Source organism: Corylus avellana, chromosome 7 (genome assembly GCF_965113065.1).
Source record: "Corylus avellana chromosome 7, dhCorAvel1.hap1.2, whole genome shotgun sequence".
In the NCBI taxonomy this organism is placed as follows: domain Eukaryota; kingdom Viridiplantae; phylum Streptophyta; class Magnoliopsida; order Fagales; family Betulaceae; genus Corylus; species Corylus avellana.
Window position 1 is genome coordinate 10,063,866 of NC_142496.1, and position 72,089 is coordinate 10,135,954.

General features: G+C 35.5%; 3 protein-coding genes, 1 non-coding gene and 1 pseudogene across 7 annotated transcripts; 1 reads left to right on the forward strand and 4 right to left on the reverse strand.

Moving 5' to 3' along the window:
* Positions 1-1,761: 1,761 nt before the first annotated feature.
* On the reverse strand, positions 1,762-2,316 carry LOC148584457 (small polypeptide DEVIL 4 pseudogene; annotated as a pseudogene).
* Positions 2,317-15,370: 13,054 nt separating this feature from the next.
* LOC132185928 (uncharacterized) lies at positions 15,371-29,285 on the reverse strand. Of its 2 annotated transcripts, XM_059599745.2 has the most exons (6): positions 29,219-29,285; positions 28,946-29,108; positions 21,982-22,075; positions 19,343-19,542; positions 17,945-18,056; positions 15,371-15,601 (listed from the first exon to the last, which is right to left on the reverse strand). In XM_059599745.2, coding segments are annotated over exons 1-6 (630 nt in total). In that variant the 5' UTR covers positions 29,279-29,285; the 3' UTR covers positions 15,371-15,600. The 2 variants fall into 2 exon arrangements, with proteins under 2 accessions (XP_059455728.2, XP_059455726.2); XM_059599743.2 differs by lacking the exon at positions 15,371-15,601 and having other exon boundaries at positions 17,924-18,056.
* A 2,929-nt stretch (positions 29,286-32,214) lies between these two features.
* LOC148584458 (ATP-dependent helicase/nuclease subunit) lies at positions 32,215-35,332 on the reverse strand. 3 transcript variants are annotated; one of them, XR_015912856.1, is made up of 3 exons: positions 34,787-35,332; positions 34,223-34,675; positions 32,215-32,405 (listed from the first exon to the last, which is right to left on the reverse strand). XR_015912856.1 is itself a non-coding variant. In XM_088518300.1 (2 exons), the coding sequence occupies exons 1-2, from the start codon at positions 34,889-34,891 to the stop codon at positions 34,592-34,594; spliced, it is 189 nt and encodes a 62-aa protein (XP_088374426.1). In that variant the 5' UTR covers positions 34,892-35,332; the 3' UTR covers positions 32,215-34,591. The 3 variants fall into 3 exon arrangements, 1 of the variants encoding a protein (XP_088374426.1); XR_015912855.1 differs by having other exon boundaries at positions 32,215-32,478; XM_088518300.1 differs by having other exon boundaries at positions 32,215-34,675.
* Positions 35,333-56,556: 21,224 nt separating this feature from the next.
* TRNAA-CGC (transfer RNA alanine (anticodon CGC)) lies at positions 56,557-56,629 on the forward strand. Its single transcript has one exon. It is a non-coding gene; the product is annotated as a tRNA-Ala (tRNA).
* Positions 56,630-57,889: 1,260 nt separating this feature from the next.
* LOC132183576 (Ribosomal protein L12/ ATP-dependent Clp protease adaptor protein ClpS family protein) lies at positions 57,890-61,882 on the reverse strand. The gene is made up of 3 exons (XM_059596902.2): positions 61,735-61,882; positions 61,435-61,582; positions 57,890-58,308 (listed from the first exon to the last, which is right to left on the reverse strand). Exons 1-3 carry the CDS (start codon positions 61,799-61,801, stop codon positions 58,044-58,046), a joined length of 480 nt encoding a protein of 159 aa, XP_059452885.1. The 5' UTR covers positions 61,802-61,882; the 3' UTR covers positions 57,890-58,043.
* Between the last annotated feature and the right edge of the window lie 10,207 nt (positions 61,883-72,089).

Below are 72,089 nucleotides of genomic sequence, written 5' to 3' on the forward strand. Positions count from 1 at the left end.
GTGTCTTGTGTGGTTGTGTTATTTTTCTACTCTGTACTTTTCTACTTCTTTGGTGATCTTGGATTTGCATTGTCACAACAATTAAAAAAAAAAAAATGAAAATCGAAGAGTAGTAGTGTCCACCAAAACTTCGACGCTCAGCGTCCACTGTTGGATGTGGACGCTGATAGTAGGTCATTAGCGTCCCCTAATAGTCCTCTAATCATTATAAAAAAATAAAAAATTGAAAATTGAAGAGCAATAGCATCCACCAAAAATTGGACGTCGATGATCCTCCATCATAATACAAGAAAAATAAAATATTGAAAACCGAAAAGCAATAACGCCTACTTTTTGATGTGGATGCTAATAGTAAAAACAATGGAGGGTCATTGGTGCGCTCAAGCCCATTGCTTCAACATCTCAGTAAGTCATGTTTTAAGCCTAAGATCAATGGATACGATCAAACTTGACACAATTAAGCATTCAATTGAACATTGATCCAATCGATTGTGATACGATCAAATTATAGATCAAACTCTATAGATTTTGTATGATTCTTATGCTCTAATTTGATTGATCGTGATAAGAACGAATAGTGCATTAGTTCAATCGTTCATGATACAATTAAACTTGACACAATTGAAGGTTCGATCGAACATCCAATCAATCGTTGTGCATTAATCTAATTGATAGTGAAACGATCAAATGATCAATTGAACTTTATACAATTGTAAGTTCGACCAATCATCCGATTGATTATAGTGCATTTATTTGATATATTATGCTATTAGATTTACTTACATACGTAAGTAAATCTAATAGCATAATCCAATATTTTCTCTCTTAGAAATACCAATTACTAAATCATGCATCAAAGTCCTATCGGAATATGCTAAAAGTTACATATTTAGATTTGTTCTTGTTTATAAATAATTCTAAAGTTAATTAAGATTGTCACGTAAGCATTGTAAATTATTTATAGAATAAAAATGTGATATATATATAGCACTAATGCAGATACTTTAAACCTGATTTACTGTCCTAAATGTAAGAAAAATTCTTAAAAACTCGCAACAAATTTCCATTTCCTTCTCTAAACCAAGAAAAAGCTAGTGTTATCCATTATTTCGGAAATACTTTAGCTTTTATATATATATATATATATATATATATAAACTTTATTTCTCCTCTCTCTTTTATCTAGCATTGACTTGAAAGAATATTTAAATAGTACAAGAAAATAATTTTTAAAAAAAGTTATTATAAAGTTTATTTGAGTAAAAAAAGGAAGAAATAACTTAATTTCCTAAATTTAAGAACAATCTATTCTTAAGAAAGTAGGGTTTAAGTAAGTACATATTTCACCAAACTCACTTTTTGATCCAACATTAATAATAAGCTAAGATTTTTTTTTTTTTTCCTGGGCAGAATAATAATAGACTATGAAAATATGGGATGACTTTTTTCCCCTGAAATCCATTCTCTTCCTCTCAGAAGAAGAAATTAAAATAAAATAAATAAATAAAATAATCCCTTCTCTTCCCTGTGGCGTTTCCAAAACCCACTCCTTGTTTCACTTAGGCTCTACACAAGAAACTTTGTTTCAGAAAAAGAAAAGAGAAAAGAAGATCGATGGGCTCTTCTTGCAGGAAAAAAAAAAACAAAAACAAAACAGCAGGCTGAGTACAGAAAAATTTGAAGATTCCACTTCAAATTCAAAGCTAAGAACAAAAGGAACCATCTAAAGATCAAAAGCTCTTTCTAACAAAATAGGGGAATAAAAAAAAAAGTGAGTACAAGTGTTTTGCTATACATGCTCCATAAATGAAAGGGAAAAAGCAAGAGAAGAGAAAAAGTAAAAGGAAGGAGCTTCCCATTTCAATCATGCCAGCAGAGAAGCATGATAATACATCTTCTAAATATGTAAAGCCGACCTCTTCCTTCTTTAAGAAACCCACCAACACCAAGCCCTTTACATGAAAACTTTCTCTTATTAGCAGTAGCACTAGCACCCTTCATCTTCATCATCGATCTGATCCTCCTCCTCCTCTCTCTCTCTCTCTCTCTCTCTCTCTCTCTCTATATATATATATATATATATATATATATATTGTGGGCTGTGGGTGCTTCTTCTACTTAATTTCACTGGGTTTCTCAATATCTCTTCTGACTTCTCACAACTGTGTGAATCATCACTGGGTTGATGTTACAGTAATGATAAAAGGGGGAAAAAGGCAGGGTGTTGATATATATAGAACAAGAGAATAAAGAAACATATGTCATTTGTGATCACCAGGCACTGCACTTTGGGTCCCAACTCACTGGCAACCAATACTCATACAAGATGGAATGTGTTAGACACCAAACAAAACTCTCTCTCTCTCTCTCTCTCTCCACGGAGTTTTCAAAGAAATGGGAGTACATTTTTGGTCGTATTACCAGTCCACCTACATTTAAAAAATAAAATAATAATAATTGTAAAGGCCAAAGGAAAAATAATAGTAGCATACGAGCTATCATTCTTAAAGAACTAGTCAATTTAAATTTTTTTAAAAATTTCTTATAAAGCTTATTAGTTTTATTTAGTAATTAAGAAATGTGGGACTAATTAGCACGCATGACAATCTTTATAAACCATCAACTCTATATAGATTATTTTTCATATTCTTAATATGGGACTGAAGTATTACAAAAATGTTAATTAATAGACTGTTATACAACTATCATACGATTGTGATGGTATAACAATGAAAATTAGCCTTCATTTTTTCTTCTTTTAAGCTCTTAATAATCCAAAAAAAAAAACGATTTTTATTGTTAGAGCATTCACAATGGGCTCTCTAAATACTACTTTCGGTCAAACTTGGATTAATTTACAACAAAAACATGCTTCAACAAACTCCCTACTCAGCTCTCTATATTTAGTTTTGTTAGAAACCTCCTCACATTTGAAGAGCCAAAATTTTCTCCCTACTCTTTTTTTTTTTTGTTATCTTCTCTCTCTCTCTCTCTCCACTTTAATGCAATAGAGTTCTTTCTTTCAAGTCTAGATCTTATTACAACACACTCTAAAACTAATAAGAAATAATATTTAACTAAAGTAGATAAATATATAAAGAGTTTGCTATTTGGTTTTTCTTAATAGTGGCTCTTTATTTTTGTTTTTTTTTTTAAATGAACTTGTCACTTCAAATTTAACTTCAATTTTAAGAGCTTACAAAGAATGCTCACACATGATCCCAATTGTATAGTAATCATATAAAAATTTACTAAATAATATTACTCTTAAAAGAAAAAAAAAAAAACTAAACTAAACTAAACTAAAAATTTAGAATATAAAACCCCTTTATATATATATATATATATATATATATATAGGATGCATGTTGTCATCTTTGCAGTAATGGGACTGTCCCACTTTGGTTAATACTACCATGAAAGAGGTGGTCCTGAGTACAGTAAATTAGTAATAATTAAAAAGAGAAAAAAAAAATTAATATGGTAGATATTACTCAATTAGCTTATCAAAAATATGATTTTCTTTATTTTGAAACATTTTCTTTAATTAGAAGAAGCTCGAAGAAAGAATATATATATATATATATATATATTGAGAAGAAAATTCAAAGGGGGACATAAAAGAAAGAAGCCACATGAGATGATATTGCACAGTAAATGGATAATAGAAAAGACAGGTGTTTGGTACGGACAAGATTGGAGGTACACGTGATGTTCACGAGCGGGACATGGTGAGTGTCTGTGGCGTGGACGTCAACATGGTTTATCGCTTCCCTTTGGACCACATAATCTGGTTTATTTGTTAGATTGTCACCTCTTGTTTCTCTTCTCTTGCTCTTTTTCTTCTTCCCATTGCTTTCCTTTTTTAGTGAGATGTTGCTTTCAATTTTGAGGTTTCAAGTACTCTTGTAGTTTCTTCATGGATGAGATGACCCCACTACCCTAAACATCATATCTCCTCCATGAATTATATTATTATTCAAAAGTATGAAATAGGATTTGGATTTTTAAAATTTGAAGAATTATTGTATTATATCTTAATTTTAGTTTGTCAAATTAAAATGATTGAAATTTTGTCCAATTGGCAATTATCACTTTTACCAACCCAACATTTTTTTAACATATTGCTGAAATGATATGTTAAAAAAATAAATCATGTTGTTGAAGTGCACAATAACATATTAATAAATATATCATATCCATAATCATCCTCCATATGACTCATTCATGTGCTTTTCCATTTACAGTAGAGTTTTCGTGTCCCAAGGGACATATGATATAACTCTCTGCTTTGCTTTGGTGAGGTACAATAACTAGCCACCTGTAGTAGTTACTCAACCAGGTCTAAACCTTGGGAGGCAAGTAACTACTAATGCCGTAAGGGTAATCTCACTTGTGGGTGGTTGTGCCAGTCACAATAGCCTTTGGATTCAAGTTAATTAGTTATCATCTCACCATTGGCCATAGGGTAAATAGTATGCACATACCCCAGATTCTTCACCATTTTTTCATATGACAGCATGCCCTACCGACATTATAATTTTCTAGTTATGAGAACATAATTGAATAAACAGAGTGGATAGCAATGCAGTTTAAATAAACCATTTTTCACAACTATTAGGGCCCAAAACATATATTTTTGGGAAAAGTCCACATACTCCCCTTAAACTACTACTCAATTGACAATGTCCTCCTCAAACTTTCAATTGCGACAATGTACCCCTCAAATTACAAAAACATTGTCAATGTATCCTTCAATGACAAAACTACCCCTAATAAAAAAATTTTAAAAAAAAATACTAAAATTTCTGGAAAAACCTAAAATAAAAAAATAAAAAAAATCTTTTTATAAGAAAAAAATTTTAAAAATTATGATTTTTCTTTTATAAAAATTGAAAAAATTTCGTTTGTTTTTTTGTTTTTTTTAAAAATGTTTTCTTTTATAATTTTTATAAAAAAAATATATATTTTCGTTTAAAAAAAATAAAATTTTAGTTTTTTAAAACATATTTAAAAAAAATCTTAAAAAATTAAAAAAATATATATTTTTTTTAAATAAAAATTTCTGTTTAAAAAAAAAAAATCGTTTTTAAAAAAATTAAAATTTTTGTTTTAAAAAAAATTATTATTATTTTTTTAATTTTAGGGGTATTTTTGTCATATTGAGAAATATATAGGGGCATTTTGATCTTTTTGCTAGCTTTGGGAGGATATTGACAATGTTTTGGTAGTTTTTGGGGTACATTGTCGCAATTGAAAGTTTTGGCGGGACATTGTCAATTGGGTAGTAGTTTTAGGAGGGTTTGTGGACTTTACCCTATATTTTTTCTCTATTGGGTGCTGGTTGGACGAAAAATGAAGTCTTCTCTAATACCAACTGACGTAACAGAAGACTAAGGTAACTAATCAAAGATCTGCGTCTTTGATTCTGCAAGAAGAAGCGTCTTCGTCTTCTACCCAAAAAATAAAACAAGCCCATAAGTTAAAAGAAAGATAAAACTTTGCAAAGTATTTTAAGAGAAAATTCTCAAATTTGATAATAACTCAATTGGTTTTACATAATAAGCTATCATATTTATAAAAGAAAAATACTTGTAGAGAAAGTAAACATAATCCTAGTAGTAATAGTAAACTTAATCCTACTAGCAATAGTAAACCTAATCTTAATAAGGAAATGAAAATAATTAAAGCAAATCTAACCCTATTAAGGAAATGAAATAAAGTCCTAATAAAATAAAATTCTAATATAAAATTGACAATCAGTGGGAATTGTGAAATCTTTCCTTTTATACTTCCATTGTTTGAGAACGGGTAAAACTCTGATCAAGCGGCGCTGCTTTAATATTATTTTTGATATTTTCCTTATTTTCGTTTTTACAAAAAATATAGGTAAATATCGTCCTACAACACAAAGGGTCAACCCTCACACAACCCTTTTAATTAAATAAATTAAACCTCTTAATCCTGAAACGGCATATTTAAATAAGTAGGTAGCACGACAGGACCCATTCTATAAACATGTCATGTTGGGTTGACCCAATACAACCTGGCCCCCCATAGCCCATTTAATAAATATGTCTTGTTAGATTGACCCAAACACGACCCATTTGACTTGTTACCTGAAAACTAACTCAAATAATTAAATGAATAACCACATCACTTATAAATAAAAATTAAATCAAGTATTCACATCAAGTAACTTGAATGTTCAACTTACATCATGCTAAGTGTTCAAGTTACATATCAATAAAAACTTACGTTACAATGTGTAGTTACATCTCAAGTTACACAATAACACAAATCATAATGTTCTTCACCAAAGTGATATTTGGTATCGTCCATCAAATAATAAGGTTCATGTATCCCATGATACAAAATCATTTTTCATAAATTCCATGGAAGGTGAATCTGAGATACAAGCATTAAAAATGATTTACCAATTATGCCAAAATATTATAAGGGCAATTACAAACCAAGGAAAGTAACCAGGTACTAAAGTTTGCCATATCTTGCATCTGATATTCTGAATTGCAGAGCTTGAAAGTGTCAAATTCAACCTACTATCTAAAATTCAATCAATCCTAAAAAATGAGTTGAAAACAACTCTTTCAATTTAGACCCCAACACGCTGAAGCAACAAATAACACAACATAAGTTGTCAATATTAAAAATTAATATACTACAATGATAAAATATCAAACCATGAATAAGCACAGAACACAATATTTTTGTTGACGATGAGGAAAACCATGACACCAAAGAAAAAACTCTCCGTAGCAGCAAAACCTAAGAATCACTCCACTAATAGAAGAACTACCTACAGGCAATAAATAAACTTACACCCTTATAATTCTACTAAGACAATCTGTCGAACGACTCACTCCTCATACAGTCTCAACTCCAATAAGTCACATGTTGGCTAATCTTCTGAAATTGAATCTGTAGTGACCCAAATAATTAATTAGGCTTAAGACAGCTTAATTAAGGGGTTAATTGGACTTTAGGTCACTAGGAACACCTAAAAAGACATTTTTGGAATTTTTGAGTTGCGAAGCTATAGTAGACGAACGCTCGCGTGGGGGACCACACGAGCGCTCGCCTGACAACAGTACAAGTGCACTCGTGTGGGGACCAGGCCGAGCGCTCATTGGCTTTTCGTTGACCATTGGTTTTTGCCCGCGCGTGCCACCTGCAACTCAAAAACCCCTGGATAAACAGTACACTAACGCTCGCACCTTTTCAGAAATTTTCTGCAGCGCCCTTAGCATTTTTCCCCTATTTAAACCCACCCTCCCTTAGAGAAACTCTGTTGGTTTGGTTATTGAGTGGGTGTGAGGTTGTGAGTGTTTTTAGAAAAGAATAAGATGTTCTTGGAGAGCTTGCTTGTTGAGGTAACCACTACACTTTCTTTGTGTTTGTTAGGTTGTTATGCTAGCTTCTTGATTTACAATAGCTTAGTTGTTAATATCTAGTTGTTTTAAGCTTTAATCTCGTTTTAAGCTTTTCCTTTCTATTTAGACTCAATCTTGTCATTTAGAGACGTTGTTTTGATTAGGAGATGTTAGAAACCATTACTATAGCTTAAGGGCCCCTCAAGAAGGCTCGGGAGCACGAAGGACCAAATGAGGTTCCACCTGAACCTCACTGGCCAAACGCTCCCCCCTAATTAAGGGTCGAGTGCTAGCCCAGAGACGTTCCAAGGAACGTTATCTCGGCCAGATGTTCTACCGCCCTAGTTTCTGAATCTTAGGTTCATTTTAGTTGGACTTAGGACTAATAATAGGTGTTCCACAGATTTGGAGAACCCGGATCATTTGGATGAGTACTTGGAGAGTTTATTCGACCAAGTGAGTTTTAACTTACATAATACTTGCCATTTATTTTTACGCATTGCATGACTATTTTGTGTACCAAAACATGCATATTTACAACTCTCACGATATACACTTTGCTGCACCATGAATTCTATCATTTGTGAAAATGTTCTACTAAACAAGATAATGACATTGAGATTTGTAAAAGCATGTATGTAAAATACGGACAAGATTAATTGCATCGTATGGCATGGTACACAGGTACGTACAGGATAACAGTCATGGGCTTACTATACATGTTAACTTTGTGGTCAAATGTGTGTGTTGTTATGTAAGTCTTCGATCTAATGGTTGTTTCGTGACCAGCGCAGCCTTCACAAGTGGTCACTACAAGACATACATCATTAGTAGCATGGGTCACCTGAGGTCGAACTCAGTCGGGCTGCTAGTGTTATCGACGGTAGCGTACAATGGTCGAGGCACCGGCATTGTATTACAGGTCCCTCAGGGACAACGCCAACCCTCTGAGAAGGGGTAATATTTCGGGTAGACCATACTATTAAACTATTATTGTTTCTCATGACTATAAGGATGTACTATGTCTATATTGCATTCATAGATAATTGTCATACCTAAAATGTTGCATACTTTACCAAACGGAGTTCATCACATGTCCCTTGGACTTACCGCTCTTTATTTTTCCCTCCCATTATGTGTAAATTGCGCGATTTAACTAGCGTAAAGGAGGATGCCTTCGGACCGGTTCATGGTGGTTGCCCAGGACCTAATTCAGGTCATTTTTGAAGATGTAGACTAGTATGGCTAAGGTCCATGTGCGACAACGGAAGGACTATACGGGCAAAGATGATAGAAATAGTGATCATGCTTGTACTACTTAAGATTAGGCATTAATCATGTTATCTTATTTTTTTAAGAAAATGATTTGGGGTTGTAATATTTTGATGATCAGTCTTTAAACATAAATTTGATGACCTATTTATGTGGTATCTAGTTATTGTTTTCTCTTTCTATAGCTTAAAGTCTTCCGCTGTATTATCTCGTTTATGAGATTTTAAGATCCCTAAGTCTTGTCCCATGAGGGATGTAGGCTGGAAGACAAACCATGGAGTCAAATACCAATTAATTGATTTCCACGTGGTGTTACAGAATCCTTGCCGATCTCCATCAATAAACCTCAGTTTGTTGTTGATGTAGAATGATTGTGATTTGAATGGAATGCTCCAAGAGAACAAGCAATGAAGGCTCTCAACTCATAGATTTCTCTCCGTATATGAAGGAGAAGGTTTAGGCACTGTTGAGTCTCAAGGACCACATGAAATGTAACGCCCCAGGAATGTTAAATAATTAAATAATTAAATTTTGTTCACCTCCCACAGACTCACTTACCATGTAAATAAGTCTATAAGATCTATCTATAACCCACTAGAATTAATTAGTAAAAATAATCAATTTGGGAGTTAGAGCAGAATTTTTCACGTCAACTAACAGTGAGCTAACTGGAAAGACTACCCAAAAACATCTATCAGAGTAAAAAAATGTAGAACAAGAAAGAATATACAATGATTTGAGCTACATTATAGTGATCTATCTATAACCCACTAGAATTAATTAGTAAAAATAATCAACCTGAAAGTTAAAGCAGAATTTTCCACGTCAATTAACAGTGAGCTAACTCGAAAAGACTACCCTAAACATTTATCATAGTAAAAGAAACCTAAAATCTGAAAGAATATACAGTAATCTAAGCTACATTACAAAACATCAATACAACTTAGAGCATAAATACAACAAAAACCTCACTAACAAAACAACCTTACAACACAACAAAAATAAGCCCAACAATCTATACTAAGACTTCTAACCTGCCAACTCTACTAGAACTAGCTAAATCTGTAACACTCCCAAAATTAACCTTCTCTAACCTAGCAGGGTTACTGGCAATTACCTCAGTTTAACCAACTTATGGCTAAATGAGGAATTGTCCCTTTAAGCATTATCATAGTTAATGCATAGGAAGGTAAAATAAATCTGAGAAACAATTAAATCATTAAATGGACAAGTATATTGCTCGAAATTAAAGACATGGAGCAACTAATAATAATATAAAACAAACTTGATAGCAGCATGAAGATTCTAAAGTAAGGTCCATAGTGGCAATCGTGCCACTCTTGGGTTCTAGTGACAAACTTCCTAAAAGGGGGAATAATAGTGTAAGTCTAACGACTTAGTAAGTAAACCTCACAATTTGATATGATTGAGCCCATTTAAACATAAATAAACATGCAATTTTAGTAAACATTTAAAAGACGTGTTGTCTCCGTTAATACACCATAAAAGTATTGTTTGGTTAATAAAAGAGTGGTGTACTTCCAACGGCAATCGCCTAAGCATTTTAATGCAGGAAAACCTAGTACTTTATAGGTCATAACTCTCATGTATGGTCTACCCGAAATATTACCCCATCTCAGCAGGGTTTGCGCTGTCCCGAGGGACCTGTAATACAATGTCGGTACCCCGACCATTGTACGCTACCGTCCATCCCATTAGTGGCACGACTGAGTCTGACCTCGAGTGGCCCACACCACTAATTATGTCCGTCCTATAGTGACCATCCATTAGGGAATGGCTGCACCTGGTCACTAAACCATTGGATCAAAAGCCCATATAACAACACACGCATTTGACCATAAAATGAAGTCTATATAGTAAGCTCATGGCTGTTATACTGCACGTACCGATGTACCATGTCATACAATGTATCTTACCAATGAGTTAATTAAGTATTTACCAAGTAGTTACAAAATGTAGACATGTTCATATCATACTCGTGGTTAGTCAACTAACATATCCCACGTTTTTAAGGAAAGAGTTCGTAAGTGTTTATTTACCTTGTACGCTCGCTTGAATCCTCTGACATCACAAAGACCCTACTATAACGAAATATGACACATCGTTATGTGCAGTTCTAGAAGACCCTTACGAGTAAGATACTAAGCCTTATCTAACAAAAGGATTACTAGTTTCTAAAATACACGTGAGTGGGGCTTACGAGCTAGTGCCTGGCTTTCTGGTCGTACGTCCAGGCTTGATGGTGTACGTCTGGTCAGTGAGTTAGGCAATCTGTCAAAAGCTCCAAACAGTGTTTTAAGGTTTCTACCAAATCTATAGGCTACTATATCCCTTCTAGGCTATTGAATAAACGTAAGAAAACTCAATCATCATGTAATACAAGGAATCAAGGAAGCTTTTAAAACTCTTTTGAAAACATTCTTGGTTCGTAAGGAAATGAGTAAAAAGATTGACATAGTGTCTTTTGAAAACTCACAACATTAATAAAGCAATAAGAACAATATTGGGAGTATAAAAACGGGCAAGGGTTTACCTCGGGAGGTGGAAAGAACACCGAGCTTTCTTTCTTCTCTCTCTCAAATCAAAAACTCACATAAACACTCACATTTGGTGGTTACAGAAAGCCTAGGGGCGGAAAATGAGTTTAAGAGACGAAGAGGAGGTTGGTATTTATCGGCCAGAAAAGCTGAGGGCGCTACCAACTACTCTAAAAAACAACGTACGTCCGGTACTATTGGGGCGTACATCCGGTACTGTTTATTCAATGATCCAAATGGTGCATTGTACGTTTAGTCATTAACCAGTGGTCAACCCAAAAGTAGCGAACGTCCGGTGGTCCCCCTGCTTACGTCCAGTACTTGAGACAAGAGCGTACGTCTGGTGGTCCCCCTGCGTACGTCTGGTACTAGAGACAAGAACGTATGTACTATACTACTAGGCGTACGTACGGTCAGTAAGGGTGGGGTTTGGTTTTGCTTCAAGGCTTTATGGTTAAGTGTGAGGGCTTTGGGTTATGCTGAGATAACTTAGGGTTTTTTGTTTAAGGCTGATTTAGAAGGCTATTAACTTGTTGAGTACGGGTTTAAAACTATTTTTAAAACGATTTAAAAAATTGGGGTATTACAAAATCTACAAGACAAATAGGTAAGTCCATGACTTAACAAGTAAGATACCTCAAAACCGAGAATTAATCAAAAGACTTGGATTCCTTCTTGAGGATAGTGTTCCCATAATGTTGTATACAATCACCTAGCACATTGAAAATTTTGACCGCAAAAATGTCTCACTCTTAAATCCATCAAAGTGATCTACACTTTACATCATTCCTTTGTAGAGTGTTTTAATGAAATGACAATTTCCATGGACATCATTTCTTAAGCATTTATCTGACTTCAAATAAATTATTACGTCAACCTACCGTTCAATTAATTAATAATATACAACACTAGATCAATCAATTAATGCCATATGACTCTCGTTTGAAATATTATGTATCAATTATACATGCCGCATGGCACGTGTATTTTAAGTTACAAATATACCATAAACAAATATTATCAAAAAAGAAAAAGAAAAAGAAAAAGAAAAAACAAAACAAAAAAGAAAAGATAAATGCAAAATAAGTCCATGTGGTTGGCTTAAATTACAAATCGTTCTATATGGTATCAAAGTAAACTCAGAAGTTTATGAGATATGTTAAAAAAACAATTTAGTCCTTGAAGTTAAATTCCGTTAAAACATTTTACAAATTCCGTTAAGTGCTACGTCAACGCCAATAAAATGACAACACATGTCACTCTAAATTATATATATATATATATATATATATATATATATATATATATATATATAAAACTAAAAAATAAAAAAAATAAAAACTTAAAAAAAAAAAAAAAAAAATAGAGGAAGTGGTTGCCGTCTTTGAGGAGGGGTGACCCTCAGAGGTGGCCATGGGGGTGGCGTGCGGCCACCCCAGCAACCTAGAGGTGGGGGGTGACCGCGCGCCACCCCCATGGCCACCTCTGGGGTGGCCAGCGCCACCCCCTCCTCAAAGTGAGGTGGCTGCCTCTATTTGTTTTTATTTTTTTAGTTTTATATATTTATATTTGTTTATTAAGAGTGCAACGTGTCATCAGATTACTGTGCTGACGTGGCGTACTAACGGAATCTGTCAAGTATGTTGACAAAATTTAATTGCAAGGACTAAATTGTTATTTTAGCCTACCTCAATGACCTTTTAGTTCACTTTAATACTACATAGAACGATTTATAATTTAAGTCAACCACAATAATTGATTTTAAATTTATCAAAAAAAAAAAAAAAAGAACAAGAGAGAGAGAGGGGTGGTGGGCCTGGTGGCCACCCATCTCCGTGACCAGCCAATACCATCTATGAGGAGAGGTTTCCCCTGAGAGAGACACAGGGACAATGTCCCCTTATCCGGTGAGGGATGACCCTCTCACTAGATACATCCCCTCTCACTAGGTAAGGGTATTAATTGTACTTTTTCAATTTATTATGTTTTTTTATTAGTTATGATATATTTGTGATAAATTTATGAATAAAACAATTTAAAACTAAAAAAAAAAAAAAAATTATTTACTATTGAAATTGAAAATTCAGAAACTAAATGTCCCCAAGAGGTAGTTCAATCGGCTAGAACCACGCTTTATGAAGCGAATGTCACTAATTTGAATCATTCTCTCTCTTTTTGTGCAGACATGTTAAAAAAAAAAAAAAAAAAAAATTCAGAAACTAAATTGAGTTTTTCCTATTCTTTATAATAATAATTAAGTGAAATAAATGGACTGCACTCTGCACGTAGCCTTGAGCATTGAATAAGATATTTGAAGAGGTCCGAATCTCTTGCATAAGCAAAAAAAAACAAAAAAGTGGCGGAATCGATATGAATTTTCATCTGAATGACTTGCTCCTTAATCTTTTTCGCAGAGGCCTCAGCCGGACCCCTACCTCAATTTTTGGCAAATACTGAAACTTGTACTACCAAGGCCTGGAAATGGACCCCTACACAAAATTGACACATTTTTAAGACATAAATTTCCACTACATCAAATTGAGGAAATATCAACGGATTCCCAGCAATTTTGATAATAAATATAAGATAATTTTTATAATACTTATTTGTTTGAAACAGATTTCAAGTAGCCACTTACCTATTTTAACAGGTAGATCTCACAAGAGCTCTCTTATATTTTTTAGCCAAATTATTAGTTATTTTAATTATATAGAATTCAATTGAAAATCAAAGCCTTTTCATCTTTGAAAGCGATTTTCAAGTTGTTAGAATGGCTCTTCATCATCATTCCAGTATTCAGGACTTGACGATTTCTTTTCTAATTTTGGATATCAACTTTATTCTAACTTCTTTTTGGGTTGTAAGAAAAATCAATCAAAATTAAACTTCTTCGCTCACTACGCAGCAAAATAGGCAGCAGCTAGGGGTTACTTTCCTCCCATTCTCATATCTTCTCCTAAGAGAAAAAGACCCACCATTTCTATAGTTTGGTTGGTTTTTTTCTATTTTAACTAAAAAAAAACTTTGAAAGGTGTTCCAATCAAGGCTAGTATTTCAAAATCCCTACGTCAAGTAGCAATTATTCAGGGAGTCAATAATTTGACTAGCTTCTCTTCAAATACCAAGATAGGAAAATGCCAACTGTCTCCAAATAGCAAACGCTGCATCACTGCAAAAGCTTTTATCTGGAAAGCTCCTGCTCTCGCCAGATTTATGAGGGAAAAGGTTTGACCAGAACCATGGACCACACATTCAACGTTCACACGGGGAAAAAGAGATTTAGCTCTCATTGTAATTTTAATTTAGTCTTTCAGTTTCAGTTTCCAATTTTGATAATTAGGTGTTTAATTTTTTTTTTTTCTTTTTTCAAATTGGTTTCTCTATTAACCTATCGTCCAATTAATTATTAATATGTCACGTCAAACTGATCAGTCACCGAAGCAACAGAGTTCATGATACCAAAGGTGGACAATCAGATGAACAGGACAAGTCTTGGTAGAGATAAGTTTTAAACCGAAATGAATTAAAAAATTTATAAAAAATAAAAATAAAAAAGAGATTTAAATAAGGTTATAAATATAGATCTTGAAAAGTGGTTAACAAAACTAGAAAAAATAATAGATTTATATAAGCCATTAAGAATGTTCTAAGCTTTAGCGAGCCCTTTTAACTTTTAACTTTCACTAGGTGACTAGAATTTCTAACATTTTCCAATAAGAATAATTATAAATATTCAAGTCCTATTTTATTAGGCAAATGTGAATTATGTGATGAAGCTCATCAATCATAAATTATTTATTTTAAAATTAAAAACTGCTCTAAGAGTTGAAGAACATTTAACACCCTCCATTATTTATCCACCTTAAAAGTTGACCAGCCAGTACTCAGTAGTACGCTTAAGGCTTTGAGTAGACAGCTAGTCCACTCATTTTCGGCTCGTGGATAAACTTGCACTCAAGGGGGAAACATGAAAAGGACGTCAATCTAAATTCACTCCAAACTTGAAGAGAAATGACAACCTAACTACTTTATGTACGGTTGCTTCTATTTATAGTGTAAATTTATTATATGCATTTATGAATTCGGTAGGATCAGGGCTGCTGCAAATCAATGATTTTCTCTTCATATTTTTTGTCTTAAAAACGGGACTTAGAGGTCACCGGCTCGGTTTGAATATTTTTTCCTTAAATGTGTCACAACGGGGCAATTGCTTGCCACCGGAACCTACCGAACAAGTTCCACCAGCGGTGCCTCACAAACAACCGGTCCGGCACTGAAACCTCACTACAATTACCAGCAGTGCCACATTAAGCTGTGCTCCTTCTGTTGCAGCCATCACAAATGAGATAGCACGTGATGAATATGCTCTCAAAACAACCTCTGCAATATGTGAACTTCATCAGTCTGCCTGTCCAAACAAACTCAGAAAATGATGTAATAGAAAAGAGCCCAAAAGAGATTATTAACATTTCCCATACCTACTGTAAATATAATGGAAAAACTTTGGAAAAAGTCCACATAACCCTCTCAAGCTACTACCAAATTGACAATATCTTTCCCAAATTTTCAATTGTGACAATGTCCCCTTCAAACTATCAAAAATTGCCAATGTTCCCCCAAATGACGAAACTATCCTTAATAAAATAAAAACAAAAAATACTAAAATTTCTAAAAAAAAAACCTAAAACTAATTAAAAAAAATTCCAAAGGGTAGAAAATTAAAAATTAAAAAAAAAAATCCTTCTTATAAGAAAAAAATTAAAAATTTTGGATTTTTTTTGTTATAAAAATTTCGTTTTTTTATTTTGTTTTATAAATTTTTTAAAATAAAAATTTCCGTTCTAAAAATAAAATTATTCTTATATATATATATATATATATATATATATATATATATATATATAATTCGTTTAAAACTAATTAAAAAAAAAAAAAAAAAAATTGTTCTTTTGAAATTAAAATTTTTTGTTTTTCTAAACCCTAAAAAAAAAAACATAAATTTTTTTAATTTATAGTGGTATATTTGTCTTATTAAAAAATAGGGTTAAATACCTCAGACCCCCTCTAGGGTTTGCCAATTTTATTTTTTTTTTCCCTGGGGTTTCATTTTTATCACAGGAGGTCCATGTGGTTTTGATAATAGACCAAATTAGTCCTCCGTCAATTGACCGTTAGTTGACTTTAACGGAATTCCACGTGGACCAATCAAATGTTGACACGTGGCATCTATTTAATTTTCTTTTTAATTAAACAAAAGTATTTTCGAAAAAAACAAAAAAGAAAAGAAAAACAATTGGAGGTGGCCGAGCCACCCCCTTGGCTCCGGGCCACCCCTTGGTGCCCAAGGGGGTGGCTCGGCCACCCCCAATTGTTTTTCTTTTCTTTTCTTTTCTTTTCTTTTTTTTTTTGGAAAATACGTTTGTTTTTTTTTTTAAAAAAAAAAAAAAAAAATTAAATAGGTGCCAAGTGTCAACATTTGATTGGTCCACGTGAAATTCCGTTAAGTCAACTAACAATCAACTGATGGAGGACTAACTTAGTCTATTATCAAAATCACAGGGACCTCCTGTGATAAAAATGAAACTCCAGGGAAAAAAAAATAAAGTTAGCAAACTCTAGGGGGGTCTGAGATATTTAACCCTAAAAAATATATTGGGGCATTTTAATCTTTTGTTAGTCTTGGGAGGGACATTGACAATGTTTTGTTAGTTTAAAGAAGACATTGTCACAATTGAAAGTTTGGAGGCGACATTGTCAATTGAGTGGTAGTTTGATGGGATTATATGGACTTTACCCAAAAACTTTACTTACTACTCCTCATCTTTTATCATTTTTGTAATCATATCCTTAAATTTTAGAAAGTGTCAATTTAAGATTATTATTTTTAAGAAGATTGCAATGTCAACCCTCATATCTAAATTTAGTGTTAAATCCTAATGATCGATAAGTAAAATCCCCCTATTACCCCAAAGATGTTTATAAAATTACAAAAATAACTCACATTTAGACGGAGTAATTTTGGGGATTTCACTTTCTCTTGTTAGGATTAAAGTTGAATTTTGACATGAAGGTCAACATTAGAAACTTCTAAAAATTGTATACCTAAATTGACATTTTTTTAAAGTTTAAGGATATGATTGAAAAAGTGATGAAAGATCTTGAGTGCTAAGTAAGTTTTCCTAAATATAATTGAGAAAAGGTTTCAAGGCCACCTTTTACTTTTCTTTTCATACAAATAATGTGTAGAAAATAAAAGTAAGCATGACGAACATATTGTGTGTGTAAACGTATCTAACGTGTGTGCATTTGTGCAACAAACTATAATCTTGAGGTCATTTATGTATGTTCTTTCTTCTGTGCTACTTCAGATCAAATTCTTCTCAAATAAAAGTTTGTTAAATTACTCTTTTGGTCCTTACGCTTATAAGAATTCTAACTTCATCCTTGATTGTCACCAATATATTCCTTCTATCCAATACCATCATAGAAATTGATAATATGGCAAACGTAAAGACAAGTGACATCCACAACTTTTGTGACAATATGATGGACAAGACTACAATTAAAAAATTAAAAAATTAGGAATGAAATCAAAACTTTTCAAAATCTACAGACCAAACTGGACCAAACTGGAGCATGTCATATATTAAGAACCAAAAGAAATTGGCGGAAAGAGCGTATTAAAAAAGAAAAAATCTTCCATGAAAAATTTGTTAAGCTTACCAATGATCATCATCAATCATGGCTGTTGAAAGTAAGGCTGTCCTTAAATCATCAATGTCCTTGACCAATTTCTCATTTTCCTCATTCCCAGCCGATATCTCGAGTTGTAAAGCTGCATTAGCAACAACATGCGACGTATCACAGAATCAATGACAGTGTGCTAGCAAGATTAGCGGAGAGTGCAAAAGTTATTTCATTTGTTGCAACTCATAATCTAAATATTTCCTTGAAAAATATTAGAAAGAAATTTCTAGCAACATTTATATCCATCCATCTCATTACAGTACCCTGTACCCCAAGGAGAAAAAAAAACAAGCGTGCGTGACATCTTATGACACAGGCATTTCAAAGGTTAAGACTTTTAGGGTCTAGGAAAGACAAATTAATTAAGCATATAATCCACAGCGTTGTGAAGACCTCCAACTTGAACTTTACACATCTTCTCAAGGGAGACAACAATGGTCTTCTTCTAGCCTACAGTCATAATTAATCATTCCAAGCCATTGCCACATTCACTACATGTTACCATATATATTATGTAAATTAAAAGAATATTATTCCTCAGAAGCGAGACATATTGAACCATCAGCAGTTTAGATGTTAATAAAATCTCAGAAACGCTTTCCTTCTGTCTGATAACTCCACAAAAATATACAAACTAAGCCTTCCCCACAAAGGAGAAGTTGCATGCAGATACCAAATGTTATTTTGATGTATATACTGGATTATTCTGAACTATCATTTCCACACGATTGGTAATCTTTGAGGAAGTTGCATTCCAGTGGTTTATGTCTTTCTGTAGCTTAATTTTGAAATTCAAAAAACCTAAGGAACTGTTTAGCTTTAATGAATTATCTCACCAATCAACAGTATGTACCCAAGCAAAAGAGACAGGAGAGCTGTCAAAGAGTAGTACAGTTCTAGATAGTCATTACAACCGCCTAACATTTTTGTTTAAAAAGTCCAAGAAAAAGAAATCAATCTTTTATACATCAAAGGAGCTACAGGGCTTGTGATTTGATTTCATCCCTGCTTTATATAAATGAGATAAAAAGAATAAGCTGAAAGCACTTGAAGCATATTCTTACCCTTCATCTTTTTAACTAAATCTACAAATCGGTCAAACACAAATTAACTTATTAATAAATCATTGAATGAATCAGCCGTGAAACCACAGATGTAAAATGCTATTAGAAAAACTATACTTGTTTAATTATAAAAGAAGCAATTGCTTGATAAATATACAAAGAAGCAATACACATACAAGTAGATATTCAATAATTATGGCAATGGAAATAAGAAGTGTACAGTAATTAGTGTTTGACCGATAGAAATAACTTTATGTCCATATGCTTTTAAATGATAAGAATGTAGTAAGGCAATAACAATTAATATTACCAGCGTTAGAATTATGAAGATCTTCAAGAATTTCTTCCACAAATGCCGACATTGAATTTTTCAAAGCATTATTGTTCTTATCCAAGAGATGGGTTTCATTTTCAAGTAACTCTTTCTCTGACAACAATGTCTCCAATTCATTATTTTTTCCTTTGTCAATGTCCCTCTGGAATTCTAGGCAGAGTGTGGTAAATCCTTCCCTGTACCAAAACAGTTCATTCAGTCATCAGTGTCCTAGCTAGCTACATACCAGTTAAAATCAAACTTAGAGATTGAAGCTTCTAGTGCCAATTTTGCTGGTACTTCCACAGATTAGAATGAAACAAATATTATGAGAAGCTCCAACTGGAAGAAGATGATTCTGCAGTATAGGACAATGATATGAAAAAATACAACCACTACCTAATTTTGTGAAATTTGAAATGTTAAAATTACTTATAAATATACACTTCAAAGGCAAATTTCAGGATTTCTTTAACATTAAACAATGCTGGTGACCACATCACGGTGTCTTGCCAAATTCTTAACAAGTGTTACATGTGTCCATGTCATGCCAAATTCTTAAAAGTACCACAACATAGACATAAGATGCAGACAACAAGAAGTCAATTTTATTTTCATTTAGTTTTATCTAATTTTGGGGTCAAGGGTACTTTTTTAGTTTTCATATAGTTTGGGCATGGTTTTTATTTTTACTTCATTAGCTCTTATTTGGTTTTTAATGTCTTTGGGATTTTAGTAGTGCGTTCTATTAGTTATTTAGTTTAAAAGCTTAATAATCAAAATCATTATAACCTGAGTCTTATTACAGTCTAAGTCGTTTTAGGAGTTTAATTTTTATTAGGGTTCAAGGCAAGACTGTTTTACGGGGATTAGGGCTTCTTTGGGTTTTATAGGGGTCTTAAGTCTTAACTTCTCCTTTTTTTTTTTTCTTTGGCGTTCTCTTTTATACTTCCAGTATACCAAGGTTACACCCGTTTGTGCTTTTGATATGCAACATTACTTATAAAAAATAAAAAATAAAAAGTTTTTTTAGGGTTAGGTGTCCAAATCTTACCAAGATTCTAAGCTTTACTAGGAAATTGGTCATTCCTTTTATATACTTCTTGTGTATTTAGGGGTGCCTTACGCTTTTATTGATTAGCTTTTATTGATATTAATCGATTACTTATAAAAAAAAAGAATAATGTACACTCACTACTATTTATAATATCAATTCTAAATCCTAAGAGAATTATGAACTCAAATGTGAAGTGAAGGTCACTTTGATGCATTTAAAAGTAAAACCTTTATTGCGGTCAAATTCTCAGTGCGATGGGTGATCATATGTAGCATTATAAGAACACCATTCACAAGAAATCCAAATCCTTTAATTAAGTCAAAGAGATAAAAAAATTTCCCTTTGAGATAGATTTAATACAATTAATTATTCTCAGTCTCTGATCAGAGCATTTTAGTAAGAGTTACTAAAATAATTATGTGCATGGTGAAATGAGATTTTACTAGTACAGAAATAATTAAGTGATTAAATTGAGTACTCAAGAATAAGATGTAGTAAATTAAAGTGATCGTCAATTATGACTTTAATTCGACTACAGAATATTTCATTGAGAGATTACGTGTTAAAATAAGTATAATTTATGAGATTAATTGATCAAATCAAAAATATAAACTAAAGTGCAATTACAATTGGTCAGTGGAATCAATTTGTAATTAATAGTAACTCATTACAAGTCATGAGATGACAAGTGTCATAAGCTTATTGGAGTTAGTTTCCCTTTAGGTTTCTCTTCAAGCTAATATAATTTGACCATAGTGATGGGCTTCTATTTATTTATTTGAGCTATGTTTTATTTTAAAACATGGATTAGTGTGACACACTGGCATAGCGACGTGTAAGTGGGAATTGGGCTTGGGATACAAGTTAATCTTAGCATAGGGGACCAATTTTTTTTGGGAACTTCGGCTAGGGATAAAACCCTAGCCCTAGCTGTGTTTCTCCAAGAGGAGAGGCTAGGGATAGAGCCGTCCACTATGGTGGTGTTTGGAGACTAGTTTTATGCCTCCTCTCTAAGCACTCAAGAGCCTATAAATAGAGGAGCTTGTAGGCATTGGATGCACACACAACATTGAGTATAATACTGAATACTATTGAGAGCCAACTCTATTTGGTCATGTTCAGTCATTGAAGAGAAGATCTCAAGGCTCTAGAAATCCCAGAGGCAGCCATGTACGAGAAGCAAGAAGAAACAAGATTTTGCCCAATAGACAATGAGTCGCCCTTTTTCCAAGTAAAAGGGATTCTCTTGCCTTTAATTTTTTAAAGCATGATCTTTCCATAATATCTTGAAGTTGATCAATGGGATTATTACGCTATGCATATGATGTACAAAATCCCAACACACCCATGGCCATGCAAAAAAGAACTATATTATCACCTAACACATATAGAGAAAGTTCGTTTCAGCTTTAACAGGAATTCTTTCATCAAAAACATGAGAGAGAGAGAGAGAGAGAGAGAGAGAGATTAAAAATTGAGGCTGCCCCATATAGCATTTAAAAATCTCAAACATGTAAAATCAGCCTACTGAATCAGAGTAGATATTCTACACTACACTTACAAAGACTTTTTTCAATACCGCTTGTCATTTATTCTTTTCAGCATCTGTTCCCGCTTCATTCTTAGACAACATAACTCATGCTCCAAGAAATTCAGTGAGGTCCTTGAATTATCTTTAGTAAAGAAGAAAACATTATTAGAAGCCCAAGACAAAGACTATTCTCCATCAAAGATGTGCAGAAAAGGAACAATATGCAAAAGATCCTTGATTGTAAAACGCATAAGTGAGAACAACTGAGGCCTTAAATGTCAAAACAAAATGAACACCAAACACTTTTTTATCAATTGTCCTCCGTGGATAAGGAAACATGGAGACATGTAAGTCTATTTAAGACATACATGATCACTTGGATAAGGAAACCTTGAAAACTGATTCTCATGGGATAACTCAAGTTAATGTTGATAAGTCTCCGGGGCCATCTAAATTGTAGATAATATAATTTGTATTTCAAATGTTTATACGGTGTTGTCATCTTATTACCTTGTAATTCTCCTATAAATGAAACATAGTACACTCTCATAAGGTAGAGAGGATTTTACATTCATTTTTATGTCTTGTTTATTTTCTTTTATGGTATGAGAGCATGTCCTGATGGCTTCCACCACTTCCAACAATGATTCAACCAACTTAAACGCCAACCCAAACACCTCTTCTCCCTCCGCATCGCACCATTAACCAACCTTCATCATCTGGTCACAATGAAGCTAACCCACGACAATTATCTATTATGGAAGGCCCAGTTGGCGCCTTACCTTCAAGGACAACAATCTTTGGTCATGTTGATGGTTCCACCCCACCGCTGCCACAAACTATAGCAAATCCAAACAGCGCCGACCATGAATCATCGACAATTGCCAATCCCAAGTTCATGCCATGGCTTGTCCAAGATCAAAATAGTTTTGAGTACTATCATATCCTCCCCTCCAAAACTGTTTTATCTCAAGTGATCAGTTGCTCCACTTCCCGTGAAATATGCGGTGCACTGGAAAAGATGTACCACTCTGAATCAAGAGCAAGGGTGATGCATATTCATCACCGGTTAGCAACGACAAAGAAAGGCAGCACCTCTGTCACAATATATCTTCACAAAATCAAGTCTTTGGTAAATAGCCTCACTGCTGAAGAACTTTAAAGTTGTCATTTTTACTCGCCGGACTCAGATTAGATTACGATCTATTTGTCATCTCAATTGTCACTCAAGTTGATCCTCCAACCCTTGAAGAACTCTATGGGCATCTATTGACTCATGAGCAGCGCATAGAACAAACCTCCAGGCAGCTTGATTTGTCTGCCAATATTGCCACCCAACGACAATCTGGGAATGGAACAAACTGTGGTGACCAGATTTATCGCAAGGAGCAAATCGCTCAGGGGCATGGGAATAATAGAGGCGAAATAACCGGTCTGCTTCAGCCTACAATACTACACCTCATTCAGTGTGTCAAGTTTATGGAAAGGTAGGACACACCGCCTTGATATGTTTCCACCAATTTGATCGAAGTTATTAGATTGATAACAACAGTGCAGAGTCCAGCAAGCCACAAGCCTTTTATAGTGCTCCACATCAGTCATCTGACCTCATCTGTTATCTAGAGTCAGGTGCGACAAATCACCTGACAACATACTAGAACAACCTCAACATTCAAACAAAATAATACACTGGGCAGGATCAAATTTGTGTGTATAACGACTTAGGTTTGAATACATCTCATGTTGGTTCTTATCGCATTTTTCTCCATCGACTTTTTTGTTCTTATTAAATCACCACTTGTCTTAAAAGTTTAACCTCATAAAAAGAGGTAAATTTAATCATTTAACCAATACTTTAACACTCTTCCTCACGTGTGGGCTCAAACTCCCTTTTAATAGGTGAGACCTAACATGTGTAATATTTAATTGAAATATGGGATGAATTGATAGAGTCAAAGTTCGAACTCTTGACTTTTGGCTCTGATACTATGTAAAAAAAATAGAGAATAAGAACGAAGGAGCAAAAGAAAAGAAAATCGGAGTATGGTATTCTTATTCCTTGATATTTCCATACAGTTTACACAGGTTCAATAGAAGAGACCTACGAACTGATATGGAAAGAAATAATGACATATTACAATAAGATCAAATCAGAATAATAATAGGCATAAATCAAGGAGGGCCAAATCGTTCGATAGTTTCCATTTCCAACACTCCCCCTCAAGCTGAGTCATAGATGTCTCACATGCTTAAGCTTGTATAAGGCTAAATGAAAAACATTGCTAGACACCCCACTTGTCAAGATATCCACAAGTTGTTCTCTTGTCTTCACTTATGGTGTCCAAATGATATCTTCTTAATGAACCCCTTGATTTCTTGTAGGACAGACACAAAATCTCCAATAAGTCTCCCAGCATCTTGAACCTCGTGTGTGGAGAGTTTAATTCTCACTATAGGAGGTCACCCGATTCTTTATCCCCATTTTGTGAGTTTTAGACATTCAACTAAATAGCTCCTTTTTGTGTGGAGGGTTGGATTCTCAATATGAGAGGTCACATGACTCCTATCCCCATTTTGTGAGTTTCCGACATCCCACTAAATAGCTCCAATACAAAACCACTTGGGCTCAAGCTCAAGGGAGATTAAAGAAACACTTGAGCTAATCATCAACACCACCAACGATGGAGAAACTAACAACAATGACAACTTGTAAATTACTCTAGTACTCCCCTTGAGCAACAAACCCGATGGTTGCTCCATGTAGCCCAATCAAGCAATAAACCACCTGAACTAACACAAACCGAGCTTGAAACTCACTGAACTGGACGGAATATACTCTGAGCCAGCAAGAAAATGCTTTGAACCAGCAGGAAAATGCTTTGAACCGGCAGGAAAAGCACTGAACCAATCAGGAATTTGTTATCTGTGAGTCAATTTGCTAAAGACAATAATATTTTCTTTGAATTTTACCCGAAATATTTTTTGCGAAGGATCAAATTTCGGGAACCCCTCTTCTTTAAGGGCCGAGTGAGCACAATGTGTACATTTTGGCATCCAACTCCAGACGTTCGGCTTCCTCTCCTATGGCATGTCTTGATGAGCAAGTGTCATTTGATGATTGACATCGCCGGCTTGGACATCCAGCTCTTCAAACCATTCAATGGACTGTCGCTCTTCATCTTCTTCAGAAGATGTCCAATAAAGCCTCTGTTGTATGTTCTGCATGTTAGCATCCTAAAAGTTGTCAACTTCAAAGTCTTCTTCGTTTAGGTCAAAGAGTCCTTTAGACTTAATTTTTAGTTATGTTTGGGGGCCTCCCCTACTTTATCAAATAATGGATGCCAATTTTACGTGTCTTTTGTAGATGGCTTCAGTAGATTTACATGTATTTCTCCTATATGTGCTAAGCCGGATGTCAACAATATTTTTCTGAAATTTCAGGCCCATATCCAGAGATTTCTTTCCACCAAACTTAAAGTAATTCAAAGTAATTGGTGCAGAGAGTTTTGTTCCCTAAGCCCAATTTTTACTGCCAAGTGAATTTTATACTACATTACGTGTCCCCAGACCCACCAACAAAATGGGTATGTGGAATGAAAGCAAAGATGTTAAAACGAGCTTGGCCCTTTAGCCCAAGCCTCGGTTCCACAAAAATATTGAGACGAGGCTTTTCAAACCGCTTGCTACCTTGTTAATAGACTACCCACTCCAATTTTTGGCAATAAATCACCATTTGAAGTCCTTTTAAGCAAAAGCCTAACTACAATTCTTTGAAAACATTTGGTTGTGCATGTTGTCCCTACTTGTGTCTTTATGGGCTATAGCATGACTCACCATGGTTACAAATGCCTTGCCCTTGGTACGGATGGCCTCTATGTATCTCAACATGTGGTTTTCGATGAAACCCAATTCCCTCTCTCATATTGCATTGTCACCTACTGTCCCAGCCCATGTTCAACCATCCACTCATATATTGCCACCTATGTTACTTCAATCTTCACATTTACTTCCCAGGCCATCTACTTTTAATCGGCCCACAAGTGTTGATGTGTCAAATATAGGGACTCCTTTGTGTGCTGCTTGTCCAGAGAATACCCAACATCAGCAAGATTCAGCTGCTCCTTTATCCTCAAGGTCAGACTCGGTTCCAGCTGTATCTTCTACACCTCAGCCCACTCGCACTCATCCTATGACCCACATGATCTCAAAATCAAGTCTTCAAGCCAAGTCAATTCACTGATGGCAGTATAAGATGGCCACTTCCACATGCTTTGCCTGCTGCCACTTCCACATGCTTTGCCTGCTGCCACTTCACCAGGTGTTTCAGAACCAACATCATGCACTGCTACCTTCCAGGTTGCCAAATGAAAGAAAACCATGCGAACTGAATTTGATGCCTGATTAATAATCAGACCCGGGCACTCATTCCTCCTCATGCTCATATTAATATAGTTGGCTGCATGTAGGTGTTTAAGATCAAGAGGAAAGCGGATGGTTCTATAGAGTGGTATTAAGCTCGTCTAATGGCCAAGGGATTCCATCAACAGAAAAGAGTGGATTTTGACGAGACATTCAGCCCCATTGTTAAACCTACAGCGGTGCTAACTGTCCTATCTATTGCAGTCACAGCTGGTTGGCATCTTCGACAAATTGACATTCCAAAAACTTTCCTTCATGGGTTCTTTTGTGAGAAAGTTTACATGGAGCAAACCCCAGGACTTCAACATCCTAAGTTTCCTCAACGTGTATGCAAGCTTCGGAAGGTGTTATATGGTTTGAAACAAGCCCCTAGGGCTTGATTCTCAAGACTAAGCACACAGCTGCAAGAACTCAGCATTGTTGCATCCAAGTCAGATATCATCTATAGGTCTTCTTCGTTGGTTATTTTTGTTCTCATATATGTCGATGATATTATTATAACCGGGCCTAATAAGCTTTCTATTGATTCACTCATGGTGCTTTACAAGTTCATTTTGTTGTTAGGCCTTGGTCCTATTAATTTCTTTCTTGGCATTGACGCTTTACTGGTATATGAAGGCCTTTTCCTTACTCACCGTTGGTACGTTACTGATTTGTTTAAAAGGAGCAATATGTCACTTGCAAAACCAGCCATCACACCCAGGGAAGCAGCTTCTCAACTTTCGGCCACTATTGGAGATGTGTTACCCAATCCAACATTACATAGAAGCTTTGTTGGTGGACTTCAATATGTGTCCCTCACTTGTCCAAATATCTCTTTTGCGGGGAACAAAGTTTACCAATTTATGCACCAGCCTCTTGTTCCTCATTGGCAAGCTGTCAAGAGAATACTACAGTATCTTAAGGGAACTATATCACGTGGCCTTCTTCTACGAAGGGTTTCTCTCTTCACCTGCAAGTATTTTCTAATGCCAACTGGGCGGGGTGTCTTCAGAACCGTAGGTCTACAAGTGGATTTTGTGTCTTTCTTGGTTATAATTTACTGTCATGGAGTTCTCGGAAACAATCCATTGTTCCTCATTCGAGCACAAGATCTAAGTATAGATTGCTAGCTAATTCTACTGCTGGTCTTATTTGGATACAATCATTGTTGTATGATCTTGAATTTTCCCTTCCAACACCGCCCAGCTTATGGTTTGATAATCTTGAAGCTACATATCTCACTACGAATCCCACATTTCATGCTCATACCAAGCATATAGAAATAGAATATCTAGATTTTCATTTTGTTCATGATCATGTGTCGTCAATGGCATTAATTGTTCGCTTCATTTCCAACAAAGATCAGATTGTGAACACACTCACTAAGCCATTGCCTACCAGTCAATTTTTGCTGCTTGTGACAATCTCAACATTCATCTCTTACCATTACAATTGAGGGGGCGTACTTAAGACATACATGATCACTTAGATAAGAAAACCTTGAAGACCGATTCTCATGGGATAACTCAAGCTAATGTTTGATAAGTCTCCTAGGCCATCTAAACCATTGTAGTTACTTATCAAAAAACAAAAATCTAAACCATTGTAGTTGATTATATAACTTGTATTTCAAATGTTTATAGGGTGTTATAATCTTCTCATCATGTAATTGTCCTATAAATGAAACATAGTACACTCTCGTAAGGTAGAGAGGACTTCACATTCATTTTCTGTTTTTGTTTATTTTGTTAATCTAATTTACTCTATTCAGTCCAAAAATTAAATCTAAGAATTTGAAAGGAATTGACCTTCATCAAGATTATCAACCCTCAAACACCCATATAACATGGCATAGTCAATAAAGCATCATCTTGACCTTCTTGCCACCAGTCGGTGTATCATTTTTTTTCTTTGTGATTGTCATCAAATTTAACAAAGTGAACAAACAATATACAAACTCTATCCTTCTTCCAAGTAACCAAAATTATGTAATAACCTTGACTCAACGGTCATCTCAATTTGATATTTATGTGCACGGGCAAATCAAGAAAGGAAGCAGAGGAAGAACATCTTCGACCAAAACCACATAATGAGGGGAGGGTCAATAATTATTATCAAACTTATTCGGCATTTCCTAAACTCACTCCGCTCTTCTAATGAGAAATGCTAGGTGTTCTTTTAGTGTTCTCCTGATGTCCTCCCAATTGTAACGTGACTTTTAAAATCACCAATAGATTAAGTCAATAATGATAATCTCAAATTCAACGATAATTTTAAAAGTCACATCACAGTTAGAAGGACACCGGGAGAACACTAGAAAAACACCTAGCATTTACTACATTCAAAATCAGTACTTATCAAAAAAAAAGAAAAACACCTAGCATTTCCTAATAAAAAAATGTCAGCATATTCATCTTAATCTACATTACTCGCATGGCTTTTCAGGCGAATGCATTCCTGAATTTTCTCCAAAATCAGATTTCCAATACCTTGCAAACAAAATGCATGCATCTCATTTCGTTCCTATTCCCTATGATACTTGAATCCTCAATTAAGCATTGTACTGAAAACTACGGAAAATAAATAGGAATAATAAGAAGAATGAACGTACTGGTAACGGTGGCCAATCCATTGGTTTCAAACTGCGAAACGTAAAGCGTCTTTGTTAGCTCCGACTCCCTCGCAGCAAAAGCGCTCTCAATCTCCAAGCATTTCACGATCTCCGATTCAATCTCGCGCGTAATCTGAATGTTCGCCTCAATTTCTTCATTCACCTAAAAGTTTAAGCAATTTTTGGCGATGATTATATTGGTTGCTGAGGAAGCAGCTGATGGAGCCCTAGCTAGGTTGAAGTTTGGTTGAGGAAGAAGGGAAGGAGTTGTACCTGGTCAAGCATGTCCTTGAAGGAAGAGATCTGGCAGAGGATCGCTCCCGAGCCGTCCATTCTCTCTCTCTCTCTCTATGCGGGAACGTTTGAACACCTACAACTTCTCTGTGGAGTTCCCGCGTTTTATTCACAAGGTTTTGAGAGGAGGTGGAGTTGAGGACATTTACTGTTATGGGCCTGGATGAAAGCCACACGGCTTTCAAGCGTCAGCATCCCGCCTCGGAGCGGAGCCATTTGGATAGTGCGTCGGTTTGGATTTGCGATAAATACTTAGAGGGAAAATTATACTTTAACCGTTAAAGTTTTTGGCGATTTATAATTTGATCTTCAAAGTTTCAATTTTAGCAATTCACTCTTTAAAGTTTTAAATTTTTGCAATTCGACCAATATTATTCCAAAATTCTCATATTGCCCCTAATTTTTAATTTTTAATTTTATTTTTTATAATAAATAAATAAAGAATAACAAATTTGGGAGTGCAAAAATGGTCTGGTGAATTTTTTTTTTTTATAAAAAATTAAAAATTAGGGACAATATGGGAAGTTTTGGATACAATTGTCAAATTGCAAAAATTTGAAACTTTGGGGGATGAATTGCCAAAATTAAAACTTTAGAGGTCGAATTGCAAATCGCCCCAAACTTTATGGGGGTAAAATATAATTTTCCCTTATTTTAAAATATGTGGCAATTCATCTTTAAAATTGTAGTTTAGACTTTAAAATTATGCATTTTCAAAAAAACACCTCATTACCTGCGATTTGAAAAAGTAGATTTTCTAAGTTTTCAAATCACAATTTTTTAAAAACGCAATCTCAAAATGTTTATTTTCTATAATTTAATTTAAAATCGCACTTTTTATTTATAAAATCGCAATCTCAAATGCAATTTTCCACGTACTTTCCGTTGTATTTCCACTCTTTTAGCAATAGTTGGGTAATGGGTAATTAATTTAGTAGTGGTTCTGTTATTGTTTAGTGCATTGTATTGTCTTTTTACAAGAGTCTAGGTCGTGGGTTAATGGGTTGGAGAGTTATTAGAGTTAGGCTGTCGGTTATCTTACTTATTTGTAGTAATTAATTCAGCTTTTCATATGAATGAATTACACAGAAAAATGAGAAAATTATCAAGTGTTTTGTATCTCCTAACCGTGAGTTAAAGAAAGTGGAGGAATTGGCTCCTTGAAGTGCTACAATAGTTGTCTTTATTGTCTTTTATTGTTACTTCTTTACAAATCCCATCATCAAATATCTACGTCCATAACAAGTGGTATCAGCTACAATAGTGGCGGATGGTACTCGCTTAAATCAACTTGTTGAAACAGTAGCTAATCTTCGTGAAGACAATGAAGAAGCTAAGGAATTTCAAAGAAGCGTGAGGGAATTCCAAACCAATGTGCAGATTGCTCTTGATAAGCACGACACCTTGTTTGATTCCATCAAGACCCAACTCTCTAGTCTAGCTTCAAGCTATGACAATCTCAGCAGAACTCGAACTCAGGATAAGACTAATGCAGAAACTAGTAATGCCAGAGCTCCATTTGATGAGAGAGGTGGAATACAAGCCAGAACCATCAAGTTGGACTTCCCAGATTTGATGGAACTGAGCTGCATGATTGGATTCTTAAGGCAGAGCAATTCTTCTCCTATGGCGGATAATGAGAAGGTACCAATTGCTTTGTTCCATATGGAAGGGAGAGCTCTTTCATGGTACCATTGGATCCAGGACTCGGGGCTATGATGATCATGTTGGAGCTTTCACTAAGCTCAAACAAACATGGATGAGTATCAATAACAATTTGAGATACTATCTAATAAGATCACCTGGTTGAGTGAAGATTTTAGGGTAAGTACATTCTTGCGTGAACTCAACAATGAGGTGGGGATAATAGTCACCAATCTCAAGCCCACTTCGTTGTCAGGAGCATTCGGGGCAACACCCCAACAGACCCCTTGGCCATCTCAAAACAATGGATCACCCTGCACCCATAACCCCATCTGCCATGCAACTAACCAATTTCTCCTCATAAATCCGACACACCAGCATTAACCAATCCAGTTACAACCCCAACAACTTTAACTGCAAACCTAGCTTACCCATTCGGAGGATATCATCTTCTTAGATGCAACAAAGGAGAGATAGGTTTATGTTATTATTGTGATGACAGATACCAACCGGGGCATAGGTGCAATAGGCCTAAATTATACCTATTGGAAGGGTTGGAGAAAGAAGGGGAGAAGGTGGAAGAAGAAGGGGTGCTTGGGACTCAAGGAATAAATGGTCAAATAATTTAATCATTAAATAACAACTTATATTCATTACAAACTTGAATGTAAAACAAAGATATGTTATCTTTAAGATTTGGAGCTCTCTCTCTTAATTTTTATTTTAGGTATATTTGTATTGTACCATTTGGCACAAACCATTAGTACATAATAAGTTACACAAAAGCCCCATATCATTAATTAATTAATATGACATGACATATGTCACATATCACTACTTAATTAGATCGAGGGAACTTAATTGAAATCAAAGTAAAACCTACAAACTTAATTATCAAAATTAAAATCACATAAAATCCTAGTGACTAAATCAATTTATTTTTCCCTTAAATTTTTTAGTTGACCACATCCTTGCCCATCCTATGGAAAAATATATTTCAGCTAAATGCACGAACTCCTGAAAATCTAGAGATTTAATTCCCTGCTACCCTTTTTGCCTTTGTATCAACTTGTCTTTGCAATCCACAGAAATTGATTTAGGTCTTTCTCTGTAAGATCTTTACATGTAGGATCTGTTCTATGAAACCATCTAATGAAAACATCATCTCTTTCAAAAAAAAAAAAAAAAGGGATTGAACATCCATCGATGTTCGGTTTCTTCTTAAATTGTGGATTTACCTTTATAAGTTATATCAAAGACGCATGACAAGGAAAGTATAGAAACTTAAACATCACATTATGGCTAAAATCGTGTGACAATTTTTTTAAAAAAAACCCTTCGAAGTGAAAAAAACTTAGATGCATCCAGTTAAATAAAAAATACATGATATCCAATTAAAAGTTCATAGAATTGACAATTAAACTTTTGCTGATGCTGGTGCCAAACTGGACAGTCACAACTACGCCTCTTCAAATAGCTTGACACTCCATTTTATAGGGGATTTGCTGAAAGCAAAGATCTCCTGAAGCAACATCGGCAATAACATGCAACTTACATTTCTCTTCACGAGGGGATTGTAAAAAAAGGAAGTTCAACTGTTTAAAATTTACATGAACAAATTTAAAATGTATCCACACTTAAAAAGATGATTGTGGCTTCATAGTTCAACCATTTTCAGTGCAGAAGTTTATGGGTGTTAAATTAAACAATTATCAGCTAATCATCATTCATGGTAGTGCTTTCTATCATGGTTTTTACTTTTTCCTATGATGGGTTACTACATAATTGAAAATCTTAACACATGAATGTTGTTAACTCGCACAAGAGTCGAGCATAAAGTATATCCAAAACAAAAGCAAAGGACAAAGAGAACAAGTTTTTGAAAAAGAAAAATGCGCACATAACAGAGTATCTTCTGTCATTGAGAAATTGTTTATATCGAATTCAAATTATTCTCTTCAAAGCTTTTGGCACAATAAGTAGTTGATAAATTCGATTCTCATGCCATTAGCAGTATTAATTTATGTGCAAGTGAAGAGGTTTTTTAAGCAAACAAATGTTGATTCGCTATCATTCTATATACATGATATTTAGAAGTAACAATTGATCCAGAGATGTGTATAACTTCAAGCAGATAACTCTCCAACAACCATGTAATAGTTTTGACCCACTCGATGCCATTACTAGGATTCCATCTTGATGATTCCTAACCACAGGAGGGTGCACTTTCCCTGAGCTCATGAAAAGGGCAAAATTCACTCCCCTCCAAATCTCATTGAAATTCATAAAATGAATTCCTCTTTTTTCATTTCTGAGGAACTGTCTATAGCTCATCCCCTTACTTTGTCAAGAAAATACCCAGCATAGATCAAGTTCATCTTCCCACATGTTGGGACTTCTAAGCAAGCAGAATTGCATGTTTCATACATTATATTGAACTCCTTAGGGACAAAAGAGGAGCACACTAAAGAAGTTTTAACCCGATAATACCAAAGATCCTACTAAACCTTTCAACCAGAAATTTCAAATCACTAAAATCTCCAGATAATCTTTTCCTTTCCACCATGCACTATTATTAAAGCATTGCCTCATCAGAGAGAACTTTCTTGAAAACTTTGAGGCTAGTGATTACATTCCAGATCCTTCAATTGATAGACTTGTGCAGATATTGAATCTAGATCATTTTGGACAAACTGAACCCTTAAGTGGTCACGAGAATGAACAACAAAAATTTTACTTTTGCCAATTGAAAATGCCAAAATGATGCAAGCCGAGTACATGGGATGTAAAAAAGACCAATGAACACAAAACTTCGCATTATCCTTCCAAGGAAGTAAAATGCAAAAATTGAGGTCCTAGTACACCTGGAAGAAGCACCAACTGTATCCTAAGAGAGCAGACTCCTTGCTCTTGTCGTTCTAATGCTAGTTCTCATAACCATTATTGTACATCAAACGAGCATATGTACATATACACTTTAGAGACTGTGTACGAACTCTAGGTACACAAATACTAATTTTCTTGTCATTTCTATGTATATACTACACATAAAGAAAGAAGCTTACAAGCAGCAAACAGACAACAAGACTGTGAAGCAAGCCCTAGGCTTTTTCCTTTTATCGATTTCAGGACAAGTACGATTGTGTAGAGCTACCTATGCTTGTTATTGGTTATTTTCTAATTTAGTAACAGCAAATCACATCCAAGGAATGCAAACTAAAATATTCAAAGCTAATAGCCCCTTAAAATGCAATCACACCATCAAAAACTACCAAAAACCACTTGCTGTGTATCCAGCATTCAATCAAGACAGAATGCAGCAAAGAGAGAATCTTTTACCTTTTTGGTTCTCAGTCTGATGGAATTGCTTCAACACAGCAAGCCCTCTTGATCTCCTACCCCACAGCTTGTGCCCTAGTCCTTCAAATTTCAACAACCAAAAGACAAAAAAAAAAAAAAAAAAACACAAAGTGTGCTCTTTTGGCCCAAAAAAAAGTCTTTGAAACAATACCTAACAATAAAATTGAACCCAATACTATCACTAAGCCTAGTTTACTAGTTTACTTGAGCAAACAACATAAAACAAATGAATCAAAATTTCATTTCATTTCCTTCCCCTTTCCCGCATTTTCTCAGCAACCAAACAGTATCAATAAAAAGAAGAAGAAAAAAACAAAAAAGTACGCAAATTTCGACAAGACTCCAAAGCTACATGGATTCTTCAAGCTCATTGATCTTCTCTTTCTTCTTCAATTCGGCTTCATACTTTTTTAATCTCTCGTTCATTTTCTCCTATGTTCACAACAACAAAAAAAGAAATTCAGTACAAATCAATTTTTTTTTTTCGTTTCTTAAGGTTTCTCGGCAACCCAAGGGAGGGTTTAGAAATTGGGGGGAGCTGACCTTGTAGCTAGTTTCGACGCGGTGCATAACGTAGAAGCCGAGAACACCACCAAGAATAGTGCCACTGATGATCCGAATGTAGCCCCATCTCTGTGAAGCAGCCATCACCACTCTTTCTCGTACTTTCTCTTTCTTTCTTTCCTCAATTTTCTCGGGAAAGTTACACCTCGGATTCTCATTTAACTTGGGCGGCGTCAGAAGCCGGTCCACCGTTTGTTAACTTTGTTTGACTTATTTGCGTTATGCCGGTTCGATCGTGCGTTTCCGTGGTTTACTTGACCCGGGAGCATGGCGTAGTGGGTAGGGGTGGGCACGGGTCGGTTTTTGGGCATTTTTCGTACCCGATCCGCACCCCTCGGGTAGAAAAATTGGTACCATTGAGTCATTGACCCTGCTTTAATGGACAGTACCCGCCGGGTCTCAGGATTTAAGGGGTGGGTAATTCGTGTTTGTCGGGTCGGATCGAGTATTCTTCTTCTTCTTTCCTTTTATCTCTCCTGCGTCGTCTCTCTCTTCCTCTCGGCTCCCCTCTCTTCTCTCTCTTTTCTTCTTCTTCTTCTTCTTCTCTCCAGCGTCTCTCTTCCTCTCCTCTCCCTTTTCTTCTCTCCTCTCCATTGTTTCTCAAATCCTATCCGTTCGTGACTGCGTCCAACGTGAGGAAAGAGAGATAGATGGTCTTTTGCTTTTTTTTAAACACTCAAAATTTTGCGGCATGTTTTAAAAACACAGATTATTCTTGCGAAATCGTAATCTGCAACCCTTATATGAAGTTCACAAATTTAAATGAGATAGGAAAAATATGAAAAAAAATATTGACATCAATCGTTTCTCTTTATTTATTTATTTTATTATGAGAAATGCTATTGGTTAATATTTTTTTCATATTTGGCTCATATCATCTTACAAATCAACCATTACATTTGTGAACTTATGGACCCCACAAATCTAATGGTTGATCTATTAAATTTATAGAAAAATATGAACCAAATATGAAAAACTTTTTGACACCTAGCATTTCTCTTTTATTATTACTTTATTATTTATGTCTCCCCCAAATTACTAATTGTTTCAATATATCTTCCCTAAACTATCAACAAATGTCAATATTCTTCCAAAGGCTTGCAAAAATTAAAAAAAAAATAACCATAAAAAATTTTCAATAAGACAAAAAAAAAATATCCTTTAAATTAGAATAAAATTTTTTTAAAAAAATTAATTAATTTTTTTTAATTATTATAATATTTTTTTCGTTTTCCTATATATATATATATATATATATATATTATGTTAGTTTTTCTTTTAGAAAAAGTAAAAAAATAAAAAACAAAAAACTATCCTTACAAATTGGTTTTTATTTTTTCTATTTTTAAAACTTTTTCTATATTTTTTTAATAAAAAAAATAAAAAAATAATAATTTTTTTAAAACATATATCCTTATAATTTTTTTTTTTTTTTAAATAACTTAAAGAGTTTTATTTTATATTTGATGAAGGGCACTTTTGTCCTTAGGGAGACATTAACATAATTAGTAGTTTCGAGAGGAACATTAACAATGAGATAATAATTTGAGAGGGGCGTATGTATATTTTTTCCTAAAAATAAAAAGGAAAGAGTTTGGCGTATGGAGTTCATCGGCAAGAAATCATTAGTGGTGCTTTGAAAAAAAAAAAGAAAAAAGAAATTACTAGTTGATTTAATTATTGAAAAGTTGTAGCAAATTCATCAACAAAATGTTTTCATTTATACTTATTAGCCCTTATGTGTAACGCCCTGTGTAAATTAATTAACTGGTAATTGATTTCATGGTTCGCCTCCCAACCTTATTCTTCTCAGAACAAGATTTAGGGATCTTATCAGCTCCAAAGTGAGACTACAGCGAAAGACTTAACTAAGGGACATATATAGCAATAATTTGAAGCCACAATCACAATAACTAAAGTAAACATAAAGCATCATAACATAGCTAGATTTCCAAATGTATCGGTCAAAGACCGGTTAGCAAAATAATAATACAAACTACTAATGATTGTTCTGAAATAGCATTAACACCAAAGCTTAACCAAAGATAACATAAACACAATCTTGATCAATTCTTGACGGGTAGTTCCTTCAGCATCCTACATGAATTTAAGCCACATCGGGTCCAGATCCTAAAAAATGACTTGAATCAAGTTCTTCGCCACCACTAATTGGCTACCCGAATTCATCCTCTGCTAAACTAGCTATGACAACACATATTTTCATAATGGAAGGAAAAAGAATATAAGGGTAAATTCAACGACTTAGTGAGTAAAAATGCACATAATGTCCATGCGATTTGAATGATGAACTTAGTTATTGATAAATCTATGCAGCATTGTGACATGCCAATTTTTTTTTTTTTTTTTTAAATAAAAAAAAGGGCCTATCTTCAAAGGCTTAACAGGTGATGGGTCGAACTACCCCAAACCCGGCCTATGATCCTAAATACAAATACAAGTCGGAGTTGGAGAAACGATAAATCCATATGTTAAAAGAATCATAACGAATATTTAATTAAAATCAAATCATCCATTGTATCCATAGATCACAATGGATATTAATCTCAATCTAATCATTTGATGTACCACCGGACGAAATATAACGAATATAAAATTTAGCATGAATAAAAGAACAACATTCAATCAAATGAAATTAATCAAACAATTGAATTGACTTTGAACAACAATTTAATTAAAAATCACATTGTATACATAAAACGACAAGAACATGAATGTTTATCAATGACGAGGCTTCATCTTCAACCTCAGTTGAAGGTTTTAGCCTCTCATGATAACAAAAACAATAACAAATTGAATTGACATTGTGAAAAACATAAAACTTACAATAGAATTGGAGTTCAAAGCTCCAAAAACTAAGAAAACACGAATTTTGACAAGGTACGGTGCCCCCGGCGCGTCTCCATATGTTTACAATAGAAAAGAATGATATTTATAAGTTAATTTTAGGGTTTTGGCACTGCCAGGTTGGCCGACTGCACTCGATCGCACTCATGCATCACTTTCCACTTTCGATGGGCGTGTGTGCGCTCGATTGCACTAAATGTGCGCTCGAGCGCACTACCTTCGAAATTAGCCAAATCTTGTGAAACATGACTTTGTATATCTTTGAGTTAACTTTCTAATAACACCAAGATCACTTCAATCCGAGCTGTAAAACTAGAGATATGGCCTTTTTAGTGGGAGCCGTCGGGTGCAAATAATCGCTCGATCCAAATTTGCTGCAAATGCTCCCTAAAGTGTCTTAAGCCCTAGAATTAATGGAATGAGTTACATTTTTCCCTTAGCAACCTACAAAACACTAAAACACCCAAAACTAACTAAAACACCCAAAACTAACTAAAACATCAGAAAATAATAAAGCTAAAGGCTTAGCAAATGCAAATGAAGTGGTCCAAATATGCAATATTTGGTACTCATCAGCCGGGATCATATGGAGGTAAATTTTATAGTTATTATCTATTAATAGGGGGATTTTGATAGGATATTTCCAGAATGTTTCATGTTTTAAGGTTCTGACTATCTTTTCTGCTTTCTATTAGGTGTTGTCACCCATAAAGGATGGAGTTGTTGTTGGCTGGGATACGGTTGACAACATATAGGACCATGCTTTTAGGTAATTACTGAGGGTGATATTCATCTACTTCTTTTCTGGTGTTCATGAAATAGAGATGGCTTGAGCTAACAAATCGTACAAATATTATATGATTGGCAAATAATGATGAACATATGATATCTTGCAGTTTCGAGATATATATGGCAAAGCTACTGTCATTTGTCCATTTTGAGTGATAGGATAATACTTTAGAAGAGATCTTGAACCATCGATGTTGACCCATTATATAATGAGGCCTCATTGTACCTGTAATGTTTCATTTCCAATTCCCTAAAACATGATATTAGAAGCCTAGAGTGTTGCCACCCATAGATGAGGTGAAGTCTGAAGGATCCCATAGTCATTGCTCTCTCTCTCTCTCTGTAGAAAATATGTTTATATGCTAGCATATCAAGTATTTACCTATGCATGTACTTTTACATTTAATGTTACATTCCAAACAACATAGAAATATGCCATCTCTCTTGCTTGAAAACAATCAAATTTTGTATGTAACTATGTGAAAACATTTTGATTTTTTATTTAAAAAATCATTTATCAGCTTAGACCAATGAGTTCTAGTTCAAATAACACATCTACTTGTGAGCACTGGGCGGAGGTTTGCTTGTGGGTTCAAAACCCATAAGAGGTGTTTGTTATTTATCAATAAAAAAATCAGTTATCAGTCTAGAAATTTGTACTTCCTTTCCATCTCATACTATATGATTTTTTTTCTTTCTCAAATTATGTTTCTGTATGCTGTAACTGGTTGCCCTTTTGCTTTAGGGACTGCCTATTGATTGATCCTTAAGAGCATCCAATGCTACTTGCAGAACCATCTTCCAATACTCAACAACAAAGAGAAAGGTGATTTGGCACTGTGTAATATTTTTTCTTAGTTGATGATACACTTGATGAGTGCTTCTCATTATCAACTCATTTTAGAGCATTTCGTGGATTTATAGTCTTTATGTGAGTAGTATGGTTATTTTAGAGCTACTGAGAATTGACTTAATTTAGTCATTCCTTGTAGCTTTATTTGTCAGTTATTTCCTGAGTTATAGCTGGTATTTTTTTTCCTCGAAAGATATTGGTAACTGTTGAGTGAACACTGTATAAATATGTTGACATTATTTGTGTAAACAAGGTCTTCTATGATACAATGATAGTTCTAGTGTTTATGTTCTGCAAAATGAAGCTGAGAGTTCGACAAAAAGCTATCTAGCATCAAGAATTTCAGCTGAAACTTGGGGGAAAAAAAATCTAAAGGATACTCTCCTCCATACATACATGTGTCCTCCTTTCTGAACTTTTTATCTCATTTATTGTAATTATCTTGATACATCTTAGGGCAACATGTATGAGAGTTTATCATTATTCTTGTCTCTTATTATCGTTACATCTTCAAAATTTAATTTCTCAAATTGGAAAATTTTCCAAATATCAACTTATTGTATTTAGAAAGCATTTTCATAAATAGGAACTTTCTAAATAAATCTCAGACATCAATAACTTTTCATTTCAAAAGTTCATTAGAAACATTTCATGCATTCAAAATAACCTCATAATATGTAAATAAAATAATTATTTACAATTTGATACAAAGTGTATAAATAGCATGACATGAAATAAATTTCGAATGGTAGAGGATTTACTTACCTCTAGACTGCAGTTAAGAGCAGTCATTTAACTTGCTAATTAATGCTTTGGTGTAATATTATCACAATCTACCCCCATCAAGCCTTATAAAACTATTAGAATATAATCTCTCACAAAAAAATCAGGGTTTATGTTGTAATAATCTCAAACAAATATTTATACTTATAATATTCATATAAGCTCATAAACTCCTCAAGAATTAATATTATTACCTAATATGTATATCAAAATAACCTTATAATAAAGGTAATCTCTTTAAATAAGAGTTTTAAAAATATAGGGCACTACGGTTATCAAACGTACTAGTTTATTTATGGCCCTAAGTCTTGGTAAACAAATAGCATTTATACAGTCTATCACCGAAGTAATAAGTCACTAAAGGGAGTGAAACCTAGACCTAAAATATACGGAGCATATCCTTTTACCAATTTAGGGGACATTCTTACCCAATTTTCTTTAAATGAACCAAAAAAAAAAAAAAAAAAAAACAACAACAACAACAACCAAAAAACAAGTATGCAATTTATGGTTATTGTAAAATTTTACAATTTATGGTTATTGTAAAATTTTATAGTGGAAGTAAAGAGAATAGAGTTGGGGGTAGTTTGGTGTTAGACATTTATGTTTACCATTATGATGAATTGTCCTGAAGGCTATCTATTACTTTTATTGAGTTGATTCATGCTTACAATAGAAAAGTTGTTATTTAAACTATGGTAGGCTGCTTTAAAAAGAAAAAAAGCGTAAAAGGAGAATACTTTAAGAGAAATATTATACACCACATTTTTAAAGCAAAACCCAAAACCACCCCTTACTGACTGAACGTATGCTAGGGGACCACCCGAGCATACGCACCAAACCTATAGTGCGAGCGTACCCTAGGGACCACTACGAGCGCTCGTTGACCAATCTTTAAGTCATTGGGCAATAACCTAAATGTATGTCTGAACCCTTTTATCCATCGTGTAATAGTACCCAAACGCACGCCCAATAGCATCCAAATGCTCGCTAATACTCTGAAAATCAATTTTAACCCAAGCTCCACTGTTTCAGAACAAGGCACGCCCCAAGCCCCTATATAAACCCTACCCTTCGACCTTCAGCCTTCCCCAACCCTAGAAAACCCTAATCCTAGTGTGAGGGGTGACTTGGAGAGAGAAGGAGGGAATCTTGGTGCTTTGCTATCTTATAAGGTAACTTCTAGTCCAAACCTCTAACATTTGAGCTATACTTCTTATTTTGTGTTCATACAAGTCCGAAAGATACTTTGACAAGTTCTTGCACCTATTTCCTTGCAAAAACCAAGAACGTTTCAAAGAGATTTAAACCCGCCTTTAATTGCTTCGAGTTGCATGATGTGTACCTCGCATGTGTTTACTAGGAGCCTAGAATGAGATGCACCACACCTTAGGAATATAAGACCCCATTTAGAGCTTCTGGCCGAGACTTCTACTCCCTGGCCGAATGTACGCCCCTGACGGCAACGACCATTCGAACCACCTATATCGGTAAAATGATCGATAGGGACCCCGTACTGGGTGCACATCCGCTCCCTCTTCTACATGGCTGTACCACCAAATCTCTCCTCCATGTGCCGCAAATGAATCGCCAATTGATCCTTACGTGCTGCCTCTGTGCGCACGCACACTTTGTTCATGTCTGCACAACGGTTGCCCCTCCCCATTCATGGAAAGTAACTTGGGCTTTGATACCAACTGATGCAGTGTGGATGTCGTGGGCTACAAAGATACACAACAAGAAAGAAGGGATAAATATTTTTAGATCTCGAGTCTATCAAGGATCTAAGAAATCTTCTCAAAACGCTAGATCCTATCTAGGTTTTGAAGGAAAATAATGAAGAAACTCAACTTTGGGACTTATTATTGATAAAAACTCGCATATAATCAAAAGCTCTGTTTTTGGAGGCTATAAGTATGTATTTATAGCCCCCAAATCCTAACCCTAGAAGTAAAAGGAGTTTAAGTCGGTTAAGACTTCTACGCTGGCCGTTCGGACAGGATAAATCCCCGTTCGAACGGTCCTAAAGCAAATCGAAAAACTAAGTAAAAGATGAAAGTGAAACATAAGCGTTCGGATAGCTCTTGAAAAATCATCAATAAAAACAAAATAAATTTTGTATCCATTTTTAGAAGTGGTGGGTGAAATCCACACATCACTATGAATAAGCTCCAAAGGAGCAATGGTTACACGACTCGAAGTAGGAAAAGCTAACTGTCTACTTTTTGCTAATTGACACGGGACACATAGTGAGGGACTGAACTTTATTCTAGAAAGAAGAAGTTGCTGGTTTTTCAATATGCTGCAAAATAAGAGAGTGTGGATGACCTAGTCTCCTATGCCAAACCGAAAGAGAGGTTTTGACTTTATTCAGTACCATAAGAGCTCTTGCCTTATTCTTGAGGAATTATTGCAGCTGCACAAGGTAGAGGCACCCTTCACTAGCCCCCTATAGGAGGATCTCCCTAGTTGTGCTATCCTTAACAAGAAAGTAAGAGTGAGTTCATTTAAACGAACAATTGTTATCTTTGCAAGATTTGTTTATAGAGAGAAGGTTGCCTGAGGCATCTGGACAGTGCATATTATTTTTCAAGTGAATAATAGAATTATAAAAAGGGGAAGAGAAAGATCTTATGTCCCAACAGTAACCATGTCATCTCCCTTGTAAGGCTGTTATGGTGTCAATTTGTCCAGTTTTGCTATGATGTGATGGTTAGCTGCACTATTAGCCAATCAGTCTCCTTCATGAAGTATATTGGTTTGAGACACCATGGTTACAAGCTCAGTTGGTTATCTCATGTTTACTTTTCAAGTTTATGTTGGCGAGTGAGAGACGTTTGCCGGGGTGTGCATACCACGTGCCCGGCAGTATTCTGCCTCCTCGCCACGCCTTTCACCCATGTTGCTGCAATTTGGGTTTTTTGTTTTATTTTTGTTGTTTGGTTTTTTATTGGCTTTCTCATGTATTTTCGCAGCTTCGTTTGTATTATGCTGCTTTTGTGTTGTGTGGGTTACTGTCTCCCATTTGTCAATTTCCCATACCACTTAACAATAATAAAAAAAGAAAAAGAAAAAGAAAAGGTCAAGTACGAATTGCATGTACACCACTCAGCCATTTTAGCAAATACAAAGACCAAGTCTTTTACCCCAAAAATAGCCATTGAAATATATATATATAGACCAGGAAGGTGGAGGGGATTCTCCCATGCATATCATATCAACTTGGGAGGAAGAAGATGAAGCCATGGTTCTTGTGCTTGGTTCTTATAAGCATGGCAGTGTTGGCAGATGTGTTGGGGGCTACTAATATCAACCCTGGGGTGCTTGATCCATGCAAGGTACCTGGAGCAAAAGACCCAGGTTGTCCAACTAACAACCAGCATTCTGGTGGAGTAGCTAACCAATATACGCGTGGTTGCTCAGGGAATAATCGTTGTCGCGACAACCCTCGCCATCCTTAAATCAAAAAAAGAGGTTATCATGAATTAATTTAGAAACAAATAATATCGAGGTGCATTAATAACCATATATTATGTGTTGTTATGCTTTTATATGGAATGGAATGATTATTTTGAGGTTTTTTTTTTTTTTTTCACATTTATCTTGTAACTCTACTGCATTACTGATATGTCAGTTCCAATAAACTTTTGATTTCTTGATTTTTTTAATAAGGATTGATCCTAGTTGGGATGGATGACATGACTGTAAAAGAATATCCAACTAAAAATTAATGGTTAATTTTTACTAGCAAGTTATACAAGTTGTATAGTATCCTCATCCATGACAAAAACAAAAATAAGAACAAATCAAACGTGATAACTTCATCCACAACGCCGACTCGTTAAGCCCAACCAATTCTTCTATTCTTTTTAGAAATGCTAAATATGATACCTTCATCTCACGTTCATTCTAGATGTGGCAATGCTCATCAACTCTTGTATCAACCATTTTTTTTTTTAATATATAACAAGGATTGATAGACGCATTAGGGACTATCATGTCAGCATTATGAGATATTTGTAAGATAAAAAATAATTTCTAGCATTACTTTAAATATATAGATATATCTTCATTTTTTTATCAAAAAGTAATGTCACATACCACATTTTTCTCTCACTATCCCAGAATGTTAATGTGGCAGTTTCAACAAACCCTTATTTTTTATTTTTTATTTTTGTAAGAGTTAATTTTCATTGTCAACTTATATAAGTCGTATAATATCCTTACCGGGGATATTCAAAACACGATGAAGACAATAACAAAAACAAATCAAACAACATGTTGCAGCAAGATTTAATGAATGTATGTTGACCACTTCTCTCTCTATCAAGATGTACTCAGCTCAGCCGTTCTCATCCTCACACGTGCCACTCTGCCACCTTCCTCAATCGCTCCGGTTCCTATAGCCAGCCTTCGTGCCCTGGTCCAATGACAACGCACCACTACGCTTCGGCAAGTGAGAGATACTTGCCGATGCGTGCATACCACGTGCCAAGCAGTATTCAGCCTCTTCGCCACGCCTTCCACCCGTGCTGCTGCAGTTTTGTTTTATTTTTGTTGTTTGGTTTTTTAATGGATTTCTTATGTATTTTCCAAGCTTTGTTTTTATGATGCGGCTTTTGTGTTGTGTGTGTTACTATCTCCCATTTGTTTTATGGATTTATCCTTTAACGGAGACTTCTGTAACCGGATTTGTGTTGGTGCCTTTCTTTTCTACAATCCTCGACTCAGACTCTAACCGTGCTTCTATTGCTTCAGCCTCCTTCCAGTGGTTGATGTTGTTTCCAAGTGGGGGTTCATGATAAGGGTGTCAATGCGGGCAATTAAAAACCGCCCGCTAACCGCTAACCGCTATAACCGTTAACCGCTAACCACTTAACCATATTAACTGCTAACTGCCTAACCGCTATAACCGCCTAGCGGTTAGCGGTTATTGGGTTTACTAACCGTAACCGCTAACTGCTAACCGCCTTTTTATATAATATATTTTTATAATTATAATTATGAAAATATTTATACATATAACATAATCACTTGATCATTAAATCACAATTTTTTTTAAAAATAATTAAATCATAATTTGAGTATTAATATATTATCACTATAATTTATATGATTATATCATATAATCACTTGATCATTAAATCACAATTTTTTTAATTAAATCACAATTTGAGTATTAATGTATTATCACTATAATTTATATGATTATATCACATGATCAATTGATCATTAAATCATTTGATTATATAATAACAAATTATACATATATAATATGACATAACTCATAAGTATACAATTCATACTAATACAACAATTAAATATCTAGAGACTTATTTCCAATGTATGTTATAAACTTATAAATCTACATATGTTATAAGTCTATATAAGTCGACATATGCATATGAATAATATAAATGTATAATATCAATACTTAATCATATGATTCAATGACAATTCAAATACTTTATTCAAGACTTCAAGTGAATCATATTATTAATGTACAATGGTGATATGATTCGTATAATATCAAATTAGGTAATTGATATTGGATTAAACAGCGACCAATGTATTACTTATAAATACAATTTGAGTATTAATGTATTATCATTATATGTTGTGATAGTTGTCTGAATTCTGAAACTTTTTTTTATGTGTTGTGTTGAATTTTTTTTTTATATGTTTTTTTTTTAAAAAAAAAAAAAAATGTTAACCAGTTATGATTTAATATTTAAGGAATTTTTTTTTAAAGTACAAGTAAATGTAAATTTTGGGTCAAATATTTTTTATTTTTCAATGTAGGCTCTTTTTATAGCAATTGGGCCCAAGAAGACATTAAAAATACAAAAAAAAAAAAAAAAAAAAAAATGAGGGCAAAAAAAAAAGCCCAATTTTGAAAAAGTGGTTAGTGGACGGTTATCTATTTCACTAACCGCTAACAGGCGGTTAACCGCTAACCGTTAACTGTTAGGCAGTTAGCTGTTGCGGTTAGTGAAATCTACTAACCGTTAAGGCGGTTACGGTTAGCGGTTATTGCCAATAACCGCTAACCGTAACCGCAACCGCCTTGACACCCCCAGTTCATGATGTTGGGGAAAATTCTCACCTGACAAGTTCTACTAAAAGGGCAATATATAGAGTTTCAAACCTTGGAATGCTAACTGGCGACACATGAATAGTAGCATACTGTTCACGCGTCAATATTCATACGTTGCCTTTCGTACGTGAATAGGGATGTGTTAACATTATTTTACTATTCAAACGTCTCTAATTTTGAAAATATTGGAACTCAAAGTTTGCGTTTATAACAACCACTCATACCCAAAAAATTCAAAATTTCTCCTATTTCAGCCACACACATAAAAATAATTTAAAAATAAAAAATAAAAAAAGCTAGGGGGCTACCAGTTTGCTGCCAAACCGGCATCCACCCCTGGGGGAGGGGGTGGCTTGCGGGCCACCTTAGATGTCCCTGAGGGTGGCCAGCAAGCCACCCCAGAGGTGGTCGTGGGTGGCTCATGGGCCACTTGTGAAGCCGGGGGTGCCCTTTCGGGCCAAGGGCCACCCCCCACCCTCAACGAGGGGTGGCTGGGTGACATGCACTATTCTCACATCACCTTTGGGAAGGCGATGTGACATGTGAGCAAAAGGTCGCCTTGTAGTGACATTTTCACTGTTGAAACATCTCGAATTTTTATTACAATCACTATGTTTAAGAACATTTGTAAAATGTCACTATTCGAACGTCACTAATTCAATAGTGACTTTTTTGGGCTTAAAATGTCACTTTCTACATGTCTCTATTTTGACAAATTTTTGTAGTGATAGCTGTTGAAGTAGATTTTTGAATGGCCGATTTGGCGACAGATCACTTGCAAAAAATAAAAAGCTACAGGGGAGATCACGCTGGCCTGTGGCATGCCAGCACAAGAGAGCTCTAATGTTTAGGTTAACAAGAGTTTGATAATGAGTGAGTAGAAAAAAAAAATGCAAGAGTAAGAGACGAAGATAATGCGTACCTTTGATGAAGAGTTGTATGGCTTTTTTATAAGGCTTTTCTTTCTCTTGGTAGGTGAGGCTCGTAAGGCAAGGGCCATCATCGGACGTGCCCATATGAAAGGCGGTATAAGCTTTCATTCAAGGGAGGCTTTAAACTTGATAATTCCATCACCTGCGGATTGGACCAGCTCCCTTCATCATTCATTCTTCGTTCTTTTGCCATGTGATATGCCCTACGCACAGTAAAAGCTCCATTTGTTGCACCCGACCAGACTAGCTTGTCACTACAAGTCTGTCGACACATTGCTATACCACATATTTCCTTCACTTTATCTTCATGAAACACAGTTTGCACCAGCTGTTACATCTCCCATCTCATATCCATATTGATACGTCTTGAAATAAAACATCATAAATCATCAAAATTAATTGTTTATAGTCATTATCTCATAATAGGGCCCATGTAAACATTTACCCCCGTGTACTAGGGTTGCGTGGCCTCTAGTGACCGTGGCAATGACTTTGGCCACATACCTGCCCATCCGCCAATTTAACTTTGGATGCAATTACCAGACTGCTAATGGAATACAACATTCTGGTAGAGCCTCCTTCAGTGGTTGCACCTCCATCCGAGTACCGATACTGAACTCTGTTCTTTCTGATTTCTCTTGGGGCAACTTGTAACAATTAATTTTTGAAGTTGATCATTGTGAGAGAACAGCCAAACTATTTGTTCAACGCATATAACTTGGATTAAGGTGCATGTATGTACTTCTGGTCTGGAAAGATCCAACAGTCGCCATGTTGATGCAATTCTGAATATGAATGAAAGGAAAAGAGAGTTTAAGAGGGAAATGAGAGAGCTAGTTCGAGCTATCAAATTAGCAAGAATACCCAAACTCAATCCCTATGAGAAAGGGAGAGAAAAGCCACAAATGTTAGCTGAAAGTTCATTCAATTCTCTAGAAAAAGCTGCTCTTACAACTTCAGAAAGCTCTAAATAAGATAATAAGTTGATTCCCTAGTTAAGACACGATCACAACACCACTAATTCAAATCTAATCTAACCGTGCGTTCTAAATCTGTCATGTAGTGGTCACAGGAATAATTAAATAGTCACATGACTTGTTACATAAAAATTAAAAGACTTAACATAAAAAAATACTAAAGTTCAAGACACAAAACATTAAAAAAAAAAAAAAAAAAAAAAAAAAAAAAAAAAAAACCAAGATTGATCACATAATCAAACTTATGGACGCCTAGGCTTCCTTTTAGTGTTCCTCTTTGGATGATCAAGTGTTCGTAAAAAGTCCTCTTCTATATGCTTTGCATCACATGTATTGACTTCAAAGTGAATAAGCTTGGACGAAACATTTTGAGTGTTGACCTTTGCACTCTCTGCCTCAGATGGGTTACCTACAATTTAAGAAAGGATGATATAAGTTATCTGTGTCACACTTTCTTTAGAAGCTTTATGAGAAGATAACCTTAAGCAAAAGTGCAAAAGAAACTTATTGTGGAGATGATGATGTTAATTTGGGTGATTGGAAATGTTTTAAGATTTAAGATTATGAAAAACTAAGACTTAATATTGCTCTTTTAGAAAGTGGAATGATCTTACGCATAAATGCATTTTAGTTGAATTTGTCGAGAAGAGGGTGCCAGTTGTATAAAAATGTTGCATGTAGTATGAGCATAAGTGCCATCCTATTAGTCTAATAGGTTTCTTTTGTAACATTTAAATTGGTTTGATTAATGGAGGAAAGTTTAATTTCATGGTTTAAATAGCACATATTGTTAAGTTCTATTGGATGAGCATGGTAATTGATTAGTGGTTTATTTATAAAATCTAGACAAGATAAAGGTTCTTGTCACAGAGGGCTATATTCTTTCATTATCTGGCTCTAACTTTACATATTTGCTAAACAGTTTTTATTTAGTTATTTTATTTGTTGATGATGAATAATTCTACCAACCTAACTCAATAAAGCTTTATTTCTTTTATTGATAACCAATATTAATGGTTTTAGGTCTTTGTATTTTATTCTTTAGGATATTAGTTTGTAGTAAAAGAGTTTGATTTTCATGTATCTGACAGGATGGCAGAGCTTATGTTTGAGAGAAGTACGAAGTTCCCACACTATTTTTGGCCAAGAATGTTGTATGCCCCTAGTGGACCCATGAACTCACTTCAAATTGAATCAGTCTGATTATCAATATGAATATGCTCTTTTTCCTCTCCTTATCAAGAAATGTCAATATGGTGATTGATTGGAGTTCTTGTTGATGCTAGGTTCTCACATTTTTTGCATCAGGGTGTGCTACCTCATTAGTTGTTGACTGATAGGATATATGTAATTATTCAATATCAGTATTAGTATCGGCTTCTCTTCTTGCATTACCTTAATTTCTACCAAATGCTAAAGTGTTATTGTTTGACATCCCTTTTAGTTTAGGCCACTTTGTATATCATATTTAGATTGTATTAATTTCTGTGATTATTTTGTGACATTTCATGCTATGGAGTAATATTGCTTGAATTTTAGTGTTTCTTGGGGCTTATCTTAGGAGTTTCATATTAGCTCAAACCTTCTCTCCTTTTCTTGAGTTACTTTTTCTTTACACCGTTTCCTTAGATTTTTATAGGTGGAATGGAAAACATTTGAATTTTCTTTAATATGTTGGGCTACACCGTTAAGACACCAAATTAAAAAGTATAACAAATCTGAAAAAGTATATATATATATATATGTGTGTGTGTGTGTGTGTGTGTGTGTTTGCACAAGAGGGGGGATGAGGATTCGAACTAATGACCTCCGCTTCATTAGGCGTGGTCCCAGCCGATTGAGCTATCTCTTGGGGAAAAAAAAAACTAAATGCATATATGAGCTTGCAAAGCTGAGAAAGCATATTCTGTTGATTAGAATATTCTCATCAATAAAAATGCAGTGTGTGCAATTGTTAAGTTTTTCCTTTTCACTTATATTTTGATCTAATGTTTATCCTCTTATAATATTTCTTGATATATGTTAGAAGCAAAACTAAGGTATGATATTTTCGATAATTACCAACTAGTTATTCAGTGGTGGAGAATCAACTACAGTTGCCCTAGTGCATGATGGTTATGTTCTTCACAAAGTATCGCCCACCTTCCAACCAAAAGAAAGAATGACTTGCTTCACAATTTTATTTGAGTTCATATTTTCTGTTTACGTGTCAAGCAAACTCAGTTTTTACCCAATTTCTACACACCGGATTCTTGCATGTGACTTACTTAAGCACTTAGTTTTGAGAGGATCTGATTACTGTTACTTTTTTTTTTTTTTTTTTTTGAAATATATATACATATTTTTAACCAAGTTTTTGTGTAGCATATCAATATGTGGGTGTGTGTGTGTTGGTAGCTTTGTGTGCTGGAAAATTTTATTCCCTTTTATGGTGCTTCTTTATATTTTGAATTTCAAGTGATATTTGTGATAACTTCTCAATAAATCACATTGTCCTTTATGTACTATGCTGACTTATTGTATAAAAGTTATTAGCCTATTAGTCGATAAGTTTCTATCCCCATCTTTTGTACATATTCTATGTTTTCACACAATAACGTTACTCGGTGATGATATAAGCTTCACTTTTAGAAGTTAACATTCATCTTAATTATATGTCTATAATGTGGCCCCTCCCCCCACCCCTGGCATATGAAAGGACAATATCTATTCGAACAAAAAATTGACGTCGTGCTTACGAAATTAGTGTTGAGCATTAAGTGAAGAGAAATACTACATCGACTCCTGCATATTCCCTTTTGATGGATCACTATTGGATTTTGGATTCAATGGTGATTTTTAGTGTCACGTCAAAAGTATGCATTTAGAGTGTGTGAAGTATTTCTCGTAAGTGAATACTTGTACTTTTTTATACACGTTATTTCATCATTTCACTTTTTGTGTGCTATTATCAACAGGTATGAAGAGCATGGGGCTTCTTATATTAAAAAAAAATGCCCTTAACATGCCATCTTTCTTAATGAATGGGAATGCCAGAGGCTTGTATGCTTTGCTCAGGTATTTAATTTCTGGATCTTTCTTATGTGCTTCATCACACTAACTTATTCAGGCCTGTAAAAGCTCCAAAGCCTGTGTCTGATATGTAAATAACTCAAAACTGTAGATTTTAGCTTCTTAATTTGTAGCTCCATTGTCTTCTTCCCGTAGATAGATTAATGCCCCCATTGATTCTGATTTTTTCGTGCTTACATTATTTAAATTATTGTAAGTTTGCATCAAAGTTGCTGTAGTTGTGGAGGTTATTGGAAAGACAGTTTTTAGGTTATTTGGGTCTCTTTAACTCTCTTTCCATTCAAGGCTTCATTGATTGTGTAAGGTAATGTATGTAGGTTGTTGGCATGAAGGCACCACAACTCAGTTACAAGTTCCGTGCTGGTGCAGTCCGTGGAACTACTAATAAATCAAGAGAAATGCTATTTTGCATTCTTCCAGTATACTCACCTAATGTTTCATGCTTAATTTACCTTCGAATATTTTTTAGTTTTTATTTTTAATTAAGATTGATGTAAGAGTCAATTGAGCATGTTACATCAGCTAAGAGACTGCAAAATAGTGTTTCTCATAAAGTACACTTTTTTCATACAAATAGAAAATAATCATTAATATAGTTAGTTTGTCTCATGCTTCCATTCCTCGGATAGATGATTGGGAATGACCTATATCATAATCAATCTTCTTTTTATTATTATTATTATTGTTATTATTGTTATTATTGTTATTTATTTATTTATTTTCCAAAATGAGACTTGGTAGAGTTATATGGGTTATAAGTATTTATATATATAAATGATATTCTTTTAAACACCATCCCCATGGGACAAGAATCTTCTCCATTTCAAACGAAGTATATGCTATCCATTTCATGTTAAGGGCCTATTTGGGATTGCGTTTGAGTGACCTAAAATTGCTTTTAACACTCAAAAAGTTCGTTTGAAAAAAAAAAACTCGCTTGGTAAAAAAATTAAAAGTGCTTTTAAGGGTCCAAAAAGCCTAAAAATAGCCAAAAAAAAAAAAAAACACTTTTGGCAAAAGTTTAAAAATAGAGCTTTTGCCTAAAAGCTCTTTTTAACTTAAAAACTCTATTTTTCAAACGCAATACCAAACAGACTCTAAGTTGGTCAGGATTTAAAGTTGGTGAATTTAACGGTATATTTAATGCTACATCATTTAAATTTTTTAAAAGGTGTACTAACATTGATATCATCTATATTGTTACTAGAGAGTTGACCAAACCCCTATGGACGGACTTGTTTTTATTTGTGCTTGTTGTTGAATCATAGGGTCCAATATTTTGCCCACCCTTCTATGAACAAATGTGGCATTTAAAATCATTATCGTTCAAGTATTTAGATAATAGGAATGATGTATGTGCAATATACAACCGGAGGCTATAAACAAATGTGGCATTTAAAATCATCAAGTTTTGAACATCTTTATAGTAAAATATCTCCATATAAGTTGGTTTAAAAATAGTAAGCAATGTATTTAATTTTGATTAGTCTTTTATGCGTGCTACCAATATATATGGATGACCATGACGGGAGAACTTGTGTGTACATATTGTCGTCCTGCAACACTGTGGTCGTACAAGATCCGATATGTGTACGATATAAATTTTTATTCGGATTTTAGGAGGAAAAAAAAAATTTGAGCCAACCAATACCTTTTGAGGCAAACATTAATAAATAAGTAAAAGCTCCTCGTTGCCTCTAGGATTTAAACAGGGTTAGAACTAGAATTTTAGGTGTGAGTAGGGAAAAACTAGAAAAAAGACTCTTTGAGTGGTAAAAAAATTAATTTTGAAGGGTCTATATCATATTTTAAGTTTTTTTGGGGGTCTATACTCCCCAAGTATACATGTAGTTCCACACCTAGCTTTAAAACTTTAGCTTTTAGGAAAAAATGCCCTATAGGCCCTTGAGGTATTACCTTTTACCAAATCGCTCTCTAAGGGTTAAATTTTACTGATTTATACTCCCTGAAATTCTGTTAGTAAATAGGTCATTTTGTCAACGTTCCTTTACTTTTTAAAAATGTTATGCCATATAATATCAAATTAAAAGTCAACACGTGTCACAATAACACAATTAGCATGTCTACCCACCTGCCTTTGGGGTGGCGTGCGGCCAACCCCTAGCCAGATTTGGGGGTGGCCTTCGAGGGTGGCCCACGAGCTGCCCTAGAGGCAGCTGGGGTGGCTGTGCGCCACCCCAATGGGCCGGGGGTGGCAACGAACCACCCCTAGCCACCTTATCAGACTATATATATATATATATATATATATATATATATATATATATATATATATATATATATATATTAAAATAATTGTTTAATTTTAAGGGTATTATATGTAATTTTTGTATATAAAGTTGGGGTATTTGAATCAATTTCAAGTTTTTTAATGTGGTTGATTGACGAAAGGGGGGTTTGGGGAACAAAATGGTAGTTTGATAGGGTCGGACAGTAAGGTTGTCAGTTCATGAGGGCAAAGTGACAATGCCTCGTAATTCATGGGAGGAAAATGTAATTAGCCCATAATAATATTATAATGAATTTATTTGCATATTAAATAATCCAACAAACATTACTGTGACACTATTTTTTTTTTTGTAACAATCTGACTTCCATTCAAGCTAAAAGAGATTACAACAACAAGAAAGATAGAAAGCAAATACAAGCTTAGAGAATACTCGATTCAAACAGACTCCTAACACCTCAATGAATTGTGAGGTGAAATCAGTCACTTGCGAATGCAGCCTTTGAAAGCCGTGGCGCATTTTGATGGGTTCAACCATCCAAGGTAAAAATACCCCTGATAACTTGAATCTAAACAAGCTTCTAACGAAGCTGTGAAGATCAAGAAGCAAAGAACCAAAGGAAAAAGAAAAAAGGCCTCCTTCACAACCATAGGGTTTGAAACCCAACCGATTCAAAAAGACCAAAAAAGATAAAAAAAGATCACCTACATAGACAAAGAGTCTGAAGCTCAACCAGATTGGGTAGATCTTAAAGCAACAACACAAGAAAAATACATAAAATAGCATAAAGAACTCAAAAAAAGCAGTTGCAGTGGAGGGACAGAAATTGCCCGGAGCGTGAGGCGCACTTGCCGGCATACTAGATCCACACGCAAGCGCGTGAGGGGCACACGTTGGCACGTGGCTGTCTGGGGAAGAGGCGGAAGGTGGCTCCGGGGAGTTGCGACGCCGGTGAAAGCGGTGGCATAGTGTGTTGTAGTCTGGGCCTAGTAGGGCTGGCAAAACGGGTCCGCGGGTCGACCCGTTAACGACCTGCGGGTACCCGCGACCCCGTTTAAGCAATACCCAAACACGACCCGTTTATTAAACAGGTCGGACCCCCCGACATGACACGACACGGGTATTTTCACGAGTCACTCGACACGACCCGTGAGACCCGTTAAAAAAATGTGCCGGGTCGACACAACCCAACACGACCCGTTTACCTGTATAACTAAAAAAATGATTTTTTGTTTTTTTTTTTGTTTTTGTTTTTAAATAAAATAATAATAGTTTTAATAATAGGAAATAAAATATTGGACTCACCGTACATAGCCCATGTTGTTGGGTTTGAACCAGAGAATTCGCAGCCAAGATAGGCGCCGGACGAGCGGCTTGGGTTTGGGACCTTTGGGTTAGCACCAAGCTGATGAGAAGTGCTATGGAGAAGAGGGTACTAAGCTGATGAGACATGTTTTTCGATGGGGTTCTTCTATGTGTATGGAGACTAGTGCTGCCGACTGCTCAATTTACAGTGGAGGAGCGGTGGTGGCTTGGGCCGTGGCTGCGTGAGGACTAAGGAGTGTAGGAGCGGTGAGAGAGAGAGAGCGGCAGTGGATCGGAGGAGCGGCAATGGTGTGGCGTGGGCGTGGGCCTTGATTGCGTGAGGATTGAGGAGTGAGGCCGAGAGGGTTGGAGGATTCTAGATCTAGAGATTGAAGGAGACGACAGTAATCACAGTATACGTTTTTCACTTTTTCCTTTAGGCATTAAAAAAAAAAAAAAAAAAAAAAAAAAAAAAAGAAAAAAAAGATAAACGGGTCTGGCGGGTCACCCGCGGGTCGACCCGTGACACGACCCGCCAGACACTCATAAACGGGTCATAAACAGGTTGACCCGTTTATGACCCAAACCCGTTTAATGTAAACCCAAACCCGCTAATTTCGTGTCGTGTTCGTTTCGGGTTGTCGGGTCGTGTCAAAATTGTCAGCCCTAGGGTCTAGCAGAGAAAGGAAGATCTGATTTTAAAAAACTCAATCTTCAAGCCTTCGCAGATCCGGCCGACAACGCGGTGGAGAAGACGACAGGTGAGCAAGGAGATGTGGCCGGCGAGGGAGGGGAGCTCAGACTGCTGTTGTTTTATAAGGATCTTGGATAAATCTATAGAGAACTCTAGAGAGAAGAGAGATTTCTCATGAAGAGATAATCCCAGCAAAAAAAAAACAAAAGGTTGAAGGAAGTAGATTAAAAGACGAGGAGGGAAACCATAAGGTTGACCCTCTTCCTCTCGCTCTGGTTGCTGGGAAAGGGGTGTTTAGAGGAGAGAGAAGAGAGCTTTTAGGGTTTAGGGTTTCGTTGGAAAGAGTTACTGCGACACTCTATTGGTTAACTACCGCTAAACCTTGGGAAATGGGAACAATAGCATACTTTAGCTAACAAAGAGGAACCGAAACTCGAAGATTGTGAATAATTAAGGGTTCATTCAAAATGTACTGCTTTTTTTTTTTTTTTTTTAATTATTATTATTTTAAAAAAATCTCAATGATGTGTTATGCTGATGTGGTATGACATGACAAGCTAGTGTTCAACACTAAGTAGACGTGCTAAATGTGCTAATGTTACCTATGTCGGCTTTTAATTGGGTATTACGTGGCATGGACATTAAAAAATTAATGGAACTATGATAGAAGAATCTATTTGATAATTATTAGAATTTTCTAGACTAAAAGTCAATAAAATTTAAACCTTGAAGAGTAATTAAACTCATAAACTCTTTTTCCCTTTGTTTTATGTGATAGGAAATGAGTATTGCTTCTATCGGAGCCCTTCTTGTCAAGAAAGGAACCAATTAATTTGAGCATACACTATGCTCACCCCAATTATATATAATCGAACCACACTTTTTGGTCAATATTGTATGGTTCCATTCCAATGCAATAAATAGGCCCTTGACACTCGATTTGTCAACAAGACTAGACCGTGCCTAGGCGTAATGTAACATTTTAATTGTAATTTTTTATAAATATTCTGGTTGAATATTGTTTGCATGGCAGAATCAGAATGGTTCTCATTCCTTTTGGTGTTAAGATAAGCTCTGTAATAGTTTGGGGTTTTTTAAATTGAATAAATAATAATTCAACAAATATCACAAATGGGGACGTAGCTCATATGGTAGAGCGCTCGCTTCGCATGCGAGAGGCACGGGGTTCGATTCCCCGCGTCTCCATTTTGTTTTTAGCTATTTTTAATTTTTTACCACTGCTGATTCAATCTCGAATATTTTTCTTTTCTGCATTTCTTTGTCTAATCATCTCATAAAGCGACTTTATTTGATTTTTTTTCAAAATTATATATATATATATATATATATATATATATATTGTCTAAGTCTCCTTTTAATACAATTTGAGTTGTACAAGCAGTTACGATTAACAGTTATTGGCTATAACAGCAACCACCTTGGGCGGTTATCAATTTTTAATAACCGCAAGCGCCTAAGCAATTGGCTGTTAGGGGTTATTCAAACCAATAACCGACGGTTTTATAACATTTTTTTTAGGGCACTGATACAAGGCACGCGGAGTGCGTGGCACACCCGTGCAAAAAAAATTTTTTCTTTATTGTTTTAAAAAAATTTTGCACGCGGCGTGCCATGCTCTTTTGTTTTACCCTCTTTTTTATATGGGTTTTTGAGTTTTTTAAGTGTTTTGGGCCATTACTAGACCTTTTTTTTATTTTTTTTTTGCTTATTTTAAACGTTTTGAGGCAAAGTGTTCACAAAAAGATGAAATGAACATGCTGGTTTTTAGGCCAGGCAATTTTTTTGAATAAGGCTTGGCCAAAAACATCACATACTACATTATATTTCACATACATACAGTCATACACGCCAAAACGACGCCATTTTGGATGTTATATTATAATTATTATGAATATAAAATATATAATATATATTATTATATATAAGGGTAGGCGGTTAGCAGTTTTTTATAACCGCCTACCAAAGCGGTTGACGGAGATGTTATAACTGCCTCATTTGAACACCCCTAATTGCCTCACCAGTGAGAGAAGTTGGGTTAGAAAGTAGGATTCCTCTTTCTTTTATTTTACAACCAATATTCTTATTAACAAAAAAAGAAAAAAAAAAAAAAATCTTTTGAGTAGTGGGGTTAGAAAACATTCCTTAAGTTCATACATATGCTGTTCAAACGCATATCCTCACGTGCATACATGCTTTATTAATCCTATTAAAAATACATACCAGTAGCAAGAGAAGAAAACTGTCCTAAAAAAACATGTCGGCCCGTTGGATATAATTCAGGTAAAGATGATAAGGGTCTTCGTAAACAAATTTTGTAAGTGTATGGGAACAAGTACTTTTGTTCCATACTCCTACAGAGCAATGCTCATTAAAAACAAAATAAAATAAAACAAAATTATATCCATTCAAATTTGGATACAATGCACACAAACTGATAACCGTCCATCAGAATAAACAGCAGTGATGTATAGTTGTAGACATGTCTTAACATGGGAAACATGATAACAAAGGTTCATCTTAATATGGACTTTTCGAGTTTATGTACATAGGAGCAGAATTCTAGAACAAGAAATGGATTAAAGCTGACAATATGAGAAGATTACTCACAGCCACCACTGGCAGGCTCAATTGAACTCAAAAGACCATTTCCTCTCAGTTGCATACAATGCTCCTCTGCATCAGCTTGGGCACAGATGATTACCACTGCCATGCCATTATAATGAGCCTCTTGCATGATATTAACTGCATTGTCAAGGGTCATTGCAGGGATGACCTTCATTAACACTTGGACAACATACTCCCTCTTGTTGAAGTTGTCGTTATGCAGCAGAACACGGTAAGGCGGGGACATTTTCCTTGATTTTCTGAAAGCCAAAGTAATGAACATAGTTGAATCTTCTCTTATCATCTAAAGAAAAGGATTGTCATCCCTATCTTAGCATGAATTCTGCATGAACTTAAATGATGTTAAGCAAATATAGTTAATCAACAACCTGAAGGCACAACCAGAGAAGAAAAATGAAAACGCCTGCAAGGATTGTTAACTGTATGGTTTTTGGCTATTCTGTGGTCAATTTTATTTATTAAATTAGACAATTCGAGCAACAATTAACCATTTGCAATTATAGTTTATCACTTTGAGGTTAAAAAATGCATTAGCTATTCACCCCAAAAATATAAGGGCAATTTCATAATTTACTTCTTTCTACTTTCAGTGGGAAATTCCCATAGTTCCCTTCTTTCTACCACTAAAATGATGGTGGTATGCTCCATGCTCCATCTCTTGCTCTGGAGCACTGGTAATTAACTTAGGATTAAAATTGTAATAATACGGTAAAGAACAGATAACAACTTACAGAAGTTGAGCCCCCAAGAGAAATGCAACTCAATTAAGAGCAACATGGACAAACACAATGGAAAAGTCAGGATTTATCTCGGGAAAGCAAAAAGAGAATGTAAAAATAGGAAACTAAAATTAATTTTGACATGTTAGAGAGTGAATGATGAGCTGAATAACTAGTTCAATTTGGTTTTGAATCAATTTTGAAAAGCAAATCAACTCCATTTTGAAGTGATTTCAGTATATGCAATCAATCTAGACTATATATTGTAATAAGCTTTTAATATACATGCATATAGAAGTTGAGTACTGACAAATAAGTTACAATGTGTGTGAGACTACATATATAATTTGAGTTCAAATTAGATGTAGCGAAGAGCTTGCCTTAAAAATGAGTGTCGTTAACATAATAGGATGGAAGATGGATTTGCATATTATACAAAAAGGGATGCCAAAAAAGATACCTTTCTTTGTGTTATATTTGTTCAATCTTACAAGTTAGTTTTGGTGGTAACTAGAAAAAGAGAGGGGAAGAAAGCCAATAGAAATGGTGAAGAGAGAAAAAGACACAAAATTTACAGCATTGAAGCATCTAGGAGAAATAGAAGTACAAAAAATTTGAGGAAAGAAAACCAAAATTCAAAACCTAATTTTGTTGGAGCATGCATACTCCAATTTTGAATGAAAATTATCTACTAAATGCTTAGGTTTTTTGGATAGACATATGACAGATATTCAATTTTTGGTAAATTTAAAATTAACAACTTGTGGTTATGGCTAATTACGAATTATCTTTTCATATTTGGGAAATTGTCATTAAAACTCTATGTGGTTGAAGCAAAATAAACTTGTCTAGTTTCCATCCCCATTGACAAATTCCCTTATATGACATGTAGATGTTATGAGAAACACAAAATTTAGCCTCACTTGGCCCTTGTAATGGACGAGAATAGTGCTGTTTTTCCACAAATCAAGAACAAAGTTGTCTTGTCACCTTTTCAAGGAAACTTCAAGCTGTATTGAGCTCCACCTAAGGGCTAAGTTTTTTGAAGCCATGAGGTGCACATTATGTGGGAGAACCCATCAATTATAATGGAAAATATGACGATTTTATTTTTCTCCACACAATAGGAAGGTTTAGTGACGGTTCTAAAAAATAGGAAAGGAAGATAATTATAATTATCCTTAACCACAGGGAGGTAATTTATAAATTAACTTTTAATTAAATACTTATGTAATTATAATTATCCTTACCACAGGGAGGTAATTTATAAATTGACTTTTAATTTTTATATACTCCTGTACTGGACTTGATTTGTCTTTTGCATTACTTTTTTTTTTTTTTTTGTAAGTATTTGTCTTGTGCATTATGAAAAAACAAAAAGAAAAAAGAATAAATAAAAACCAACAGTTCCAAAGTTGGAAATATATGAATTACAAAAAAGAATATAACACATATCTATGATCCTAGTCTTAAGTCTAGCTCAAAATCAAGAGTACATATATGTGATAACAAAAAATGCAACCACATATGAGCAGTTAATGTCTAATATGTCACAAATCCAGACAATCTAAAATCTAAGTCCTGACTTACCTAAATCTACTCCAGTGACACCCAATTACTTATCAATCAGCTATTACATAGTTATTTCCTAGATGAAAAATGACAGACAGGAGATCCCCCATGAAAGAACAAGATTAAAAACATATATATATATATATATAAAATAATAAAAATAGATAGTACTTAAAGTATAAAAGCTACCCTATCTGGGAAACAATCTGCCTCTGTATCAGATGACAAAGGGGTTGAACAGAACATACCCGAAAGGTTGAGAATCTAACAGCGTATAGGCAGGTGAGCATATTACTAGTCTCGATGGTATAAGCAAGAGAACAATAACAGAAAGATTTACACTTTCAGTAGCTTCTTATACAAGTCAGACAAATGTGCAGTTTGTAGTTTGAGAAATGTGCAAATAGATGTGTTGTGATCCTAGTGGGGCCTAATTTGGGGTATGAGCACTAGATTGGGTCAGCTAGTAGGGAATAGGTTTAAGGACCTAACTTTCTGCGTTCTATCAATACTGGAGCTTTTGGTGTATTGATTAGGTACTTAATATTTAACATCAAGAGCAGACACCACGTCATGTTTTCGAATCTCGAAAAAGGGTGACCTATGAAAAGGGCTACTTGGTGCTTGAGTGAAGCTGCCGCAAAAGTGAACAAGGCTACCAAATTCAAAGTGAAAGCTGCTACAGAGTAGGCCACCATAACATCGTCACAAAAGCGTGGTGGATTGTTATGATCACGGTGAGCACGGTGAGCCCAATTTGAGGTATGGGAGCTAGATTGGGCCAACTTAGTATGGGATAGGTTTAAAGGCCTAATTTTTCACATTTCAGCTTTTAGCATATTGGTTAGATACTTAACAAGATGAAGAATTAAGCTTCCAACCGACTTGAACGACTTCAAAACAAGCCAAGGGACCTCCAGAATTGGATTATTTTTATTTTTATGTGATTAATAATTATCTAGTGATCAGTTGGTTAGATGTGAGAGCTGAAAAGTGTGAGAGATTTCATAAGATTGCAATTTGCAAGTGCTTAGGCATACTGACACAGTTCACTCATTGAACATTTCATATTACCTCAAGTCGAACTCAGATTCACGGCCAGGTGTCGTCTTCTCAATGGTAGGCTTTTCCAGTAACCCGCCACCTTTCCCTAACCCAGCGGCGGACACTGTCATCAAAACGCTCCGGTTCGTGCATTGCTTGTAAGCAGAGTACTTATCCCCTGCGCAGGGCCACAAGCCATAACAAGAAACATTCAATTATCTCATCCATAGCCAATTCAAAATCTTAGAAACCAACCAATTTCTGCATGAATTTTCCATTCAGAAATCCAATTGAAGCAACAATTGAAAGAGAAAGAGAGAAAGAGAGTACCGGGTTTGGTAGGGTTGAAGACGTGGTTCGGCGAAAGAGGGACTCGACTGCACATAGCAGTTTCCATGGCCGCTCTCTCTCTCTGTGTGTCTCTCTTCTCCACCACAACCTCTTCCTACCGGTCCTGCATTCTGATTTTCTATCGATTTATTATTATTATTATTATTTATTTTAATTGAAGAAAATGTGGTGGGGGAGAGGAGTATATAATGTGTGTGTCACAAGCGCAAAGGAAAATGTGTGCTCGCAAATGGACGGCCAGACGTTCATTTTAAGTCGCTAATGTGTTGACACGTCACGTAATCAGGAGTGGCTGTACAATTGGATCCTTGTATGGTTGGAATGCAACCGAATTATTCAACGGAGATATTCGGGTTTGGGCCCCACTCTCTCCAGATCTTATTATTTCAAGCTCACTCTCTCCCTCTAGTTTTAGGTGGGAGGGTGACTTGGTTTTTTTTATTAAACAAAAATTCCCTTTCCTTTGAGCTTCAGCCTTCAGCCATGGTCTATGCCTTAGAAGAAGATTATTTACTTCTTCTTTAATTAACATGGTTCTTATTAATTTTATGAAAATAAGAATCACACGATCATTATTAGTTTACAATCTATATATGTCAAATTGAAATTACAGTTTTAATTGTAAAATTCATCACCAAATGTTGGGGCTCTTTCGTCTAATCTTGAAGCTTAAATATTGTTGGCTTGTTGGTTGGTATATGCCGAATGGGTATGAAGATTTAGTACTAATTTTCTGCTAATTGCCCCTTTTATCAAAAATAGGTGTTGAAAGAAATTTTCTTTTACTGGGTGAGGAAATTTGGTTGATGGTAGTTTTGTTTTTGTTTTTTTGTGTATGTCTCAAATATTTCTTTGTTGTGTAAATCCTTAGACCATCTGTAATGGAGAAAGTTTATGCTTTATTTTTTGTTCTGTTTTAGCCAATGGAACGAATAGATGCTTTATCGGTTTACCCTCTCCCCTCAAAGTTTAACCAATTTTTCAATTTGAACCCAAATATTTAAAAATTTATAATGTATCATCACAAAGTTACAAAATGTTGTAATTTGACCACTCCGTTACCCAATTCCGTCTTCTCAAACGAAAAGTCGAACATGAGCGTGGCATGTCATAATTTTTCTCAAATCTTCCTATTTTGCCCCTCATTTAAAAAAAAAAAAAAAATTGACCATTTGGGGGGTCGCTGGCCACCCCCTTTGGCCATAGGATGGCTTGGCTACCCCCATTTGGCCGGATTGGGGGTAGATCCGGCCATTTGGGGGTGGCCTTGGCCATATGGGGGTGGCTTGGGTTTGTGGGTGGTTTCGGCCACCACCATTTGGCCCCTTGTGGGTGGCCGAACCACTCCCATGGGCCGTGGGAGGCCACCCCCATGGCCAAAGGGGGTGGCTACAGCCAACCCCAATTTTTATTTTTATTTTTATTTTAAAAATATAAGGGGCAAAATGCGAAGATTTAGGGAAAAATTATCACGTGTCGAACATGTGTTCGACTTTCCGTCTGAGAAGACGGAATTGGGTAACAGAGTAGTTGAATTGCAAAATTTTGTAACTTTATGAGGGTACATTGCAAATTTTTAAACATTGGGATTCAAATTGAAAATTGGGTCAAACTTGGGGGGAGGGGGATAAAGTGCATTTTCTTCTTTACTTTTTTACATTAATATTACATCAACTCACTTTTATGTTACATCAATCAATTTTTTTCCTCATTTAAATTTAGTTGGCAAACACTCTTTAGCAGCCGAAAAAGGAGAAATGAAACATAAAAGTGTATTGTGGGTGGTATATCATTCAGTTAAAAGTCTTCTTACATGGATTGAGATTATTTGGTGCTTATTTGTCTAAATTTCTAATGTTTCTATTGGTTTGTAGATTGAGATTCGCGTAAAGCCAATGGATGGAAGGACACAATGTTACAATTTGTTTTCTTCCATGTTTAGTGATGGGAAAATATCCTTCACTAAGGTCCAGTGGGCTGCGAAATCCTAGTCCAGTAACAGAGCTATGACTTAAGTCCTGGCTAATATAACCCAAAGTTGATAGGGGCTCAGCCCACGAAAGTCATTATTGGAAGGAAGAAAGATATTGCCAAAACACGGTCACCTGGGAATGGGTCACTCGGGGATATATTCCCGAGGCTGCCGATCCCTCGGTATCCTAGGAATTATCTTATTGCTGTCATCAGATACACTGGACAAGCCAACTTCTAATACTCAGTGATTGAGTATTATTCAGTTAAGGACTCCCTTTGATGGTCATCTCCCATTAAGTTATAAACTTCTCTCATGATTATCCTATGAAGATAGTGTTAGAGTTCATAAACAATAACTACTCTTCGCCATTATCAAGTTACAAGACTCGGATAAGATTGTCTCCAGGATCGTATAAAAATTGAAGATAGAGTTCTAATCCGGGTAAAACTATCAACCTATTTATAGGTCAATCCCACGGTATCAACGACATGCTGAATTATTCATAGCTTACATACACTTTCTCAGAGATCTTATTTGAGTATCAGAGAGAGATTACACTCAACACATGGCACTTTCTTTTCGTGCTTACCTTGTTTGCCTTTTTTAGGTTCGAGCTTGGAGAATGTGTTCATACCGTACAAGAAATTGTTCTAAATATAATTTTAAAAAGAAAAATGAAAAAACAATAATTAGAAAATTATCTTATAATACAAATAATAAAAAGACATGGTCTTAGTTTACTTCTCTTAAAAAATTAAAGATGTGCTTATACAAGCACTACATATTAAATATATTTATAATGCATTTTATATATGATATTGTATTTTCAAAGTTAAGTATTACAAAAATACATAATACCAGGAATCAAGCATGTGCATTGCACGTTCCCTCTAGCTAGTGTTAATAACAAAGCTGGTAAGTAGCAGGGGTTGAGATGGCAACCAGTAGAACCATACACTCCAGTAAAATATTAATTAAAAACAAGACTGAGATTGTAGGCTTTAAGTCAGCTGGGACCATAGGCTTCTAATAGCAAATAAATAAGCTTTATATGGTGGGAGTGTCGGCTCCAAATATATCCGTTAACTGAGTGTTGGCTCTAAACGAGTGGAATGAAAGAAAATAAATAAGATATCATTCAGCATTTAATTGTCATTGCATCCATCGTGAGATTTTCTTTATTAATGTTCATAATAAAATTAGTAACCTTTATATTATTGAAACCAATTTACTCACTTGTTTGCCTGTGTAAATATGGTACTTCCACAATTACATAGATCTTATTGTAGCACTTGCAAATTTGGATGACTGGGGCAATCCAATGGGTGTGCTTGAAGGGCTTTTCTTGAGGTGCACATGGACCTCAAGCTTGTGGAGTTTTGACTTAAGTTAAGTCAGTCGTGTAGATTGTATTAATGTCTTGTTTTGCATGTTTTAATATTTTGTATAAACAATAACATTTTATTTGGAAATAATTTATATAATGAATTGGAAGTTATGATTTTTTTTGGAGGTCCATGATGTCTAATAGAGGTAAAAAATTTATTAGTGTATTTTTTCTTGTGTTGTTATAGTAATAATGTAACGTGTGAAATTGATATTTCCACTTGCGCCTTATTTTAAAATGCGGGGTGTTACATCAAAAGAAAGTCAGATCTGAAAAATATATAGTCTTAGAAATTTTTTCGTTTCCGTCACGACAAGGATTACTCGCATCGTGACGAGCGGCTAGGTTTTCATCACTAAGTCTCTGACATTTTACAAGTTTTGTACGGAGGATATCATGACGGCATTTGAACGAGCTGTGCATGAAAATTGGCTGAGAACTCTCTATGGCTTCCCGTTACTGGTCTGTCGTGACGAGCTTGTGAACGGGACCAGGCATAGACCACTTTGTGGCTCTCCGTCACTTAATCGTCTTGATGTGCTTGGAATCAAAAGAGGTTGCGACTCTTTGTGGATTTTCACCACTTGTACGTCGTGATGGGCTTGAGAATGGGAATGCACAGAAACTCACTAAGGAACCTAAAACCCTTACAATGTCATACCAAAAATACAAGGTAATGAAATAAAAATACATATAAGATTTGCAAACCAAATGTAGATAGACTTTTAGAACTTAGCAATCTCCCCCTTGAGCCCTCTGGTGACAAAATTTACCATGACAAAAACTCAACAGAAATACAAGGAAAACAACACCAAAATACAATCCCACCCAAGTTTATCAAACCACAACTAAACCAAGGTAGATCAATTGAGTCATATACCTATTTTTTAGAAATTAATAGCAAACCCATCAAAAGCATTGAGATTAAGAAACTAACTCACGTACAATGGGTGTGGTAACATAAGACATGCATGAGTTTGAATTTACAAAACATCGAAAGTCAGTTAAGAGTAATTAAGATAAACAGAGAAATACATAGCTGAAACAAAACTCAAACTGTCACAGGAAACCACAAAGTAAAATACACAAACATAAAATGTTAACATTTTTAAAACACACCACTCGACCTCCAAAGAATCATTCCCCCCTCAAAGCGATCATCTCCACTTCCTACTTTCCAACACACATCTCCCCATTTTTGTCACAAAGGACAAATGAAGTAGCAACACATCCCCAAATTACTCCCCTTCCCTAGGAGTGGTATCAATGGGTGACTTCATGAGGGTCCTGGCCATCTTGAAGTGGAGGCTAAAGTGGTGCATGACAATCTCTAAACAAGTCCAGAAATGTTGAGGTAGAGATAGAGTGGTCCTGTTACGTGAATGATTGTCAACACATGGGGATAGATGTTAGGTTCCGAGGGAACCTAGACCTTAAATTCTAAGAGAATCTACGCCTTTTAGATTTTAAGGAAACTTAAAAACCCTTTTTCAAACACAAGGTTTGGGATTAATTTTGTGATTAATTTATTAATGAACTTGATGTTTTTAAATAGACAATTACAATGCATAGTGAAAATAAAAGATTAAGTAAAATAAACTACTCTAATGATAATACTTATCTCTAATATTTAAATTCTAATTCCTACTTCTAATATTATCTATAAAGATGACATATTATCCTAAGGTTTTTTAATTCTAAAATACCTCTATTATTAGACCCCTAACATTTACATTCCATTCCCCTTAAAATGGAACTCCTACCAATCTTGCTGGAATTCGTTTGCCCGGTAATCAATTGATAATCACCACAATGACCAAACCTTTGAGCTTTATCAACTTTATGGCTGCATGTAAGATATTCTTAAAAGTCTTCATGTGGCCTCCCTAGTTTTAAGCCCAACTTTTTTGTTTTTTGTTTTTTAAGAAACACATCAGGTATTTCCATAAGGAGAAATGCTAGGGGTCAATAAGTTCCCCATATTTGACCCATATTCCCTTACAATCAACCATTAGATTTGTAGACTTAAGTAAATCCCACATAAGTCAATAGTGGACCCCACAAATCTAATGGTTGATTGTAAGAGAATATGAGCCAAATATAGGGAATTTATTGAACCCTAGCATTTCTCTTCCATAAGCGAGATGTCTCCAACATCTGTTGTTGTCGCTGGGTCGTGGCTTTGCCAACACCCTTGTTGTGCAAAAACACACGATCACAATTACGGCTAAATAAAGTGAGAGCAATCACACACAAGATAAAACCAAGATTTAAGTGGTTCCCTCAATGTGAGGTACGTCCACTGGCAGAGGCGATCACGAAGAAATTCACTATGAAAGATGGAGTACAAAAATATAGTAGAGAAAAAAATCACTCAGACCCAAAACCCCAATACACCCAAATCTCACTATCACACAATAGAGATTATTCTCAAAAAGGAGAAAACAAAAGACAGGAATACTAACTCTTCTTCTTTTGCTGGGATACGATGGCGGTTGGTCTCTATTTCTTTTTCTCTCCCGCAATAGCACACCTTTTCTTTTTCTCTCTTATTTTGGCTCCTCCAAAATCAAGAAGAAAACAGGTTTGGTGCTCACTATCTTCGCACTACAGCCCTCTTGTTTTTCTCTCTTGTCTATCTCTCAAAACCAAGAAGAAAACACACTACCCACACTACTATTTCTCTTGTGCGGCGTTTGCTGCTGTGTAACAATAAAAGACTAAAGCTAGCCTTTTATAAGGTGCTAAGGTCGGTCAACTTCTCCTTATCAAAGAAGTACTACAAGTCCAAACCCTTCTAGGAGAAGTAAACCAAATCCATCACGTGATAGTAAAACCAATAGAAGAAGGAAAAAGGAAAAACACCAAAACCTGGGGCCCACGGTATTTGATGGGTTGCAAAAGTCACATATGCCAACAATCTCCACCTTGACTTGAAACCCATCAAATCACAACAAAACGAATCTCCTTCTGATGCCTCCGCCCAAGCCCCTAAGGGCTATCACAATCCACAAGTGACACTCAAGTCCAAGCACCTCTTGAACTTGAGCATAGGACTTGGTTTAGACAAACTACCATGCTTCTCTGCCAGTCCTCTTGGCCACACAACTTTCTCTGTTGGCTCTTTCTTTCTGTAGACCCATCTGCACCCTTTAGCCTTCTTTGCCTTGAGCAATTCTGTCGATTCCCAAGCTTTACCTTTCTGTAGTAACTCCACCTCTGTCGACATGCCATTCTGAACAGACGATGAGACTCCACTACTAGCTGTCAGAGCAAAGGAAACCATGTCCTCAAATCCATACCTCTTCGGTGCTTTTCGATCACGTTTCTCTCTGCCTCTTGCTAAAGAATAAGGCTCTTCTTGGTGCTTTGAATCTCTTGACGATTCTTCGTCATCACATATGTCCTTGAGTGAACACTGTTCATCAAGCTCTACCTCCACGACCTGTTTCCCTTTCTGGCTCTCAGTCGATGCTTCACTCTCACTCTTTCTTAACATATAGGCCTCATCAAATACCATGTCTCTGCTAACAATCTTCTTCTTTGAGACTGGATCCCAGAGCCTATAGCCTTTAACACCAGATTCCAAACCAAGACAAATACATTTTCTTGACTTTGAATCTAACTTCGATCGTTCTCCACTCTGCACATGAACGTATGTCGGACAACCAAATATTCTCAACATAGAATAATCAACCAGTTTACCTGACCATACTTCCTCTGGAATCTTGAAGTCAATCCCAGTGGCTGGAGATCGGTTGGTGACGAAGCATGCATAATTAACTGCCTCAGCCCAAAAACTCTTTGGCAATATTGCACTTAACCTCATACATCTCGCCTTTTCCAACAATGTTCTGTTCATCCTTTTGGCAACTCCGTTTTGCTGTGGAGTCCCTCTCACTGTGAAGTGACGAGTAATGCCTTCTGTTTTGCAGAATTCCAAGAATGCAGTGTCTTTGTATTCTAACCCATTGTCAGATCTCAGATACTTTACTCTTCTTCCAGTCTGATTTTCCACCTGTGCCTTCCACTGCTTGAAGATAGTGAAAACCTCTGACTTGTGCTTCATAAAATATACCCAGACCTTTCTTGAGAAATCATCAATAAAACTGACAAAATAATGTGCACCTCCGTTTGATGGCACCACCACTGGTCCCCAAACATCTGAGTGAACATAGTCGAGAACACCTTTGCTAGTATGAGATGCCACCTTAAAGCTGACTCTTCGTTGCTTCCCATATAGACAGTACTTGCAGAAACCCAATTTACATGACTTCACACCTTTTAACAAATTCCTCTTGTGAAGCTCAAACATACTACGCTCGCCTAAATGACCAAGCCGCATATGCCACAAAACTGTGTTATCATCATTTGGTTCTGCTGAGGTGGACACTGCAGCTCCACCTGTAACTGTGTCCCCGAGTAACTTATACAAATTGCCAATTTTCTTGCCTTTCATTATCACCATAGCACCTTTAGTTATTTTCATAACTCCATCTTTGGCTGAATAACCATAGCCCAAAGAATCTAATGTGCCTAATGAGATCAAATTTTTCTTAAGGTCGGGAACATATCTAACATTAATGAGTATCCTGACAATCCCATCAAACATCCTGACTTTTATGGTACCTAGTCCAATGGCCTTACACCTAGCATCATTGCCCATTAGCACTGTACCCGCATTACAGGATTTAAATGTGTCGAACCACTGCCTATTCGGACACATATGATATGAACAAGCAGAATCCAAAACCCAAGAGTCTATGAGAGAATTTTTACCTGAGGAAACTGAAAGAACATTTGCGCTAACCTCGCTATCATCAGACTCACCATCGGCTACACTGACTGAATCTCCAGAACCTTGTCTCTTCTTATCTTCAAGATCTTGTTTCATTAGCCTGCAAAATTTTTTGTAGTGCCCTTTCTTATGACAATAATAGCACTCCACATCTTTTGCATCTGACCGAGATTCTCCACTCTGTGCCGATCGTGACATAGACCGATACTGCTTACCTCTGCCATTCTTCCCCTTAAACTTATCTTTTCCACGCTTTGGCTCAAATCGTGCCACAAGCCCATCAGCCTGATCATTGACAGGTTTTCTTCGCGTCTCATGTGACAAGAGAGATCTTGTTACCTCTTCAAACGCCAGAGTCTCTTTCCCATATAACAATGTTGTAACCAGGTGATCATAAGAAGGGGGAAGCGATGCCAACAGAAGTATCGCTTTATCTTCTTCTCCAATCTTCTCTGCAAAATTCAATAATTGTGTATTCAACATGTTGAACTTGTTGAGATGCTCCAGCAGATCTGTATTTTCCTCCATCTGTAAACCATATAGCTGCTTCTTCACGTACAGCTTATTCGTCAAATTCTTCGCCATATACAAACTCTCCAATTTCTGCCAAATTGATTTTGCCTTTTCTTCATCAATCACATTGTGAATGACTTCATCTGACAAATTAAGACGGATCGCACTGGCAGCCTTCGCATCCATCTCTTCCCAAACATCATTCTCCATCTTTTCGGGTTTCTTCGCCTTTCCCAATAATGCCTTGTGAACTCCTTCCTGAATCAGCAAATCCTTCATCCTTCTCTGCCAAAGAGAGAAATTATTCTTCCCATTAAACTTCTCCACTTCAAACTTGGTACTCACCATATTTGCCGTCAATTTGATTTCTCGAACCTAAGCTCTGATACCACTTGTTGTGCAAAAACACACAATCACAATTACGACTAAATAAAGTGAGAGCAATCACACACAAGATAACACCAAGATTTAAGTGGTTCCCTCAATGTGAGGTACGTCCACTGGCAGAGGCGATCACGAAGAAATTCACTATGAAAGATGGAGTACAAAAATATAGTAGAGAAAAAAATCACTCAGACCCAAAACCCCAATACACCCAAATCTCACTATCACACAATAGAGATTATTCTCAAAAAGGAGAAAACAAAAGACAGGAATACTAACTCTTCTTCTTTTGCTGGGATACGATGGCGGTTGGCCTCTATTTCTTTTTCTCTCCCGCAGTAGCACACCTTTTCTTTTTCTCTCTTATTTTGGCTCCTCTAAAATCAAGAAGAAAACAGGTTTGGTGCTCACTATCTTCGCACTGCAGCCCTCTTGTTTTTCTCTCTTGTCTATCTCTCAAAACCAAGAAAAAAACACACTACCCACACTACTATTTCTCTTGTGCGTCGTTTGCTGCTGTGTAACAATAAAAGACTAAAGCTAGCCTTTTATAAGGTGCTAAGGTCGGTCAACGTCTCCTTATCAAAGAAGTACTACAAGTCCAAACCCTTCTAGGAGAAGTAAACCAAATCCATCACGTGATAGTAAAACCAATAGAAGAAGGAAAAAGGAAAAACACCAAAACCTGGGGCCCACGGTATTTGATGCGTCGCAAAAGTCACATATGCCAACATGTTTGCCACCTTGCATCGATGACCCAGTATTGCGGGTGGAGAATGTGTTCAGAAGGCACACCTGTTTTAGACCTTGTGAGAGGATTAGAAATTTTGCGAGAGAATGAGATGAACGTTTTAGAGTTGTACAACTATGCTTCTGCTCTGTTTTTCTTTGTTCTAACCCTCACCGTCTTCTTCCTCTGTCACCCAAGCCACTTTGTCTCCTCATTCTCTAACACATAATCCAAGCGTTTCAGTCGCTTCCTAGGTGGTCGTCCTGGAGGTGGGTTATTTTCCTCCTTAGCTAGGAACTTTAGTTTCCACCTTGGCTGGATCTCCGTCTTCGCCAGTGGCGGAGCCACATGTGGGCCAGAGGTGCCCGTGGCCCCCCCAAGAATTTTTTTTTGAAAAAAAAATAAAATAGGTTGATCATCAATTTATTGAGAAAACTGAAAGCTGATTTGTGTTTAGTTTATGGTTTTTGTTTTTTCTCAATTGGGCCCCTCCATTCTCCAAAAAGAGCTCATTTGTTTTTTTCTTAAATAAGGCCCAATTCATGCA

Excerpts from the sequence above, each read along its gene's own strand:
- LOC132185928 (XM_059599743.2), bottom strand. The coding sequence starts at position 29,278 with ATGGACGGCTCGGGAGCGATCCTCTGCCAGATCTCTTCCTTCAAGGAC. Across the intron at positions 22,076-28,945 it reads TGGATTGGCCACCGTTACCA|ATAATTCAAGGACCTCACTG; the intron begins GTACGTTCATTC and ends TCTTTACTAAAG. Across the intron at positions 19,543-21,981 it reads AAAAGAATAAATGACAAGCG|GGAAGGATTTACCACACTCT; the intron begins GTATTGAAAAAA and ends GTTTTGGTACAG.
- LOC148584458 (XM_088518300.1), bottom strand. The coding sequence starts at position 34,891 with ATGGCTGCTTCACAGAGATGGGGCTACATTCGGATCATCAGTGGCACT. Across the intron at positions 34,676-34,786 it reads GCGTCGAAACTAGCTACAAG|GAGAAAATGAACGAGAGATT; the intron begins GTCAGCTCCCCC and ends TTGTGAACATAG.
- LOC132183576 (XM_059596902.2), bottom strand. The coding sequence starts at position 61,801 with ATGGAAACTGCTATGTGCAGTCGAGTCCCTCTTTCGCCGAACCACGTC. Across the intron at positions 61,583-61,734 it reads CTTCAACCCTACCAAACCCG|GGGATAAGTACTCTGCTTAC; the intron begins GTACTCTCTTTC and ends GGCCCTGCGCAG. Across the intron at positions 58,309-61,434 it reads GAATCTGAGTTCGACTTGAG|AAAATCAAGGAAAATGTCCC; the intron begins GTAATATGAAAT and ends TTTGGCTTTCAG.